This window comes from Amblyomma maculatum, chromosome 3 (genome assembly GCF_055883805.1).
Source record: "Amblyomma maculatum isolate TAMU_Amacu chromosome 3, ASM5588380v1, whole genome shotgun sequence".
Classification (NCBI taxonomy): domain Eukaryota; kingdom Metazoa; phylum Arthropoda; class Arachnida; order Ixodida; family Ixodidae; genus Amblyomma; species Amblyomma maculatum.
The window spans coordinates 129,151,369-129,218,126 of NC_139346.1; the positions used below are offsets into that span (position 1 = coordinate 129,151,369).

Consider the following 66,758-nt stretch of genomic DNA (forward strand, 5'->3'; position numbering starts at 1 on the left):
CATACGGCTGCTTGTGCGTGCGTGCGCGTATGCTTGTGTGTGTATGCGCGCGCGCGCGTATGTGTGTGTGTGTGCGCGCGCGCGCTGTCGGCCTAACCATCTGTGGAGCCAGACCACCCGGACATTCGAACCGGCAAGGGTGTCGCGAGCGGGCGCCGAAGAGCAGAAGAATAGGTCCTGTTCCTGCCGCCGTTCGAGAACGGAACCATCTGGGCGCTGCAACTACGAGTTTCCAAAAGCTCGTGCAGTTCCTGGGCCTCCCGAGTACGAAGTAGGCAGAGGGGAAAAAAAAGACGAAAAAAACAAACACACGAAGGCCTGGATAGATGGACTCGACCAAGCACCAGCGGAGATGGTGACAACACAACATGCACGTGGGAGACAGCGCATTTGTTCGCCGAGCCACAGCGGCTCAAAACTCAACTTGCTAATAAAATTTAACAAGAAACTTCTATTTAGATTTGAATCAAAGCGGATTTTGTAATGAAGGAACTAATTATTTAATAACACACTATGATTGCGTCGCGCTGCTGAAGTGCTGAGCACGGCAACTCCATTCAAACTACCCGCGCTTTCTGTCGTCTCCGTCTCCATGGCAGCCAAATGCTGCGAACTCGCTAAGCCTAACAGCTCGGTAAATCCGGAAGCAATCTGAAAATATAGTGCGTTTTATCGCTAAAATTTGGTTGTGCGGGCATCATGAGACAGCATAAGCTTCGTTGGCCTTTCGTTTTCCATGAACGCGTGACACCATGGAGCGGTGACGACGAATGTGTGCCGAGGCGAGCGGCCGCCGCTTGGCCGAGCGCCGCCATGTTGCCGTAACCCAAGCGACCCAACGGCGGCTTGGGGCGAACGCTATTTTGGAAAAATAGGGGCCGCCCCAAGCGTTAACCCAAGACCCCAAGCGCGCCTTACGTTCTGCGCATGCGCATTTCGACGCCCCAAGCTCCTTGGGGGCCCCAAAGCTTGGGGCCCCCTATTCTAAAACTCTCTAGTAAGAACCGAGTTCAACAAGACACGATTACTCACTAGCACTGTACTCGGCACAGCCATACATCTAGAAAGGAAGGCTAACATAAAAATGAAAATACCGTTCAGCCGCCTTTAGCCATACAGCTTTGTGCAGGTGTACACTGAATAGTTGAACCTGGATATATAGAACTCGAAGGGAATCGCGAAATAGTTCGATATATCGATAATTCGATATACAGAAATCGGCTTGTGACGGCACTTACGATGCGAAAAAACGATACCGTATTTGTCGCGTAATCAACCCACCCTCCACTTTTGCACCAAAAACTTGAAAAAAAAAAAATGCGTTAAGGCCAGCTCGATCACATGGAAGCGATTGAGCGATCTCAGCGATCTCAACTGCATCCCTCTCGCCGCTCGAGCGGCAGCTCAACACAAGGTTTCTGTGTCGCCGCGGCAGAAATCGGAGTGTTTTCGCTTGCATGTCGATGGCGTGCGTCACTTCATATCGATCGTCTCGTCCACAGCTCATTTCTTGGCAGCGTGCCAAGATGCTGTGCAGCGATAACGACGGGGCGCGTTTATCTGTTGATAGCTCCTGCGGTGGCGGGGAGCGAACTTGGCAGAGTGCCCGTGATGGCTTGATTGCACAAGCCTGGTTTGATTTATCAGCGGGCGTCATGATCGCAGCAGCTGACCGCATGCTTTCGTTGATTCATACATGCAAGGATAAACTACTCCCGGCAAAAAAAAGAAAAAAGAACCTGCCGCTTCTTAACGTCCGAACAGCACAACGATAAGAAAGGATGACTCGCAAAAAAAAAAAAAAAACTACAAAGAGAGAGCTGCCGCTTTTTAACGTCCGCAAGCGCCATAGCCGTGTCAGCCGCCGCGCGCAGAGGGCTCGAAACACATGCTGGAGAAAGCGTCCGACGCCTGTCTGAAAAAGGGCTGAGCTGGCTTTGCGCATGCGTACGTAGCGCGTGCTGAAGGAGAGAGATAGCTCGGCAAAAGGATGGGCACACCCATGCACATGGCTTGCAAGCGTCATGTGTTGGCGCGGGGGAAACGATAACTGCAGATGCGCGCCTTTGAGGAATGGGCGCGGCGCTGCCCAGACCAGCCCTCGCCGAACTGTCCCCTCTCATCCCTTCCGCGCGTGGCTTGAAAACGTCACGCGGCAAACGGCCAAAGGTGATGCGATCGTCTTTGGGGAAGGCACACCTTCCAGTGCGTGGTGTGGAGTTCGATATATCGAACGACCGGTGAAATTAAGTTCGATATATGACGCGGATTTCCTATACATTTACATAGGATTTTCAAGGGGATATTCCGTGAGTTCGATATAACCAAAATTCGATATATCCGGGTTCGACTTATTACCTCGGTTCAGAAATAGGGGGCTATAACTTAGTCATGAAATTAATGCGAGATTCATGGGTTATGCAAGCATTTTGAATAGAGTTCACCCTAAAATTTTCTTGTGCATTGCACACCTTAGGCTGGCCAGCGATAGAACTTGTAACTACAATAGCAGCTTCGACACTGGATTCATAATTGAAATGCCAGAGATGCTTTCGAGCTGCCAAAGGTAATTGCATTCACTGCATGTGGTAAGTTGTCAAGATTACTGAGCATTATAGTGTACTGTGTCAGGATATATCATTCTTTAGGCTGCAAATAGGTAATGCAACTAACATTGCATAGAATAACAAGTAGTAGCCTCTAAGTGCTCTCAAAAGCACTGCTATGACCACCACTGTGATGCACACTACCCTAGTTCCTGGCTCCCTCACACTTCTCCACTGCTCGCAGTCTGACATGTGGGCATGCAAGAGGAAAGACTGGCTTTATCGCAACGCGGGGCTCGCTTAACGTTTGTCTTTTGCGGACAGCACGGTGGCCAGCGAGGCTGTTTCTTGGGCTAATAGGCGTAGTTGCTCACTGTGGCAAAGCCTGAAGCACAAAAACCACAAGGATGTGAGAGACACTGGACGATGTGCTTTGTCTAGTGTTTCTCTCAAGTCTCTGTATTTTTTTCACTTCAGGCTTCGCCAAAATGACCACGATGGTGTTGGTTTCGTAGCGTTTATCTGGAACTGCAATTCTGGTATGACTGACCAATTGACCTCATCCCCGAAACGTTTTGCACGGCTTGGGAAACAATACTCCCACACCAGCCCAGCAGTTAACTGCTCGAGTGAACGTGGGAGCATAACCGAAACGAGCAGTAAATTTGCTGTTATAAAACAGAGAGGCTTTGCAAAATTGCAAAGTGCATTCTGAAAACCGCTCACCTTCCAGACTGGCACATTAAGATGCCGTTAGAGCAGGTGTGTATCGACAGCAAAATGTTCAACACCACCACCAGTTAGCTTACAGTCAAAATTGCTTTGAAGTTCAATCGCCTTACGGGATGTACATTTGATAGACTTGGCTGATCACCTCATCACTTCCTGGTTTACCAACATTGGCCTTGTCCTCCGTCATCTATAATAAAAGATTCGATTAGTCCTTCAGTTAATGGCATCCCAACCCTCTTGATGCCGTGGAGAACCACATTTCATCTGTCACTACCCTGCACTGTCCTGCTAGCAAGTCCAAATGGATCATTCACGATAATCAGTCGACGCCATTGAAGGGCTTCTTTGAAGGGCAAAAACCATCTTCTTCTTGAGTTGTATCCAAAAACCATTGAAGGGCTTCTTTGAAGGGCAAAAACAATCTTTTTCTCGAGTTGTATCCGAACGCCATTGAAGGGCTCCTTTGAAGGGCAGAAACCACCTTTTTCTTGATTTGTGTCCGAATGCAAAAAAAAGCTGACTCTTCTATAACCTTTGGGCAAAGTAAGCGAAGTGTAAGTGCAAAGAAGAAGGTGGCTACGAATACAGAAGGAGGTGGTGCAGGTTGTTCAGAAAGACACGACACTGGAATAACTTATAACGTAGGGGTGCGATAACAAAATAGGAAGGGACAACACAAGAGAACAAGGACAAACAAATAATCGTTCCCTTCAACAGTTGCAAGTCTTTACGAGCTACTATCTAGACATAGAATCAGAAAGCAATGAGGATGAGGAAAAAAAAAGAAAACAAAAGTGACAACTTAGCAAGCACCTGGGAGGAGTCACATCTCCCTGCATTCCTTTCCAGAAAAAAATATTTTTTCTTGGTCCGATGGGGCACTCATATAACCACCTTCATCTGTGGTCAAAGTCATTGAAAAGGCCTCCCATGACTCCCATGTGAATGATCTTGGAAGAATCATGTTCGGCTGATGGCCTTGCACTTATGTCTGGAGCAATGGGTTGCCAGTTTTGAAAATAACAGCTCGAGGGGCTAGTTGGTGCTGCATAATACCCAGAAATGTGGCGCAACAAACACAATCACATGTGAAGAGACAACACACGCGTACAGTATCAAGAAGAGCGGTGAAGAGGAAGTGCGTGTTCAGATCCATATTACAGTTGGTAGTGTGCGCGTGTGTTGTGTCTCTTTGCATGTGATTGCATTTGTTGCGCCACATTTCTGGGTATTATGCCAGTTTTGAGTTCCGAGATGTTATGTAGTTTCAAATCCTTGTTCACAATTTCCGGTCTGGCCTACCCTGGCTGCACTGCATGAGAGTGGCAATTTATACAGCGACACTACTTCTCTCAGATTCTGTGCCTAGATAAGGAATTCTTTCCATTTTTTCATTGTATTCTGATCTTGTGTCTAGATAAGTAGCTTGAAAAACATGCAGATCTTGAAAATAAAGATTAGTTGAAAGTTTGTGCTTGTTATTTTGTGCCATCCCTTCCGCTTTTTGTTAGTGCACTCCTACGTTATGAGGAAAGAGTGGTACAGGGAAGGCAAAGGGAAAAAGGGCGCAACACTAGGCAACTGATGGCAGCTACAGCTGGGTGGGAGGCTGCGTACATCCAAGTACCACAGATTTGCATTCACTCAATTGCAATAAGCAAATCAGAAGCTTTGCCCGTTAACAATATCGACATACCTGCTGCTTCCATATTTCAGTGAGCCATTTGTTTTCTTGGTAGGCAGACTACAGTTGACGGAACAGTTGCAGATTTCATTATAATTGCACATTTTTTTCAAACTTCTATTTCTCAAGAAACCCTTTATGCTGTATTCATGCAAATAAGGTCCTATTATGATGCTATTGCGACTGATGTCTGTAACAATATTAGCATAAAAGGAAGAGAATGAGGCTGTTAACACAGCCTTCCAAAAAAAAATGATGAAATCGAATTTTTTTTCACGCTCACAGAAACTCCCATTTACTATCTCTCCTGCCCGGGGTAATGACGTGATAACTGAACAGTCCTAGCCAAGCTTTAGCAGAAGCAAAGCCGGGGTTTCTTTTGAGAAGCAGGTGTGGTAAGCAATACTTGTCTACCAAAATGGTGCTTTCACCACAATCAATCATCTCAGATCAAGACAACGCAAGATAAATAAAACACCATTCTTTTTTTAATAAAACAGCTTTCTTTGTGCGAAACCACTGCATGTGGTATTTCTGAACATAAATTTTATGTACATTCTAGTCCCGCAGGTGCACTGCCAAAGTGGGCAAACTCGATACACGGAGCAACAGCTTTTGCCACGCACGATTCCTGCTGAGATCAGTTCAAAAGGCACCACCGGTAAATGGCAAGCTCAAGCGTGCCCACAAACAACAGAAGGTGACGAAGACTAAACGCAGACGCTTCCTTTCTCACTCGTCTGGCGGGGCTGGTAGCAGCAAGCATTTGGGGCCACGGCCATTCTCCAGGCAGTCCAGGGTGTCGTGGAAGGCACGCACAATCTGCTGGAAGGCGTCCCAGTCGTACACCGATCGGGCAGTGTTGGTCTGGTCGAAGGGTTCTGGGCACAGACGCAAGTTTTCTCACTGGAATGCATGCATGCAATTTGTGGGCAGCACGAGACAACGCAAAGCTACCACCACTGAGCTTCTTCTACACGGAGCAGTACAATGCCCTGTGCAGTAAAAATCGGAGTGATGGGCCACACACACTGAAGGTCAGTGCACCTTCGCTTCAGCTTAACTGCTGAAATCATCAGTCCATGCAGTACGAGTACAGACATCTTCACAAGCCTACACAGAAATGGCGACCCAACAAATGTGTGAAGGGTGATCAACTGGTCATGCCAAAGAAACCTGCCGTGAACTGTCTTATTTGCATGACTCTTGTTGTCAATGCATCGGAGCGGTCCCAGAAACGCATCTCCCGCACATAAGCCTCGATGTAGAGTAGCACTGTTAAAAGAAAAATTAAGCGCAAGTTAGCCATCGCCAAACTGCTGCAGAATACTATCTATCTACTAGCTACAAAGCAAAAGCCTTGCATGGAATCGCACGGTCACATCCACAATGACTAAGAAGCAGCACACTGCTGGCCTTAGCATAGTAGCAATGTGTCTGCGCAGAGATCGGCAGATCTACAACTACAAAATTATTTTTGCTTATTGCTTTCCGCTATTATAAAGTAGCATGGGTGGGCGGCATCTGCAAGCTCCAGTGCGCGTGCATTTTGAAGGCTATTCCCGTGTGAGTCGCGAAATGTTGGGTGCGGCAATTACACAGATTTTTTAAAAATATATGCTTTGGGAAATGGGGGTGCGGCCCCTACTCGCGTTTATACTGTAACTTTATCAAAGGACACGAATCTTGGAGGCAGAAAAATCGCCAAATGAATCAATCTTTAAAAAACAGCATTATTAGAACCTACAACTATCATTCTCCAATTCTACCAAGTTTCTCACCTCTCGTGAATATCTGAGGTGCAATATCAATTCATAAAAAGTCAGGTGGATCATTTCGTATCGGCGTTTGCACTAAAATAATACATTTCCAAAAAAGTATGGCTTCCGTTCCACAGCCACACTCACGGCGATCTTGATCTCATTAGAAAGAGCACCTTTTCGTCTTCAAATTTCGTGCTGCAGTGCATCGTTCAGCTTGTTGGTTAGAAAAAAAAAGTAGCAGACGGGAAAAAACCACAACCTAGCCTATTTGCTGCTTGGTGCATGTAACAAAAAGGAACCTCCAATCGTCTTCTACGCGCATCGAAGCCGTGCCCTGAGACGCCATCTTGTCTAGTACCGGTGGCCTCGGAGACTCTGCAGCAATGTCTACGCTGGCGAGAAAGTATGCGATGTGGCATAAATATGGCAAAAAAAATTTAAAGAAAAGAAGTTATTAATCAGCAATGTTAAAATTGTGCCTTGGTGCTGCGAGGCTCCGAAAATGAGCAGATTCCTCTGCCAAATAACCATGTCGGAGAACCTGCAGATCATCTATGCCTAGCGGGCCTATCCAGTGAGAACACTACGCACATCGTCGGCTGCGTTTGTCACGATGCAATGCTTCTGACGCCTTCCAATCTAGAAAATGAAAAGAGCAACTAATTCCAAATTACGGGAGTTGTATTTAACGCCAGCAAAGAAATGTGAGACCAGCATAGCCGCCAGCACTACAGCTGGGCACTTGAGGGGGGACACAGCTTTTTGTGGCCGAAAGTTGGTCAAACAATCATTTTTGATTTCTTCCTTTTCACAGTCTTGAGACGTTTCCATAACTATCTGCAAATTTTGGTTGAAAAATACCAACTATTTCGTACATTAAAGCGTTCCAAAGTTGCGAATCTGAACGCTTGGCTCTTAAATTGAGGTGAAATCGCGCTGAGTTTTGATCGACCGCAGATTGAGAAATATGTTCTCCACCGGCCCCATTTTGGTCCCATTCGAAACATCATGATTCAGGCTATTCCCAAGTCACAATTAGCATCCCTGAGCAACACCCGAAGCAGAAAACAAAGGTACAAAATTGCACGAAACACGCACTGCTATTGGGCTCCGAAAGCATGTGACCCAAGTGACCACTTTTGATTGACTGCCGGCACCGACTGCTTGTGGCCTGGTGCCATATTGAAAAAGTCGCATAGTTATTACCTAGCTAGTCTAGCGACGTTTCGTAGTCACGACCACGGTGTAAAACGTGGAAAATTTAGGCTCGAGCGTCATACTGGCCTAAAAGGCGAAGAAAGGTAGAGATAAGAGGCGCACTGGTGACATGGCATCCTGTTATCAACAATCAGTGACGAAGCACCGGCGCTCCGCGATGGGCCAATAAGGGCGTAGCTGGTGGTGCTCGGCACGGTAGATAGGAGAGTGCCCGATTTTCTCGAGGCAATTCCTGCCGGGTAGGAGCATCATAATCATGACGATGCGGACTGACAGCCAAATGCTGTCAAGCCACTGAGGCAGGCTGACAGCAGAGCAGAGAGGCACACCTTCGCTGCCAAATACACACCTTCAATGCAGATGTATTTCCACTGGGAGCGGCCAGCGCCCGGTGTGTGGTGAGCAACTGCCTCGACGCGGCTCAGTGGCGACCCCAGCCTCACCGACACACAGCTCTGGGAGAAGCTGAAGCGGTTGGCGTAGAAGTTGAGAAAGCCCACAAAGAGTGCGCCCAGGCTCTGCGTGTTGCTGGACCGCCACTGCGGCAGCTCCTCCCCCAGCCGCAACAGACGCACGTCTCCGTCGCTTGGGAACCGGCCCTGCACGATGTGAGCAGTCACCTAAGTTTGCACAGCGGGAAGGCAATTCACAGTAGGACACACAGAAAGTGCCATTTAAGGTTCCGATATGAACGCTGGCGCTAATATCAACCAGGAATTTTCTTACTTCAAACGCACTAGAATAGAGGTGCCACAGATCCCCGACGTCTCAATCATACCAGGTTTTAGGCAACACAGTCCACTGGACGCAGACACCTCTTGACAGCAACAGGACATGAAAGTTCATTGTGAAAAATGAAAGAACCTAAAGTAAATCAGTACAGAGCAATACAATCCAGAAGACAAGACTTCAAGCACTAGCATCTTGAACCGCACTCAGCTAACGGAGAAAGAATCGCAGTCTAACCCGCACAACAACTCGATTAACATGTGGCAGGACTGAATGCGCGTTTGTTCAAAGTTCGAATCCCCATGCGTATATGCATACTTTTTTCATTACACCCGTTGCAAGTAACCATGCTGCAGCAGCAGCAACGATGTGGAATGTTTCACACAGAATCCTCACCTGCTACCCATCTCTTAGTGCAAGCATTTGTTCATTATTTCTCTAACTATTCAACAGCCTCATATGAAGTGAGCTGGTTTGGTCTGGTCATGGAGGAAGAAAAAGCTAGGAGTGAGCGCCGCGGCAGAAAAGTGAAGCCTAGTCATAAAAAATATAATGGAAAGCATCATGGGAAATTAGCAGTCACGTGATACGGCAAAGCAGTAGCTGGTAGCTGGTTTCGGTTGCGGTTTCGCAGGCTTCCCTCTGAAGGAATGCCTTTGCGTGGCCTTCGCTACGCGACGCCTGCGCTAGAAACCTGAGGCGCGCACTGCGAGCAGGCGATGGATTAAACTTTGGACTTTTAGACGGGCCGTTCCCGTAGGGGCTGCAGCTGCCACACAGTGCACTCGTGTATTTCGCGTATATGGCTCGGTCCCCTCAGCTGCGTCATATGAAATGCTTGCGAGGCTTGGCGCACGAAGATGAAGCACGAGAACAAGAAAGACGAGAGGACGAAGTGCTGATCATCGCTTCGTTCTGTCGTCCTTTGTGTTCTCGTGCTCCGCCTTTGTGCGCTGAGTCTCGCAAGCATATAATCAAGCCAACCAGCCCAACAACAAGTACTGCCATATGAAATGCAGTGTGCCGGGATACTAGAGCTACACAGCTATACCTCTCGGGGCAACGGTGAGTAACCTGTTATGCGCACTCCTCGAGAAACGAAACGTTTGTTTGTCACGGCATGTAAATGTATTGCTCGAGAAGAAAATCGTTTGTTTCATTCAGAGAATGCAGACCTCAAATACACATTCAGTTCCCCAAGCATGCAACATTATGTCGAATTCGTAGTCTCCCTGACGAAACCAAAGATGAAAAGGCCCCTGTAGTTCTCACTAGTGTGCCTATAAACACGGAGTACAATGCAACAATTGTAAACAAAGTAACTCGTGTTACGACGAGACGCACAACTTTCGGCAGACCACTCCGGTAGGCTTTGTGCGGGGACATCCAAAGTCACTAAACAATACCATATGTACCCTGCTGCTTTTGAGTCTGGCAACTATGTTGGCTAAATTCCCAAGAATCATTGTGCGCAAGAGAGAGAAGGGAGCGGCGTCAGAGGAGGTTGGCTTGCAGAGGCTGCGCGTGCTCCCTCCTATTTGTTTCTTCCTCCATGGGTCTGGTGGATGCAAGCAATAAAGATGCTATATATCATGCTATATGTATAACCGGGCTAGGTGGAGAAATATGGGAGAGGCCTTCCCCTTGCAGTGGGTATAGTCAGGCTGATGATGATATCATTGGCATAGGCATAGTTATTGACATTTTACACGTGCAGTGAGCCAACCAGATATGCAAATGCAATCACACTTGAAAAACAAGGCCCAGCAAGCACAGACAAGAACATGTGTAAGGTAGGTTACAAGCGCCTGCTCAAATGCTAAGAATGCATCATAAAGACCCCCTGCACATTCCAAAATGACGAAAAGCAATGTTTTCAATGTCTTTTCTTGGTCAACTTGCAAAACCATTGCGCATTCATACAAAGATAAAACTTATATTGCGTACTGGGAGTTGAATTTGACTGTACTACCGGAGATCCCTCGCATTCGTATCAAGCATCCAGTATGTCTGCCTTTAATAAGGATTTATTGTTCCCAGCCGAGACCTTTTGAAATACAAGAATCTTGTAGAGGATTTCATTAGTAAACTTCACTTTACACTAAGGCACTCTGAATCAGCATCAGAGTGAAGACGCAACTGCACAGTGAGGCGAAATGCCTCACTGTGATCTGCAATGAATATTTTTTTAATAGTTCAGACTCCACGAGTGCAATCCGCAGCTGCTGGTGCCAGGCGCCTTTGTTTAGCCCTTCTTTTTACTTGCTTCACTGCTGTAGGTGCTGTGGCCAAACATTCTAAGCGTTGCAGGTGCGTGCCGGCGTTTGATGCCACGTGTGTGCTTGGTAGGGGAGGCACAATGTTAGGCCGTAATACATGTGAGGCCTATAATATTAGCAGGCAAGGTAATAACTGTGTCAGGATGCCTTCCCTTGCCTTGTCCAGAAAAGAAGAAATGTGCCTCAGGAACAGTTTGCCACATTCTGATTAGTTTTTGCTTCATTTTTATAACCCAGTGTGCGCATGCGCCACCAAAGTGTATCTACATACCTTTCTGTTGTAGTAAAACCTCAGTTGATGTTTAGTGCCTCATCCTGTCTTTTTCTCTTTTTCTATCTCTGTATCCTTGTTACATACGCTAGTCTTTTTAAAGGGTGCGAAATTGTGCTCCAGTTGCTCTAAAGCTGGCATAATTAAGTGCACAATGGCCGTTACAATGTACAGGACTTGCTATCAAAGCCATCACTGAACACAAACAACTGCTACGGTTGCAATATGTGCTCGTGGAGAGTTACTGAGGGAGAAAAGTGAAGACTACTTACGGGCTCCATCTTCTGCAGGCATGGAAGCACAGCTGGTTCAACACCACCTGCACAAAAAGGCAGGCATCACCTTTCTAGGCAGGCATCACCTTAGAAAGCGTTCCTACTCCCACTAGCTCCTAGGTTGAAAAGCTTCCATTCCCGGTTCATCTTTCTGGTTTGGTTTCCAGGGTTTAACGTCCCAAAGCGACTCAGTCTATGACGCCGTAGTGAAGGGTTCTGAAAATTCCTATCACCTGGAGTTCTTTAACATGCGCTGGCATTGCACAGCGCACAGACTTTACTTTTCGCCTCCATCAAAAAGGGGGGCCGCAGCCGGGATTCGATCCCGCATTCTTGGGTTCAGCAGTTGAGCATCCTGATCACAGTGCTCAGGATTGTCAGGATTTATGTGGTGTAGACTGCGTGCTCTGGTGGAGCCATCAGAATACAGGCATCGCTTCTACACTAACAAAAGGCAAGACACCTGTCTGACAGTAGCAAAAATGATGTTACAAATAAGGTTCGAGTTCATTCAAATTTATTTCGGTTCAAGCAAAGCTACCACTGTGAAAGTTTTCAGCATTGCCCAGTGCCAAGGTCTGTGAGGACTTCAGAGTTCTTATTTAGAAGCATGCAAACGTTTTCATTTCAATCTACATTTAAACCCCACAATAACTATGACCCAATTAAGAAATTCTAGATGAAATGAAATACAGCGGAGACCACTCATAATATAATCGTTGCAGTGTGAAGCCGGATATAACGTGGTTTTTGCCGGCCACCAGTCTGCCTCCCACAGGAATCAATGTTTAAGTCGTACCACTTATGCGGTCGCACGAAGCGAAATGCTGAATATAGTGCGGCTTTAAAATCCGCTCTGTGACAGCATGGAACAGTAAGTACACTTTCCTGCGAGGCACTGCACTTCTCTGAAGGGGCACACCACATCTCGCCATGTGTTTAGGGTGCGACACAAGTGTATGCGCCGGTCGCTCAATCAGTCTCCACGTGCTGCTCATGTTTTACGCAAGATTACGCAAGCGCTACACTTCTCCCTCTGTCGCGCCGCTGAAGAACAATGACGACGGCGCGCTGCCAGTCCGATGCAGCATGTATGGCGGCATAGAGTGGTCACCGAGCGCTTCCAGACACATTCAAGAAAGCACGAATATGTTGCACTGAACTGTTCAGTTGATACTGATCAACTCCATCGACGCCGCCGCTCGCAGCTTTTTCATCGCATCACTTCTGACATGTGATCCTGACAGCGCCCTTGTCCGCGTTCCTCAGCCGCGACTTCAGTGGACGATCTCGTTTTTGTCTTTTCTGTTTTGTTTTTTTCGCAGGGGTGCGTGATAAGTGCGGTGAGCAAAAAATTTTGCGCAGCAGTACGCAATGGAGTGTTTGTTCCAGCAAAGGACTCTGCATGCGACTCTGCATCTGCTGCACAGCAAAGTTTTATTATGGGACAGTGACCAGTTTATTAAGTCAATTTGAGAAATACATGCCACCGTGTTTTGGCCTTAAACCTTGTGAAAGTTTATTAATGTGGTGATACCATGCTATTGCACAATTTTAAGTATTTCTTTACCTTATAAGGCACTGCAACAGGCATGTGAAGGGATAAATGTAGTTTCTCATGCTGATTCTAGGGGTAGTACATAGCTTTATGACAAGCTTTTGCAATTTTGGGGGTATGGCACTGTCACATATTTAGTACAGGCTCAAAAAGCAGAGCTACACACTGATGTCATGCACATTGCTGTAGCTGTATTCTAGAAAAAGTTACAGTTGTCTGAAACTTCAGATGAGTTTTTCTCATTTCGGAGTTTTTGGGCACTGCACTCAGCTTTACGGGGCTTTTTTCTATGTTGATTTTAAGTGACACTGACAAATTAGGTATCATTGTAATCATACTAAAAAGATCTAGGGGGTGATGCTATTCATATTGCACTGATGCAATTGTGCTAACTGCAAATTAGCATGGTAATGAGAGCTAATTAGAGAAAAGTATGTAGTAAGAGGTGGCCCATTTCCTTGCCTATAAGTTGCTTTCAATCAATAAAAATAGCATCACCCCCTAGAGCATGTCTTTGGTATTGAGTCTATGCAATTATTTTTTGTGTTTGGCAAGGCGAAATTGTTAAAAATCCCTGTAGGAAGTACCCTTTGATTATTTTTTAAATCAACTGCAGTCCATGAAGCCATGCAGCTATCACAAATCTAAGCACAGATTTGAAATCAGCATGAAAAACTGATCAAAACTGAAAAGTTTCATTCAGATTGGACAAATAATAAAGAACATTATTTTGAGACCCACATCCCCCCTTAACCCTTTCGCTGTCACAGACATACCGGTACGTTTTCGCGCTTCCCCCCCACGGTATCACCGACGTACCGGTATGTTCTCTATCGTGCATTCAAAACTTCACGCCTGGGCGCGAAGCTGGCGCACTTGGTCAGGCTGTGCTATCTGTAATATCTTTCTACAAGTTCGCATTTTCGCCACGCGTTGTGTTGGTCCGTATGTACTGAAGAGTATGGAGCGACCACGTCCACACCTGCCACCTTCTTTGCTGGGGGGGCACGGTCGCTCCGCGTGCGCTGCTCTATCTCGCTGAGTGATCATACGGCGCGCGCATTTTGCGGTGAGTGCATGCGGTTATGAGTTCAAGGGTTGTTCTGCCACCTCCAGCAGGTTTGCAGGTTTTTATTTTTATTCTGTTGGCGTGTCTGCTACGGCGCGTCACGTTCAGGGGCTCGCGCCGTTGCCTCTCTAATACTAGGTCGACACGACTAAATTGCTGCGCTTTCGCACTCTCTTGCCGCACCCTTGCTTGCGGCTAGCAGCAGCAAAGGAGGTTGTTTTAGCCTCTTTCCACCTCCCTCTGTCATCTTGATTTCACAATGTGCCATTTCTCTCCATTGTGCGGGCCATCGACAGTGCACCCTCCGTGTGTGCGGTTACTTTCGGATGGCTATCCGCACAAGGCCTTCGACTGCAGACTTGAGCAATGGCTCTTTTCATTATAAATATGAGCCGAGCTCGGAATCGGACTCTGAAGAAGTATCGAGCAGTGTTTTCTTATTATCCTCATTTATCTAATTTATAATCAGGCTGACGATGATTATGTTAAATAATAATACCTGCCGAAGACTGAAATGTGCATATTCCAATGACTATGTTATTTTATAGCAATCATAATAAAAAAAAATCACTATGCTCGTTCCTTGGTATGCCCATTCTCTGCAACCAAGCCAGCACTGAAGGTGCGTCACGGCCAGAAACGCCAGACAGTCAAAGGGTTAATTTCGAAGGCACTGCTTGGGCACTTGACTGGCAGAATGGGCGCTACTGCAAAAGTGGAGGGTGGGTTCATTATGCGAGTGGGTTGATTATGCGATAAATACGGTATCATTTTTCTTGCATCGTAAGTGCTGTCACAAGCCGATTTCTGTATATCGAATTATTGATATATGCGATCCCCTTCGAGTTCGATATATCCGGGTTCGACTGTATAACACAACTAGCAATCATGGAGTTGATGACATGCAGGCAGCACGTAGCGCTTGAGGTTGCGCCCATGGCTAGCACATTCTTACCATCCACATTGATGTGGGAGAGTGCCTGAAATATCCAAAATTTCGTACACTGTGCACAATGCACTTCAGTAGGTAAATTTTATGAATTGCATCAACCCGGCTCACATCACCGGGATTCTACTGTCCTTCTGTGAACTGGCAACAAAGAACAGCGAAGTCCTGAAACGCAATTTCACAAGTGGTATGATCAAAGGCCCGTCCCGCTAACATGCAGAGTACATTGAAAGACGTACATTGCAGGAACTGGATGACCATGAGTGTCAGGGAGTAGCTGGACAAGGTTCCATGTTTGGCCTGGTTGATGTGACGACCCGAAGCCCATGCCTTGACCGCCAGCACCAGAGGAGACACACGAGCATCCAGCTGCGCGTAGCACTTCAGCAGCCGCGTGTTGCGCAGCCCCACTGCGTTGTTCACGTTGAGGTCCACCTCGACTCCCGTGGAACGGTCGCGAAAGCGCAGGATGGGTACCTTGGCATGAATCACCTGGGGTCGCCCGGCCTGGCACCAGCCTGCGCCCGCCAACACCAATCACACGGTGTCCCTACCTCCCAAGAGAACTACACCCAGAGTGCTGTGCGACTGCTGATTAGCACTTACGGGGCATGCACTGGGATTCAAAAAGTGCTGTGGAAAAACAACCAGGTAGGTCGCGGCTAGGCAGCAACAGACACCCATAGTGAGGCTGAGTGCCACCTCTTACCAACTGAGCCCGGTGATGTCCCACGCGTTACCAGAAACTGAAACAGAACTGCATGGGACATGCTTCCAGAACTGATCTACACATTAGGCCAAGTCTATAACAATCATTAAAATTATTTGAATATGATTACTACATCATAATGCTGCTTCAGGATAAGTAAAAAAGACACGACTGTTACCACTAAGTGCGCACAGTTCGTGCTCTGGTAGACTGCCACATTGGCTCATGTAATGAACCTAGAAACGTTGGCATCATTAAGCAAAGAAAAAAAGAAGTTTCAATTGAATATTTTTCTTGCTAGATTAGAAATTTCTCATCACACATCCATCCATTATCCATCAATCATCCAGTAAAGCACACGGTCAGCCACGATAATGCCATTTGTCGCGCACAGCATCTTGGGATGTTGCTAAGGTATACAATGTGGATGGCACCTATGATGGTGCTAAACTGAAGGCTTTGTAAGAAAGGCTAACACTGTTTTAAAACAATGACAGAAGTAGAGGGTGGGTTCAACATGCGAGCAAATACTACAGTGAAAGCTCGTTAATCCGAACCTCGATAATTCGAACTACACTACTTGGTCCGGCCAAGCTTCTCACAGGTCTGTGTACAAAAAAGCCTGTTAATTCGAACGCGAGCCGGTTATGCTACGGATAATTCCAACTGTACGGCACGGCGTTTGGCACCCAGCCATTGTCAATGAAGCGCCCCACTTAAGGTGCCATAGCTATGCGGCTGCGTCAAAACAGGGAGAAAGAAAAACTCAGGTACCATGAAAGAATAGGTGACACCTAGCTATTACATGACGGCACGGAGGCTTACAGAGCTGGAAGGTAGAAAGGTGGCGGCCGTGGCTGCTTACTGTCTGTTCTGCATGACCTCCGAGACTTGCAACTCAATGCTGATAAATTCGACCCCTTTAATTCAGAAATGCGGAAAAGTATTTCTGTCTGTGCGGTCCCAGCCAACGGCCATGTAAGGCTGTTACATCGGATGAATGCTACGGGTCTCGCATTGGTTAGGTCGCGTCCGGACCTGCCCCCCCCCGGAATGGAAAACGATGCTCATAATACAGTTGAATCCCGGTACAATTTAATCAACGGGGAGTACAAAAAATTCCGTTGTACAATTTCGTTGCCAAGAATTTACAGACAACTTGAGCAAAAAAAGAAGCTATTTCCTAAAGTCCGTAAGCTTTGTCTGCTTGTGTTTCACTGCCAGCAGAGACGTAACGCGACTTTCACAGTCTATTAGCCCTTTCCTGTCCACGCCTATTCCAATCGAGAACCCGTTATCGATGGTTTCACGATTCGAATTTTCCCGCTTTCGAAGCGCTCCTTGACAAGTAGCAGCATCCAGTGGGTAATATAACAACCCTTTGTTCAATTTCACTTTCGGTTTTATTGTTTTAGCCACAGGCGTTCTTATAGTTTCCAAGTAACTTAACCGGTGCTCCTTGCTTGCAAAATGGCGTCGATGACGCGCGCTGCAGCTGCTGCTCTAAATCGGGCAGTTTCCACGGATACTGCCGCATCTGAGGGCTCATCTGTGGATGCTAACAGCAACATTGATGACTCGGAAGATGAATTCAGCTCTTCAGATTTCAGCACCGACAGCAAAACTGCGTCGAACCGACCAGGAACGTCAACGGCCATGCCCTGGTAGGCTTCGTTTTCTCAAGTTCTGCTTTTGCTGCGCGCTGATGGGTAGAAATCAGAGTGTTCTTTACGTCATAACTGTTATCTGCAGGACCTCAACATCATTCGGGCGGGACTACTTGCCAAAGGCAGTGCAAACAGTCCTGTTTTTCTCCTAGGAGACAGCCAGGGGTCGACTTCGGCAATGCGCGCCGCAGCACCGCATGGCGCTACTCCAAGCCATCGATTTCTTTCTGCTATTCTTCACCATGGAGATCATCAAGGAGAAATGCATGAACACGAACAAATGCGCGTGGATGCATATTTTGGAAAAACCTTTCTACGGCGAAAAAGACGGACCTTAGCAAGTTGTCGCGCCAGAACAGATGAAAAAAAAAAAAACTGGCCGAGCAACTGCTTGGATTTGGTGAGCCACAACCTGGAGACCCCGATGTTCACCCTCTGTTTCCGCCCATGATCAACCTCAGGGGCTGCAGCACAAGTCCCAAAAAATGAAGAAGTACAAGAACTGAAAATTGTGCTATGAAGAAAGAAAGGTGGAACAAAAAACAAAGGTTTTCTGTGAGACATGTGCAGCAAACCTTTTTCACGGCAACAAGGAACTGCTTCGCGTGGTGGCACGATAGTCATATGGTGTAATATTTTATACTGTACTTGGAAAGCTGGAATTTGCAGCATTGTTACCTCGGTCCCTGTTCTAAGAAACGTATATCTTAAAATTTTTTTTTATGTAAGGAATTTTAGCTGCTTTTATGAGTTTTTTAAATTTTAACAACAATTTTTTTCCGTTAATTTTTTCGATCACCTATGCAATAAAGATGTTAATTGTGATGAATATCATTGTGAAGAGAATTTCCTCCTCTACAATTTCCTACCACACACTCCTGTACCAAGCAAGTTCTTGTAAAAAAAAAAAAAAAAAAAAAAGAAAAAGAAAAAAAAACAACATTTTTTTGATGCCACTCAAAACTCCTACTTTTCCCGCGGACAAGAAAGTGTTAAGAGAGCCATCTCAACGTTGTCATCGTGAGAGCCCAGGAACTTCCTAATAACGTTGAAGACGTCCATCATCTGCAACGAGGTTGCCAAGGCAGGTGAATCCTGGGCGGAGTCGTCTTCAGCATTGGACGGCGGCTCTTCCAGCTCACCAACACTTTTAATGATGTCCTCATCACTTAGCTCTTCGTAGACAAGCACATCCGTGTCAGCGTTGAGTTAATCGTCCAGCTCGATATCGCCAGGGATGTCTCCTGCATCCTGGAGGGATTTCCAGGCCATACTGATTCCCAGAGTCGACGATGATGGAGCGTTATCTTCCACGGCTGTAGCTGTGCTGGTTGTCTCCTCATCAACTCATCAACAAACCTGACGTGCTGGAAGCAGTTGTAGATCAAGGTGGACCAGGTCACGTTCCACACAGCAGCCATCATCTGAAGAGCCATGAATAGGTCCACCTTTGTCTCCCTGCCAGTTTCGAGGTTCAAGAGAACCCGTTGACTCAGCCTCTCCCGATAAGTGCACTTCACGCTTCAGATGATGCCTTGATCTAGCGGCTGAATGATTGAAGTGCATTCCGGTGGGAAAACTTGCGCTTTGACGCTAGACAGTTTGACGTCGTCAATGCGGTGGGCAGAACAGTTGTCTAAGAGCAAACAAACCTTTCGTTTCTGCCTGCTCACGTAGCGGTCGAATGCCATAAGCCAGTCCGCAAATATGGCACGTCATCCACGACCACCCATTAGCGACATACTTGACGGGAAGGCTTCAGTTTCCCTTGAAGAAAAGAAAAAGGAAACGAGCAGTGCGCACAAGAAGGATGTGCAGTATGGATTCGCCCCCTTCCCCCAGCGGTCTGCAATGCAAAAAAATTAATTGTGGGAAAGTCACTCTCCACCATCCACCTTCTGAAGAAAGACAAGACAGAGGGCCACTCACCTGCAAAAATTCGGGGAAAAAAATTCGTAGAAGCGAACATGTGCTCGCAAAGTACTTTGTTTTTGAGGAAATTTTAATACATTAAGTCCTATAGGGTTTCACGAGGAATGCAAAATACTTCGTTGTGGCGAAAATTTCCTTCACGCGGCCCTTGTACCGAGATTCAACTGTAATAACAGTAATAAATAATTGTTTTACAAAAATGGAAAGGTGCAGTACCTGCCCTGAACCACGCCAAATGGAGGAAGGTGCGAGTTAAAGTAGAAAGAGAGAAAGAGGTGCCATAGCGGAGGGCTACGGTGTAATTTCGACCACCTGGGGACCTTTAACGTGCACCGACATTGTACAGTTGAATCCCGCCACAACGAATACCGCCACAACGAAATTTCCGCGACAACGAATAATTTTTTATTCCCCGCGAGTATCCTATAAGAATTAATGGCCTAAATTTCTCTGCACAACGAACCATTTTTGCAGAGCGTTTCCGCTTCAACGAAATTTTCGCGTTCAAAATCGAAACCGAAACTAGTTTTATTGGCGAGAAGTCCAAGTCAAATCCAAAGCCACATTAAGCATGAAATCACGTGATTGCAGTTCCGCCATTTTGGCTTTGTGTCGTGGTCGCGTTGTTCACTCGCTGCCTTTCTCTTCGACAACGACGAGTTTTCATCCGCAGGACACGATGGCAACGCAAGTGAAAAAACGCAAAACTCTTTCCCTTGAGCAAAAAGCTCAAATAATCGCCCAAGCAGAAAGCGGAAGGAAGAAAGCGGCAATTGCTGAAGACTTCGGAATTCCTGCAAGTTCGCTGTCAACGATTCTAGGCAATAAGGACAGCGTGAGAATGGCACTTGCTTCAGGCACATCCTCGAAGCACAAAAAGGTGACGCGGCCCCTCCATGAAGAGTTGGACAAAGCAGTGCATGCGTGGTTTGTGGAAGCACGAGCCAGCAACGTCCCCCTGTCCGGAAGCATCGTCCAGCAGAAAGCCTTGAACTATGCATGCCTACTTGGCATTGATGATTTTAAAGCCAGCATTGGCTGGCTAAACCGTTTCAAGGCCCGCCATAACATCGTTGGAAAAGTGTTGTGCGGCAAGTCAATGTCAGCAGACGTGGACGGAGCAGCTGCTTGGAAGGCGAGTAACATGGCCGGAATTTTAAGCAACTTCGCGCCTGCAGACATTTACAACGCCGACGAGACCGGGCTATTCTACGAGATGTTGCCGGCTAGGACGCTCGACTTCAAGGGGCAGCGCTGTCACGGCGGCAAACACAGCAAAAAACGCATCACAGTGCTGCTTTGCACAAACATGGATGGCTCGGACAAGCGTCCGCCGTTAGTCATAGGCAAAAGTGCCAAGCCGCGCTGTTTTAAGGGAACTCGTAGCCTACCTGTGCAGTACAAGGCGAACAACAAGTCATGGATGACCCGCGCTATTTTCACCGAGTGGATGATGGCATTCGACCGCGACATGAAGCGGCAGGGCCGTAAAGTTTGCTTGCTTTTGGACAATTGTTCAGCGCATCACTCCGACGAAGTCAAGCTCACTAACACGGAGCTGAGGTTTTTCCCTCCCAATTGCACGTCTGTCTTACAGCCTCTCGATCAGGGCGTGATTCTTAGCCTGAAGCGCGCTTACCGCGGGAGGTTAATTCAGCGGCTGCTTTTTAACACTGAAACCGGCCGAGACACGAAGGTGGACTTGTACGTGGCACTGCAGATTATGTCTGCTGCCTGGAGCACACTGGGGCGCTCAATAATTGTGAACTGTTTCAGGCACGCCGGATTTGCCGAAGGTTGACCCGTACACTCTGCTGGCCTAACACCAGGCGTTACAGACGACGACGAAGAGGCGTCACCGGCTCCGGGGATCGCGGCCGCCTGGAAAACGCTGGGAGAAATAGGAACCGTGCCGCCTAATCTCGAGCTCGACGAATACATCGGCGCTGACGCTTGTGTTGTTGTTCACGAAGATGTGAGTGATGAGCAGATCATAAAAGCTGCCCGGAATGATAAGGACTCTTCCGATGAAGAAGACGACGACGTACAGGAAGCGCCGGCTGCGGCAACCGCCGTACAGGTGATGGACGCTTTTGATGTCATCAGGAATTTCGTTGCTGTCCGAGACGACGATGTTGCAATGGGTTTGCTGACCGAGTGCGAAAATCGCGTGACGGCGTTGCTCGCCGTGAAGCGTAAGCAAACCAAGCTTACAGATTTTTGGCATTAAACGCCTTTGCTGCTGCTTGGGCAATTCTTTCTGCGTTTCACGTCAAATTTTTGCGATAACGAAGTTCCGCGAGAACGAATTTTTTTTCGTGCACCGTGAATTTCGTTATAGCGGGATTCAACTGTACAGCACATGGGCGCCTATCTGTTTCGCCTCCATCAAAACTCCACCGCCGGTGGTAGGGTACTCGCGCCGCGATGTTATCGCTATGCAACAACTGGTGCGCTGCAAAGAAATGAGCTGAAGACTGCGACGGTGCGAAGCAGAAGAACGCGCTAACGATGAATGCACTTTTTATTGTTCAATTCTCAGCGGCAAAAGTGGGGGATAGGTTCATTATGCGAGTGGGTTCATTACCTGAGTAAATACACTAAATTTATCGTAATGTGAATGATTCTTGTCAAATTTTTCGAGGCTATTTGATAATTCGAACTGGCCCCGTGAAATTCGAATTAACAAGCTTTTACAGTATATTTTTCATACGCAGACTTTCGGGGCAAAAATAAAGTTTAACCCAATTTCTGAAAAATCTTTTCCAGGTGCAATGGTTCAGCAAAACCTGTTTTGTCAAAAACAAAGGACCCTAATTACAATTTCATCATTTTCGTGTACACAAATTCTTTTTTTTTTTCTTCTTCTCTCCAGTTATCTTGCAGCCAATTTTATGAGCTAGGTAACCAAGTGTAGTGTTTCGCTATGTGATCTCTTTCTGTATTTTTACTGCTAGCGTACTATTCTCTTGCAACCAATAAATTTGAGCCGGCTGCAAGTCAGCCACTCACCTGTCCTGGCCAGCAAGCGAGCCACGTGGTGAAGAATGGCCATAGTCTGGTACCGCTGGTCCACCTGTGCAAATACATCTCGTATCTTCACATTCCGTGTACCCCCAAAGCAACCCCTATAATCCAAGTTTCGCACACCACAGGTCACAAACACTGGCAGAAGCCCCATTTCACCACTCCTCAACGAACTCTGCATGTTCTCGGCGTGTACCTCTCTAGTCCTCATGTTAGCTTTCTACACAGCAAACCTCAATTCTTCTAACAGTGCTTCAGAAATGTTAACACCTATTTCCAAGAGCTCCCGAATCACACAGCAACAGCCTGATGGAGAAATGAAACTGAGGATGGGTGCCACGTAATGCACTAAATTCAGTCACAGCCATCAGGGATTCATCGTGCCCAGTTAGAGGAAGCATTAGATAATCTCACCCAGCTAGCCAATTCCAAGCCTCCATGATGCTTTCAAGTCTTTGCACACCCCAACTACAACGTTTCCGTTCAACGTTATGCCCTTACAGTCAACTGCGCAACACTGCGCTGCTCTGCTCCTCACCTTTGCTTCGCATAGCAAGAGGCACATGTCGGCGTCACTGGCATTGGACCCAAAGCCAGTCAGCGAGGATCCTACCACGTACAAGCCACACACTGCACAAAGAACACAGAGGGGGTTGGAATGCATTCCCCTCCTGCCCCGTTCCATCGCACACATGCCAGAAGATTGAAAACAGCAGTTCCAGTCAGCTAGCTACCTGGAGCTACAGCCACATCAATGTTACCATGGAAACCAAAATATAGAAACAATGGCACCAAAACCAACTTGGTTTCATATGGCTTATAGGGTATGAGGGGCAATCAGGCTATGAGGAAGAACATAGTGGAGGGCTCCTAAAACTTCTAACAGCTGGAGTTCTTAAAGCACACTGACATCACAGTACAAGGCACCTTGCTTTTCGCCTCTTATCGAAAAGTGACTGCGCGGCCGGGATTTGGTCCAGTGTTCTTGACTACACCAATCAAGTGTCTTAACCACTAACCCATTGTGACAGGGTCAAAGCAACTTGGCATGCCCTCATCTCAAATAGAAGCACAAGGTTTTGTAAGCATTCAAGCAGTTCAAATATGTAAGCGAATAATTAAGTACAGTAAAACCTCATTAATTTGAAGTAATTGGGACTGAAAAATGTTCAAATTAACCAGGTTTCAGCCATGATCATGACGGCCCGTTTTAGAATTGTTCACTTCAAGAAGGTTTTGCTGCAGTTAAGCCTCGATATAACGAACTTCAAGGTTATGAGCATCAAATTTTCAATGCTCACCGAAGCAGCAATGTTCACTAGCTTAATTTTTCGCCATGGGCAGCTTTGCAGCAGTTTTGCAGCAGTCTCCCCCAAAATGTAGCACTCACTGGGAAAGATGGTGTGCAGCTTCTCATGCAGCCGTCTACGCAGCTCCATCTTTCGCTGAAGCAAGTCTTCCGTGTGCTGCCGCGCGTGGTAGTGTGCCCACAGTGCCTCAGTCACAGCCGCCCACTTGCCTGGCTCCCCCACTGCCTCAGGCTTGCGCTGGTCCCCGGACACAGACACCTGCATATGCGAGACACAACCCTGATGCACTGCCAATGTAACATACGCTGACCTTATGCAATGATGCATCGATTCATTCCATACAATCTCAGAAGCAGAAAGTGCATCGTTCTGACAGATAGAATCAGTGCTACAGGGACGAATGACATGATGACGTGGACATAACACGAGCAAATTCGCATTTAAGGAATATTCTGACCGAGCTCGAAAACTCCACGCAAGCAGTAAAACGCATCACATTCATTCATGGAGTCACAATTGGTTATGATATTTTATTGAAAAAATTCTTTAGCCGTCAGTCAGAGTGGACCTCATCTAGTTCTTCTCTCAAGCCTTTGAACCTCTTAGCAATGCTACCCGCCTTTCCTGCCCGCCACGAACGGATACTTGGTAGCCGTCAGTGACCGAGCAGAGGGGCCGCCTGTGAGCTTTTTAGTTTTGAGTTTCACATTTCTGCTTTGGTAACACACCGGCGCTGATGTTTAGGCATCTGTTTCAAGATTCACGCCATGCTGCCGCCTATCAAACATCTCTGTTGTGGCTTACTCCTGCCTCGACATGGCCTCAGTTGAAGAGGGACACAGCTCAAAGCATCTGCGGTGCAAGAGTTTCCTTGTTTCTCTTGTTGCGAAAAGTTCACATGAAAGGCCCATGGTGAGCCAGGCGAGCTCACCGAGTACTTGGCCACAAAACCAACCACTTGTTTAAGTTCACAGCTAGCGCAATTTTGGAGAAGCAAACAACCTGCTTACTGCCGAAAACTTGCTTTCCTATCAAAGAACGTGCTAGCCATTCTTGCCACAAATTGTAGCACCGACAGAAACTTTAGCACTACTGTCGAGTTCATTATCCAGGAGCGCCGCAAATACATCAATTCAATGCATAACTTGTTGTTTTTGCACAATGTTAATTCTACCTACGTGCTGTGCCTCAACATATTCAGAAAATCAGCCATTTCAAACCTGAGGACTCAACATTCCATGACCTTGGATAAAGTTATCATCCTGAAATTATTTTTTTTCTTTTATAGCTTCGACTGCTATTATAGCATGACGGACCGGGCTCTGAGCCAGGTTGGACCAGTGCGGGCTCGGTCCCTTTCAGAGTCAGGCCCGGACCCGGCTCGGGCCTGTATCGTCGGGACTGGCCAGGGCTCGGACTCAAAATTTCGTCCCGTGCACACCTTTAGTTCATTATTTACGCAGACAATGTCACAATATGGCCTACTCATAAACGCCTTGAGACACAAAATCTTTATCTGCAAGAGGCCCTAAATACAGTAGATGAGTACGTCCACGATGCAGGTCTGGAGCTGTCACCCCAAAAGTCACATTACATCCATGTTCGGTGCTGCTACACAGCCAACCATGAATATTCAGAGGATGTCCACAAATGGTCCTAATGTCCAATGTCGCTTGTCAATATTGAGAGGATTATTCGATGAAGATAATCATTTAGTGGATATTCAGAAGATATTATTTTGTGGATGTTCTTTCAGTGTATAGAAATCTGTGTAAACTGCTTAAATGCTTTGAGTGGATGTATATTTAAAGGGCAACTCCGGTGATTTTTTCATCATTTTGTGTTTTTGGTTGAATTACATTCCTCGGCATGTCCCGACTCCAACAAAAAACACTGTTTCTCGAAATTCCAATTAGAAGTATTTTTAAAAAGAAAGAACAGCAAATCCAAACCGAAACCGCTTCCGCTTTCACAGCCAGAAACGACGTCAGAGTTGACGAAATGGTGACGTCACACTCAGTATTACAAAAACACTCGTACGCACGTTGGATGGTGAAATTAAGCTATAGAAAGCATGACGCACTGCAAAAATGTCTGAGGTAGTTCAATATAAGCCTCACAATTTCATAATCACGCGGGAAGTGGACAGTAATGCCGGTATACTGTTTGTGATGTCAGAAACTCAGTGTTTCCCGTAGAAATACTCTCAACTTAAGCCATGAAAACGGCATATTTTAAAGCCGTGTTGCGCATGAACGGATTATTGTACGGCGCCCAAATTTTGTAGAATGCGTCAGGAAGGAGAGGAGAACATACAGTAAAATTTTTACTAGAATATTCGAATGTCAAAAAACCTCCGGAGTTGCCCTTTAACTTGAAGTTATAAACACAAACATATTGCGCATGCGTCGTCTCATACATGGGAGATATTTTTGCTTAATTTTTTGTCCTCTTTTTTTTTTTTTTCCGAAGAAGAAATTATTTAGACTATTAATTGGCACATTTCTTGTTTTTTTTTTTCATGCATGCCAAAACGTGCGGAAGACTAAACTTGGTAGAGACTCCTCACGTGCTCAGTCACAAACGTCCGAGTTGCAAAACATAAACACACAAGAGAACTCTATCAGCTGGCAGCCTAGTAGTAGCCACGGTAGCCACGGCCATCGCCACCGGCTGCGCGCGCCACCGCCAGCATTGTTGTGGCAGCCTCCTCAGCTATGTTGGTTTGGTGGATCGTTCGCTAGTACTTTTTCTAGTGATCGTGTTTTCCTTGCAATGGTGGCCTCTTTGTTGTGTGCTTCACGTATTCCAGCGCCCAAATTTAGCCAAGTACCAGACTACTGTGGAAGAGAATAGCTAAAATGGTGAGTGTTTATGTCACTGTTTGGCAAACAAAGTGTTAGGGTTCATTTCTGGTACTACTGTGCAATTTTAGTGGCGGTGATTTTACCAGTCTGTTAGCACTTCGGTTAGAGGTTCGATAAAAATACACGGCGTTTAGTCATTGTGGTTCGAGCTAGGATGATTGAACCATCCAAGTGATCAATACTCAGTGCCGCTTCTTTGCTTCTAGAAAGCAATCTGCGAGTGTGGGACATGTGCAATAAAGAGGGCAGCCAAGCTAGAGGCAAATAGATGCAGTTTTGGGGTTTTGGTAGTCTAGAACAGCTTGAACTTGCATAGAACACTTCGCAGGGCAGTCCCACCACCTACCATATACATTGCCTTTTACTAGTAAAGTGGACAGCTTCGTAGCCTAGCTCTAGAAGGCAGTTCCGGCCTTGCCTTGTGATGGTGAAAAGAAACTGCAAGAGCCGCTCATTCATTGCTTCTCTTGCACACATTATGGCAGGCATTCAAGAAACATTTAACATCATCTACAAATTACAGAAATGCTTGAGTTTTGATAGCTGTTAAAGTTCTCATGCTTAAATTTTGCTATGCTTTTGCTCTTGTTTGGAAGTCAGCTAGAGTTTCCTGAATTTAATCATTTTTTAACATTGTCTAAAATTTTTTGGTGTCCATTCCTTGAAATTTCCTTTCATTTAACTTGTGTCATACTTAGACAGATCCTGGTGGTCTTGTATGTTTTTTCTTACACATAATGATTTTTAAATTAAGCTGAATGTTGCCCTGGGAACACTGAAAGATTGCATCAAAATCATTTCCACTGTTTGCGAGGCCCAGCGTATGTTTACATTGTAAGTATGTGCATATTAATGGTATAATTACACCAATGAACATGTTTCTTTCGCAGGATACTGATTCTCTTTTTTTTTCATGTTTTTAGAAGGGCTGTCGTTACCACTTCTTGCAGTATATTTACAATGTGAGTTTTTGCCATGGATCTTCAAGATATTTGGTGAAGAATGCAGTGCTGTCTCCACAAGTGTGCTTGCTTAGGATATACTGCCAGTGCATTCCGACTGCTGCTGAGTTTATTTCGCCAAGCTCAGATTGCATCAATAAACATGATTCCTTCGCAGCATACCCACAATTCTACATTTTTCATGCTTGTGTTAAATGTGCTGCCGTTACTATTGAGCATATATTTATATATGTGCATTTGTATATTTACAGGTCATCAATGTGCACCCCAGACCTGATATCACAGAGGCAAAATAAAACATGAATGACCAAATAAACATGAGAGTACAACAATCATTTTTCTTGGTGATATTCTGCAGTCACTGCAAAGTATGAAATCAATTAAGCTAAGATAGTGCCCTTCAAATGTACTTAATCCCCCTAGGAGAAGTATATTTGCAGGATGGTAGTAGCTGCACAATAACGTCTACCCAAGTGGAGCCATATGAATGGCTGTGCCTGCGTGAACATTATTGAGCAATTACTCGCTTATTATAAAGTAGGGTACTCCTAATGTACAACTCATAGCACCTAAAAATATACTGATTAATATCCACACAATATAATTTATTGTCTCATCAATATTGTGTGTGGACATGCTGTAGGCATTATATGAGGGTCCAAAAGTGTCAAAATGGACATTCTATGGATGTTATGACAATGTCAACTTTTGCAAACATCATATGGACATCAGATATCTAGTAGTGGATGTTCACTGAATATGAGGTGGTTTGCTGGGCTGCAATTTGGAGCAACCTTCAGAGCAGTAAAAAATGGACTTTGGAGCACAATGGAGCAGCTTGGCAAGAGATCTTGAGCACTTTGGAGCATCTGTGTGCCGTCTCCAAAAGGTCCGTTGCTCACCAAGAAGCCAATATATCAGCTCAGCTATTGTGAACAAATCGATTTACAGCCATTATCTTGCCGTTGCCTTCCTTGTCTATTATTTCAAGGTGTTCTGCACCAAGGAAGAGCATGTAACACTAAGAAAGGAAGTATTACATGCTTTATATATATCTGAAGTACTTATTTAACCAAAAACAATGAGTATGTATCATCATGAAGAATTTTATTCAGAAAAACAACAAGTCCAGCTTTTTCAGATATCGCTCCTCCAAAATTGCAGCACCCTCAAAAATGTTGTTTTGAAAAAACAAGAAAAAACATGTCAGAACATGTAGATTTAAATTATGCCAAGGTCTGACATATCAATATGATCGGAAATGGTTGGAAAGTAAATTAAAGCAAAAATAATGTTCTATACCAATTTGGGCTAAAGTTACACCATAAAAAAAAAACCTCATAGGAAATGTCCAAATTGGTGCCAAGACAATCTTTTCAGTAAATTTTCCCGTATGTTTATTACATTTACATTGATGTCAAAAGATACACAAGGTTAGCTTTCTAGCAAAAGAAGATAACTGTAACAAGAGCAGGACCAGAAACATTGATCTGGTGGCTGTCCAAAATATTAGTTTTTTTGAGAAATCGGCGAAAAACGTTTTGGACATATTTTTGAATTACCTAGGATAACGCAACTCGATAAAATGAATTATGACTGATTTTTTGTAAGAATGCACCATTTCCAATCGAGATAATTGCCCCTGCAACTCAGAAGCAAATTTATTTCAACAAAGTTTGCGATTCCGCATGCCGCTCATGACGCCGTTTCGCGATGCAACATGCGAACATAGCTCGTGCTAATTTTTCAGTGGCTACATGTATCTCCATCTATCAGTCAAAGATATCGAGATATCTGCAATTTACTGAGAAATGAAATGCACGGCGGCGTGGGGAGAGGGTCAACTCCACAGAAAATTTCGAGATATGAGATTTTGAAGTAATGAAGCTTTACTCAACTACTCTTGCCGCTCTATTTGCTTGATGTTTCTTCTAAAATTGCTTGTAATATCGTCACGAACGCATGTGGGCAAAATAAAGCGGAACGGCAATGTTCTAAGAATGCGCAATTTCATTTGCGGCATTGAAAGACAAAAACCTCGATATGGCAAAGTTTTTTCCCGAAACGTGCTACTTCATTATATCCAGGTTCAACTGTATCCCGTAGAAAGATAAGGGCTGGGGCAGCCCTTACCCCGTCGGTGACATGCCGATGGGGCTCTCAATACAGAGGACTGACCACCTGCCCTAAGTATTCTATACCGGCTGCAGATATGGATGTTCGCCATCTGCTATGGACTTGTGCAGGGAAAAGAGAATCAAGGACACAGATTCTCAAGGAAGTAGGACTGTCGGCGAGGAGGGAGGAGGATTTCTACAAGTGGCAAACGTACAACACTAAAAGCAAAAGCCTTCTCCAGTTTCTGGCAAAAAACAATTTACATCACTTTTTATAGTATGCCAGATGGCAAGTATGCAAAAGAAAAAAAAGAAGTCCTTGATTTCCTCAAACCTGTTGCCTCACATAATGAAGCAAAAATAGGGACTTACCTGGGTAGTGGACACAGGCAAACGGGGTCTAGCCTCCCGCACTTGCTTCGCAGCGCCCTGGGGGGTGGACATAGGCACACGGGGACCAGCCTCCTGTACTTGCTTCGCAGGACGCGGGAGTAGCCCCTGGTTTGGTGATGGCAAGTGCCGTTTCACCTGGGGACGTTCCTGCTCTTCCGTGTCATCCCACCTCCGCCTGCAGAACCATCATTCACTTTCACACAAATGACAGCTACTCTCTGGTCATGAATAGCAGCTTGTCAGTTTCCCTTCAAGAAGACAGTATGCGATTCTTACAGTATGCCAGTACCCATGTAAAGGAGACGAAACTAGAAGCTAAGGAAAATGACTAAGCACAACGGGGACATGGGAAGGAAATATCAAATTAAGCAACATGGATGGGTTATTCCCTAAGAGCATTTTCAATGGGTCGAAAGGTTGTTACACAGCTGAGAAAATCACCAACAAATGTCCAACATCGATCCGCATTAAAAAGGCTCGCGAAAAATGAACTGCAATTCTGTCATTTCTACGACACTGTTCCAATCCGACCAATCAGGGGGGTGCCTGCTTCCAAAGGACAGCAAAACGGTTTAAAACAAACTAGCATGCCAGTCACTTTTGTTGTCACGCCAGCAGGCCATGCTATATTTCACCCTCCACCAAAAGGCAGATGCACACTGCCGTCTCGGCTGCAAGGCATACATCTGTGTCTCGCTGGAACATACATGTGCGGTAGAAACAGGCTGTGGGTGTGAAAGAAATTAAGTGAAGTTACTGAGCTCAGCTGTGGACTGTGGAACAAACCTCTTGATCACAATTACGCATGTACACATGTCCGTATATGCAGGGTGTCGAACCGGAACTGAAAACCGGAACCGAACCCGAGTTTTTTCCACCATCTCAGAACTGAACCCGAACCGAAACAAATCAAAGGAACCATTCCGAAACGGTTTGTGGTATGGTTCCAACCAACTTTTGCTGGCAACTTACCTTCATTAATTTTTTCTTTTATCACTGCTTTGCAAGCGTCTTCTCGCTTATTTCCAAACCGCCACTGCACCCCGCAAACACCACAACCTTATTGAAAAATCATTCCTTTCAAAAACACGACAATAAGAAAAGAACGTACATTTTCACATGCATAGCACCAATCTATGGTGCCATGCCATCGTTTCATCCCGAACACGGGTGGCCGCTGCACTGCACAATGACGCGCATGAAGAAAGCTGCCCCATTCGAGAGCCTTCCTAAACAGTAAAATAATAGCAAAAATAATAGCATATAATTCATAAGCTGATTCAGATATATAGATAAAAAAATATATAGCCATGCACAACTTAAAAATGAAATGACAAATGTGTTAATAAACTGTCATGCAAATAATTTTATTTTTCTATTGTTAAAAGTCAAACAAATGAAACTGGGTTTATTAAACTTAATAATTACAAAATTAGGTCCGCATGGCCACAGCAATCTTGTCTCGTTCGTATCCGACACGCCGTCTGTCTTCTGTCTGGCGCAACGGCGGCGGCGCTGGCACCGCGCATGGGTGCACGTTCTCCTCACTCGTCCTTCTCCATCGTTCGTTCTCTGCACTTGCAGACGGCTTGGGTGCTCGGGTTGCAGATCGGCACTTTTGCAGGGCGTCGTTCTTTGTCGACAGTTGGTGTTTACATTCGGCCATCCTGTTTTCACCGACTGCACAGGTCGGAATCGTTCTCGCATTGCGATTCTTCTCAGCTTGCCTTAGTTCTTCGACCTTTTCCTTTGTGAGTGCCCGTTCGGCGTAGGAGAGTCGGTAGGGGCGAAATTTCACTGGCTCCGGTGATGTCAGCTCAATGTTCATTTCAGCGGCATTTGTGCAGCTGATCTCTGAAACGGTGCTTGCGAAGCAGCCTCGATATTCGCAAACAAGCTGTTCGAGTTTTTCTCGCTCTTCAGGAGTAACACTTGGGCCTGTTTTGATGCTCTCGCTAGGCATCATTGAAAGCTGAACACTGGTGTCAGACTCACCCTCTCGCAGTGGCGTTTCGTCCGGGTAGCAAATTTCCGCTCGTTCTCTTTGATGATCAGGTCAAGATTAGAAACATTCATGATCGGGTCGCATGTTTCATTGGCCCCGTCAACGCTGAGGACACAACGTGGTATGCGATGCTCTCGACCTTCTTGACAACTAAGCTGAACGTCATTGAACACATCCGAGCATGGTGAGCTGCCTGTGGCATGGAGCTTAACAAAACCGACGTATTGTGGGGGCATCACCGCTGTTTCCTTCGCCCCAAGGCATATGGGTCGTTGTGGCTCTGGGATTTCAACTGGCTGAAGCTTGTCGTTGCTATTGTCCATGTTATTGTGCTCCTCAAATATCCGCACCCACCGTGTTCTTCCGCCTCACAATTGTGACGAGTGGTTTCACAGTAAATGGTTGACCTACAAGTAGGGGTATGGACTGTGGCGCGTTGGGCACAATTAGCACAGGAACGTCCGGTGTAGCTTGGTTGACCGTGAGAGTGACGTGTGCTTCTCCTCACGGTGTCACATGCCCTATCGTGAATGGCTTGATCAACTTCGAGTAAGCGATTCCGATGCGGTCTGCATCCTCTTTCCGCAGAGTTACGCACTGGCTGCCGAGATCGACGTATGATCGCATGTCGCAGCCGTTTGCCTTCGCCATCATAAAATACTTTTCGTTTGCCTTTTCAGCAGCTTGGAGGTCAAATCCCACGACGTTCTGAGCGACGCATGCTCCTTTCTCTGCTTTTGCTTTGCAGTCGTTTTCTTGATGACCCACTCGCCCACATGCTGTGCATTGCGTCCTCCGTGGCGGTGCCGGGCATTTGAGGGACACGTGACCGTACTCGCTGCAGTTGAAGCACAGTGGTTCTCCCCTGTCATTCTATGGCGGCTTCCTCCTCGCCCTCGAAAAAGTATCCCTATGACCGCGGTTGGTCGACACTGGTTCGCTTTTGTTGCCATGAGCGTTGGAAATGGCGGGAAAATGAGCCTTCGGGAGGCCACCTGATTTGAAAGTTTTGGAAGCGATGTTTCCTAACCTTTCTTCAAGGCGCTTCAGGCAGTGAAGAAGGTCCTCTGGTGACTCGCACATACGTACGCTCACTGCTCTAATGACCTCGTCGTCGTAGAGTCCCGTGATGAGGTACTCAATGCAGGCTTCAACTGTGAGGCCGCAACGGCGAGCTTTGGAGAGCTTGTCATAGTAATAAGCTTGTCATCGATGGGCACCACCTCGCTTCTGTCGTCTCTCCTCCATTTCCCTGTGGAGTCGTTGCGATCCTGCTGTCATGGGAAAGGCGCGCTTGATTTCTTCTTTCCATTCCGGCCAAGTTTTGTTGACGGAGGGGAGGGAGTCATACTATGTTTTCGCAGGCCCTTACAACTTTGAGAGTGCATTTCCAGATGTCAGCCAGTCAGACCAATGGTAGACTTCTGCCAGGTCGCCCACGTGCCGTATCTACGCATCTGCCGTTGGAGAGCTCGAAGACACCAACCAAGCAGTCTCTGCCGCGCCGATGATGGGTGTAGCCGCTGCTTTCTGCGTCTGAAGCAAGGCAATTCCATTGATAGCTTCTCTCACTACTGTCTGAACACTGGCTTGCAGGATTTCTGCCACGTTGATCATTGACTGGGGTATCTCAGGTAAGTTGCCGCTGGTTACCGTGTCGTAGAGTGCGCCTTGACCTGAGTCGTCTTTCCCGCCATCGCTGCCCGGTCGTTCGCCACCTTTGTTGGTCGTATCCAGGAGGCCTGTGACGCTGGCTGCCGCTGCAGTAGTTCTCCGGTTCTCCGTTCGCCGCTTCTTTCTGTCGTTCGCTGTGACGTGAACTGCCCAAACGTTAGAAAGACGCAAGCGTTCGCTGCTGCCGAAATGTCGCAGAAGTGTAAAGCCCTTTCTTGAAGGCTGAAGAGGGTCGACAAAAACCCTAAGAAGCGTGTCGACTTAGCAAAAGAGCTAGGGTTGGCACCGTCGACGCTCTGCACCATTGTTGGGCAGCGAGATGTCATCTCGAAGAATGTGCAGCACTTCGGTGCGAACGTGAAGCAGGCTAAAACAGCAACCCATGTCAAGCTGGAAGAGGTTCTGCTGACTTGGTTCCGCGAAGTCACAGCGGCCGGCGTCAACGTGGACGGCAAGGTGCTACGTGAAAAAGCCGACACCGTCGCGCTTTCGCTTGGAATTGAAAATTTCCAAGCGTCTGGGGGATGGCTGCACCGGTTTAAGGAGTGGCACGGACTTGTCTAGCGGGTCGTCTCAGGTGAAGGCAAGAAAGTGGACCAGTCAGCTGTAGATGAGTGGCTGAACACGCTGCCGGCGCCGATTTCGGAGTACGCGCCACGCGACATATTTAATGCCGACGAGGTGGGCCTCTTTTTCAACCTTCAACAGGAAAGAAGTTTATGCGTGAAAGGCCAGGCATGCCAGGGCGGCCAGAAAAGCAAGGAGAGAGTAACAGTACTCTTGCTGCAACTCGGATGGATCCGAGAAACTCCAGCTTACTATCATCAGTAAGTCGAAGAAACCGAGGTGTTTTTCCGATCGGCAGAGCGTTTGCCTGTCTTTTACAAAGGTAACCGAAAGGCGTGGATGACTGGAGATTTTTTCCGAGAGTTCTTGACAAGCCTTGATCGGAAAATGGCGTCAAGAAACCGGAAAATTTTGCTTTTCGTGGACTAGTGCTCTGCCCACCCAAAGGAAATGACATTCAATAACGTGAAAGTAAGGTTCCTGCCGGCGAACACTACCAGCAATTTTCAGCCACTGGACACTGGGATAATTAGAAATGTGAAACAGCATTTCAAAGGACTTCTAGTGAGGCGTCTGCTGGCGAAAATTGACCGTAAAGAAGCAAACTTGCGGATCAGTCTCTTAGATGCTTTTCACTTTCTAGCTATGTCGTGGGATAGTGTAACTTCAGACACAATCTCGAACTGTTTTAGAAAGTGCGGATTTGCCATCGGACATGTTGTGGCTTTGGCAGGAGATTGTCAAGAGCCAGATGAAGACCTCACGATTGATGACTGGGACAATCTGGAAACTGAAGCTTCGGCTCGGGACTTCATTACCGCGGACGACAACGTCGCTACCCGTGTGCTGAGGTCCATTGAAGACTTGGTCAACGAAGCGAATGATTGCGAAAGTGAGCCTGACAGCGATGGTGACGCTGACGATGAGTGTGATCAGCCGCCGTCAACGGCAGATACTCTTCACGCTTTGGGCGTTCTGCGCCACACCGTAAGTGCCGGCAGCGTGAGCGACGAAACCGCGGTACGGTTTTATGCCTTTCAGGTGGAGCTTGTCCGCGACATCAACAGCAAAAAAGTGCAGACAAGCATTACGGACTTTTTCGGCTGCAAATAGTTCGCCATAATAAAGTTTGGTTCATTTTCAATTCATTCCCATGTGGAAGTTGACTTGTTTTGGATCATACGAATTCGGGATGATACGAATATTTTGCGTGCTCCCTTGGAATTCGTATCATCGAGATTCTACTGTAATTACAAAATTAGGTCAGCATGGCTACAGCGATCTTGTCTCTTTCATATCCGACACCGCGTCTGTCTTCTTTGTCTAGCACAGCGCGGCCGCGCGCGGGCGCACGTCCTCCTCACTCGTCCTTCTCTTCATCGTTGTCCGCACCTACAGACGGCTCGGGCGCTCGGGTTGCAGATCCGCACTTTTGCAGAGCGTCATCCTTTGTCGACAGTTGGCGTTCACACTATCTTTCAACAGCGTCGCAATGAGTTACATGGCACATGAATAGCAGTCGTTGCGATACGATGCCAGCAGATGCAATTTGCTTGAGTAAGACTTCATAATGTTAAGCTGACACTGATGGTAAAAAAGGCTGCCTTGGGAAGCAATTATCCGGCCTGTTCTTGAGTTGTGCCTAAACTTAGCACAAAGATGATTTAAGAAATCAATTTGCCTTTTTGCCTTCTCTTTATTTTGTCCCTAGCGATGACTCCTTGTTTCAATTCCCTGGCAAGTTAAACTACAACACGTGTGAAGCTCCAGTGTTCAAACGTGAAGACTGGGCACAGCTCTATTTGGTAATCTATCATTTCGTCCCATCTAAACTATGGTGTCTAAACAGAAAGAATGTGTTTCATGCTTTATCCACCACCACTGATGAGAATACCTAAAGGGTCACTCACATGGAGCGAACTTTCTCTGCGAACTTCATGCGATGCAGCGGAACACCGACGCACCGTTGCTGTGCCGTGCCACATGCCGCGAAAAACCGGCAGCGTCAGCGCCCGAGTGAGAAAATGCATCAGCTGCTCCACTTCAGCAACACACTTTCCTCAATAAATAAGATTTCAAGAGCAACACATAAAATAGGCAGCATCTAAATTGACACTCAACAGCGCTTGTATACAGCCTCCGAGTACGTCCAACACCACAGCCAACAGCATACTGCAGGCGCGTCTCTCTGAAGCAAGGTTTGAGAGAGTGTTGTTGAACGGAATTGAGTGGAGGTGGCACGCAAGCGGACCGTGACGTAACGGCGGCAACTGGCTGTGAGCAGAAACTTGCTTGTATTGCAGCTGTCACTTCTATACTAGCCACCCAGTATGGCTCAGCGGTCCTCAAGAAAGATTCAGTATTGACATTTGGCTTATCATTAAAAGGAACAATAAATATAATTTAGCAATGAAGTTTTTCGTATCGCCAGTGCACAGGACTTGAAGCTGCAGCTGGCATGGAATGGCAGCAAGTACTGCCATCGCACGGCGGACGAACCCTGGGCGGTAGTCCGCAAGGTTTGCCGCGGGAAAATCGCTCCATGTGGGTCAGCCTTAAGACAGCCTAGAAAGATGGCACTGAAAGCCAGAGGTAGACTACTGAGAGAAGACGTAATAACCTATTCTACGGGTTTCAAGGTGAAAAGAGAGGTCGGGACGAAAATCTTGAAAAGCAGGGAGAGGGACGAGGTCAAGCGGACTGAAGGAAACGACTAGGCCCTAAGAAAAAAACAAAAAAAAAAAAGAGAAGGGAATGGCAGTAATTGTGCAATTGATGGACTGCAGCGTAAGGAACTGAAAGAAAGAAAAGCCACTGAGGCGACCGGAGAAGGTTAGCTTGAAAAAGCAGTACAGGAAGCAAAAAATAGAGTCTTCATTCCAACACCACTTGTGGGGACGAGACTGCTTACAAAGCACAGGGTCCCTGAAACTGTCCTATCACCAACATCTTTTTTTTCTGAAACCGTTTGAGCCAGTTCGAACCGGAATGGAATGTCTCTGGAGCTGAACCTGAGCCTGAAGGGCACAAAACTGGATCTCAACCGAACCCGAAAAACTTCCGGTTCGACACCCTGCGTATACGTCCAGTACTGGCTTCTCAAATGATTCCTACCACACACAAAGTTGTGTGGCCTCCATGATGTCAAACATGAAGGAGCCGCCATTGCTTGCCATAAGACCACAAGGTGAGCAGGCAAAGCTTGACTAGCTGTAGACAACTGCATGTCAAGCTCTGGCAAAAAGTGTGCTGCCAAGAAAAACGCAAGCTACACTAAGCAGTCGTGGGCCCAGCTTGTATCCTTTGTTTTGTTCTGTCTGTTGGCAAACATAAGCATGGTAGGAGACTCTGCTCTTTTATATTTACCAAAGCTGAACCTTACTGCATTTGTTGCATTTGTTCAACTACGTGTCTACCAAAGTGCTTTTTTTTAATTCTCTGACTTTTCCTGGTTTTCCCTGACTATTTCCATTAAATTCCCTTACCGAAGTCCTGAAAAATAGTTTCGACTAATTCCATTAAAACGAATATATTGCATAGATAGACATTATGCACAATGCAAAATATTTTATTCAGGTGTACAAAACAACTGATCTGCTGTCAAAGAGAGAAAAAAACATTGGTCAGCTGTTTTAAGCACCTTGTTTTAGAGAATTATTTTCTTCCCCAAGACAAGCAGCCTGCAACTGTGCATCGTTGATGACCTTTTGCCTCTTTTGTTTTAAGCTCTTTTACAATAGTAGCCACTCTCTTTTTCTTCCTTTTGGCATCCGATGTGTCCAACCTCTCTTGCTTCTTTCTTTGCAGGTCTTCCTTCCATCGGGCATTGGCACTGTGGACCATTTGCATCATTGTGTTTATGACCTCAACTTTGGCCACACTTCCAATAGCCGAGAGTGTGTCATACACTACTCTTTGCGCAATTAGAGACTCCTCTTTCAGGTTTTCAACAAGGCACTCTTTGTTGACTGAGAACTCTCGTTCCACAGCTGCATTTCTATGGGACAAGCTAAGAATTATCTTAATGAAGGAAAATAGCTCCTTATGGTTGCGTGAACACAATTTAAACCAGAGCGTGTCCAGCCCCTGCTCGTTTCTGTCAAAGTTAGTCAATTCCACCTGTGCAGAGCTCAATGAGCATACCTCAACATAGGAATGGTGGGTACGCTCAGCTTCCAAACCAATCAGCCACTGGTGCTCTGTTAGCACCTCCAGGGCAATGCATAGTTGCTTTGCACCAACCTCTGGAGACAATGCAATAGCTGGATCCAAGCAGCTCGCTCCTCTGGTCAACTTGTATTGTAAAGGTGACCTTTCCATCACTTTTTGTGAACACTTCTTTACGAGTGCAATACAGTCTTTTTTGAAGCTGGGCACAGCCAGCTGCGATGATGTGGGGATCTTGCGAAGCTCATTTTTTGCACCAAACCCAATGCTGAATGTAGTAGAAGCAATCATGTTATCAGGTTTCTCCAAGTCAATCCTAAGTAGCTTGGTGGACGTGTTGGCAGCTTGCAGGACTTAAACTCCGGACGATTCTAGCGAGCAATGACCGCAACAGGCGATCCAGTGTAGGGGCTAGAAAGAGCACCATAGACTTGTCTGTCTGAAATTCAGCCAAAAATGGTTCCAGGTCTTCAGCAATTGATAGCATAAAAGTTAATTTAACAGGCAGCATCAAAGTCCCCTACTGCATTTTCAACAATGCTGTAGCTAGCACACGCCGGCGCCTTTTTCACTTGCTTAGAGCATTCCACGAATTTGACCAAGTTCGGAATAATAGCAAGTGCTCTTGAAATCACCTTGCTATTCTCAAGCCACCTAACCGGGCAGAACTTCAATGGAAACAGGGCACTTCCTGTGAAGTGGATATAGTCTGCACAACGCGCTGGCACATACTTGAATAGATTATAGCTCCCACGAAGAAACACTACCAGATCCCAGTGCGTCGCAGAGTGGCCTGTTTTAAATGCACCATTGACAACATGGAGTCCACAGCTTCCACTGTCAAGAAGCTGGGAGTCGGATTCTCTAAGTTCTTGTTTGAGGGACCTCAGAAACTTCAAGTTCACATTTCGCCGTCCATTGACACTTGTAGTATCTTCGTTTGGTTAATACCTTCTGTGGCTTTCTTAAAAGCAACAGCCAAACCTTCTGTGGTGGTGTGCCCCAAGAAACAAGAAGTTAGGTAGCGTGTTTTCACAGTGGCATCAGTTTGGTCCCAGTACCTGATCAGTACATCCATCTGTTCTTTCTGAGTGACTTTGTTGAGCGACTCATCAAATGAAACCCCTAAATAAAGAAGGCTAGAAAGGTTTGTCTGCAACTTCTCTTGAAAGTATGGATCCATACCCACAACTGGAACGCGTTGATGTTCACTTCGAAATTGCGCAAGCCCCTCATGCTGCAACAAGCCCATCCAATCCGTTATGGCAGTGAGCGCCTACCGCAGTTGTGCCGCCGCTGCTTGCTTTTTTATACGTTTTGTCGCGTGCTGCTCTCACCCAGCGCTTTTGCATATTTTGTCGAGTACTAACATCTCGTGTGTATTGGTTCTTCTCTAGTAGAAACTCCTGCGCGTTAGTAAAAATGTAGTAGAATGCGCCGTGGCGCGTGCCGCACCTACAAAAGCGGTCGCGCGCTAGCCAGGCAGCAACACAAAATACTCGACATGAAGTGCATACTTTATTCAAATAAAACATCAGCCTCGACATAACACGTGCAAAAATGACACGTTTGGGCATGAGTATCATGATGACAGTGGCTAAACTTATGTGCATGGACAAGAGGCCTGACCTGACGAAACTGGCAAAGAATCGTACAAAGAAACTCACCTAACGACAGCAAACTAAAACATTCCTAAATGTGCCGTCGTAGCGGCTTGAAGTAGCAACTGTCACCGGCCTAAGGTAGCTAACAGTGTAGCTCTCGGTTGTAATGGTTTCACTAACGCAGCTAACGTTTTAGATGATGTGCGTAAAATACCTATAGTAGACAGGAACTGTAGAACTCGTGCAATCCTTAGTAGCCGGCACTATCACAAAGCTTCTTTGCACAATATCCCATTGAGTTGCTTCTTTTCACTTCTCACTTTCAAAACCCTTCCTAACGGTATGCGGTACTTGCGGTGGCCGCCCGCGTCTGCCGCCGCACTCTCAGCTGATTCAAATGAATGGGAGGGAGGGTGTATGTCAGGTGGGCAGATAATTTTTTGCAACAAAACGCTTTCAATTGCGTGTGGCTCGTTTCGAAATTACCCTACGAACATAAATATATTGTACCCCGAGCTTTGGCGAGTGTGAACATCATATTTGTATTAGGCCCAACACAACCTGCGTTTTGCCTCTGTCACCGGTGCTCTGGCATCGTTTCAACAGTGGCGGCTTCTATAGCGCGGACGCGAAACTCGCAACATGCCACCCCCCTGGCTTAGGCTATGAGAGATGCTTCAACAGTGGCGGCTTCTATAGCGCGGACGCGAAACTCGCAACATGCCACCCCCCTGGCTTAGGCTATGAGATGCCTTAGTGGAGGGCTCCAGAAAGTCCGACCATTGAGGTTCACCAACATCGCACAGCACACGGGCGCTTTGCTTTTTGTCTCCACCGAAAAACGGCCACCGTGGCCGGGATTCGATCCCGCATCCTTGGTTTCAGCAGTGCAGCGCCTTAAGCACTGAACCATGGCAGTGGCTCTCTTAAGGTATTAGCTTATCTACTCAGTGTGGTAACTAAGAAGACCAATAACTTAAAGGGTAATTTTGCATACTCAACTTTACCAAATGCTTTGCAGAAATCTAACAATGCAGAAAGATGATGGGGGATTCAATACCTATCAGCCCTCCACCCTTCTTATCCTTAGTCGAAACTGCTTTAAGGGCCCCTAGAGGGTGACATCAGCAAAAAGGTGAAGTTTGGCTGGATTGATTAAAGAGGCAGCTTTCACTCAAAATGGAGCCTTTATCAGCTAGAAATGGCAACAAAATGAAGTACAGGTACCTGCACTGCTGGCCATTTCCACAGCCAGACAGCTGTGGCATAACTTTTTTTTTTTCATGTGGATCGCCGCCAATCACTATAAAATTGTTAGAAGTCTGAATCGACGAACGTAGGAGGAAAAAAATTTCTTTTAAATCAGTTCTCTCAGTGAGAACTACACCTTTTGCTTTGTGAGAAAGAGCCACACTGACTTTCCCCAAAACCAAGGATTGGATTAGACTCCATAACCATTACATTATAACACCAGTGATTAAGGAACTGCATCCAGAAATCATCCTCACTACTGTGCTATAACCAACGGAGCTATCCTCAGTGTCCCCGATGTTCTCTGCGTCCCGAGGAGGAAACTAGGGGTTATGCTCACTTGCGGCGGATGAGGGAGGACTCCTGCGACATGGCTCTGGCTGGCGGCGCCTGGTATGGGGGATGGTGCAACAATGGCCGGATGGGTAGCTGCGGAAGGAATGCCGGCCCAGGCACCATCATCAGGAGCGGCTGCTGCTTCCAGGGCGCCCTGGCCCCACGCTGAGGCAGCATGGGGGCGCACTCTGCATGGAGCCACACACATTGCGGGTTAGCGGCTAACCTTTCCTACTCTGAAGAGGACTTCAAAAAAGAAAGCAGCGCCACTGGAAATGGAATTCATTGATGCCACCACAAGAGCTACTGATCGCCGCCCTGGGCCAAGTACCAATTGCTGAGATGGCTGGTAGTGCTTGATTTTGGACACAAGAGAACCACCAGCTCACATAATGTTTCAATGTTTAGGGGAATCAACCAGAGTAGATTTTCTAATAAGGGAGTAGTTACTACTCATTATCATTAATGCCCACCCACGAGTAGCAACACATCTACAAAGAAAAGCTACGCATGTTTATTAGACACCGTCTTTACGAGCTTTCTACATGCAAGCAAATAGCCTTTAGGCACACAGCCACACTTCAAGCTTCCTCGTTACTTTCTGGCCACCACTAATATTAAATTACTTTTTTCTTGAGCAACAAAGACCATGCATATGCTACACGCGGAGATTCACAAGAAAAACACCAGAACTTCTGGTTGCATCAAGAAACATCAAAGCGTTCTCATTAAGATGTACACTGTGGGGATACGTGTATATCCTACTGTTCTTCCTAACCAGCGATGAGTGCGGTCGCGTCACGAGAGGCACTTAGCATTTCCCTCGCCCCCCATACAATGCTGCGACGCCACAACATCACGCTGGTAAATTAGGGAAGGGCACATTCCAAATACGAGGAGGAACTAATTGCTCCTCCCTGCCTGGTCCCAAGAAGCAAACGATTACTTCTCGGTACGCAGTACCGAGAGGGATAAAACCACAGTGCCCGCAAGGGGAAACTCTCTTGCTTCGCCTGCACCGGGAGACCCTCGACGTATGACCCTAACCTTCCCTGCCGGCCAACTACTCCGACGACTCAGTGAGCCACCCGAACTCTTATGTTATCAAATAGAACATTCTTCTGCAGCGTGTGTTGTTGCCTTACGTTAGGGTAAATAAATTGTTACCTAGCATGCCCAGTTGTTGCCTATTTGTTCGGACCTGCTGTGGCTGCGACTCTGCACCATGGGTAGGGGGCACGTGTCGCGTACGAGTAACGCCTGCGTGCAGTTGATATGGGAGCTCGCCTACCTCGCTGGCTGTGCGAAGTTGTGACCCCATAACACACAGGGCATTATAGCATGTGTACCTGCTAAACATTATGACCGTTGGTGCTACGAAGACTCCCCAGTTTATCTTTGACCCATCAAAGCACACGTGCTGCTTTGAACAAAGGACAACACCAGTACCTGAGGTTAAGCGCAGCCAAATATTCATCACGATATGAGTTCATAAATGCTGCACGCTCATGCAAATTAAAGTTTAGGCGAGGCCCTCTCGGCCTGCATTTACATTAAAGGGACAGAACACTGACCAGAGTATGTAATGAAGTTATGGTGGAAATGAAAACATCTTGCCTCGTATAATACAGACTAAACAGTACAATAGCTCAGAAACGAGGATTCATAACTAATTTCACACTGTAAATTGCATAAATATGACTGCAGTGGCCTCCCGCGGCAAAACGCTGTAATTAACACTGTAGTAACCTACTTGATCACATCTCAAGAGAATGCCACTCGTTTCCTTCAAGCATAAAGGCTGAATCGCATGCACGCGAAAACTCACGCGCGAACGCGACGGCGGCACGCGTCGTGCAAACAGAAATGCATGTGTCGCTTGGCTCGTCGCTCGGATCTGCCGAAATAGAAAATTTCGCTCGTTTGCCCGGAAGTAACCGTACGTCACTGCCGCTCATTTCGCATGCTTTCTTTATTTTGCTGTGTTGCATTGTGATTGTGCATTACCGCGTAAACATTTCGCTTTGTGCGAACAATGGTGGATAGCTAAAGATTCAAAGAACGTCTAATCGCAACCGAAACAATAGAAACAAGGGGTCACGTGACTATTCGCGCCATTTACAGTGCAAGTTCACACACATTCGATACGGTTTGCTGTAAATACATTTTACTTTGCCATGTTGTCGCAAAATAACTAATTCTTGCAATCGTTATGACTGTTGTTGGATTTGGCAATAGTTTTGCGGTGTACTAAGCCACTATGCCAGCCAAATGCCAGCCACACAACCTACACAAACGTTGTCGCCGTTTCGCTCGGTTCGCGCTGTCGCGTGCACGCGTCTTCCTCAGTAGGCGACTGAGCGAACCATGATCGCTTACGCCGCGCCGCCTTGTCGCTTTGCTCACTTTTTCGCTCACATGCGTTTCCCGCTTAATTTTCTCTATTTTTTGAAGAGTGCTCGACTTGCTTTACTATATTTTGCACTCTCTCCAGTGCGCCCGTCAGCATAAACCACCTCACTTAGCATCACCTGTGATATGCTTTTAACGTTTGTCATAAGATGACGTGTTTTCAATTCCTTGGATGAAGCAGTGGTTCTGGACAACCTAAACTTCTGTTGACGAGATGCAAGTTCCTCCGCCGTTACAGCGTTGGGTGTAAGAACTAAAATTGATGCTACTCTGTACTAAAAATGTCTCATTACTGTCTGCAAGGGAGATTTATATTCAGTTTCAGTATGTCAATTTTGTTGACACGCAATCGCCATTGCGCTCACTACTCATGATTTCCAGCATCGAATACCATAAAAACAGGCCCATGCATGATCGAAAAATTCTCGGTAATGTTTTTCTACAGTGTTTGATCAAACCGCTATGAAATTGATAACTCGACACTGGAAGCTTTTCATTATGTCAAAAAAAAATTTGGCTGGTTAAAGTGCAGTGTTCTGTCCTTTTAACACTGCCACAACCAAACAGACCTTACTGACAACACTAATTCTATAGCAGGCGCACTGCTTAGTGCGGTGATCGTCTTTGGCTTATCACAGGGTTGTCAAAGACAAGCACAAAGCCCAACCCTGTCACAGCACATTTTCCCATACTGGCTCCTTTAAGCAAACTGTTGTAAAATGCACCACTTTTTTTCTTTAAGTGTTCATGCTAACTAAAGAGAATTTAAGACGACTTCCAACAAAAAGTGGTTGCAACTGAAAAGGTGCATCACCTGTGCATTGACAAGTAGAATGACACAAGCCCTTTAATGTGATAGGACACATTAGTATTTCTGTACTCATGCCCATGCAGAACAGCACAGAGGTATAAAAAAACAAGGAAGTAGTACTCAAAGGAAACACCATGACTAAAACTGTACTGTTCAGTGCAAAATACCTTCCTGCATCACATTTGACTGCTGTGCTAAATCATTTGACACCCAGGCACACATTTTGTTTCTAGTGCTGGAATGCATAAAACATGGTTGTTAAACGTGAAATGCTTTTCGCTCCCATTAATGGCTGCCTTGAGGAGGTGTCGAAAAAAAAAAACAAGCGAGCCAACATCCAAACAAGGATTCACATTCATCCAGGCATTGATTTTTTTTAACACAGGCACCAAATCAGATTTCATGAGACAAGTTCTTGCTCTGAAGCTTCCGTGCCCTCCCCAAAGATGGCACCACAGTGCCACACACTTGCCCATATGACGCCATTCAATGTCACCAGTCGAGGTGGCAGCAGCTTGGAGAGTGTTTGGGCATTTGGAATCGAGTCTTGGTGTGTTGTGCCATCAGCTCATGGCATTTGTCTCTTTAGCAGCGGTTTGTATAGACATTTGGGGAGCCCTCGAATGCATCGCTTCTCCTATATTCATATCAGGCAGCATCTATTTGGTTTTGTTTGATTTGTTAGGTTTATAGGGTTTAGCATCCCAACGCGACTGAGGCGATGGGAGACACCGTAGTGGAGGACTCCAGAAATTTCGACCATCTGAGGTTCTTTAACCTGCACTGACATTGCACAGCACACGGGCTCCACTGAAAAGCGGTCGCCGAGGCAGAGATTAGATCCCACCTCCTTGAGCACAGTAGTCAAGCGCCCTAACTACTGCGCCCCCCCAGCAGGGCATCTTTTTGTGGCTGTGCACGCAACTGCATCGTTCTACATTTCACTGCCGTCATGGTCAGAACTGCTTGAGCCGAGCAATAGAGCTTGATGAAAGGAGAGGTAGGAAGCATCTTGCTGAAAGCACTTTGCGAGTTACACGGCATGGCAAAAGACTCCTCACCCTTACCAACAGTGATATGATTATGTGGCCCCTCCCGAAAATGACAAGGCTGTCATGGACAGCAACTATTGACCTAAGGGCGCACAACTGTAGGTGACCATTCACTGCAACAAGCGAAACCTGTGAAAATGACTCAGCACGCTGCCCTGTTGGAAGAAGAAAAGCTTGTGGCATGCTGTGCACTAGACCTATTTCAAGACTGTGGCGAGCACCATGTGCAACCAATGCGCTATGCACGTGATTATTTTACGCTTACACCTACTCCTGATTATGGGAGAGGCAGTAGCTTTTTATCGAGTGTTTATAACCACTGTAGGATCAGGTGTGGGCACTAGGCCTTACACTGCAATAAAAAGAAACTGCAATCCTAACAAATAAGTTCTAGCTATCTTCAAAAGCAGAGCAACATGATTCTACAAAGCTAAGCAAACAAAACAAGGCAGATGCTTTGCAAACTACAGAAAAGAAGCCAATGCCAGGCTTACACCTCAAAGTCGACTGACCAAAGGCCATGGTGTTTCTGGGCAGAAAACTATGCTTAACCTTCACATTTCATGCATGTGCAAAAGATGGACATGCACATGATGATATTTTGCATTGTGGTGTATAGCTCCTGCAAACCCCGATGGAATCATCATGAGGCTAGCTCACTAGTCATACTACTTCCACTTGACTAGCCTAGATCTCAGACAATCACTTGAGCAAGGTATTCTCGTAGCCTAGTGGCATGAATCGAAGATCAGCATTTAGACAATGCTAGCTATATTTACTACATGTTTACGATGACCATACAAGGTCGACGTTGTGCTTTTAGCAACCTGAAAACTGGCCTAGCATTTAATAGGGTTAAGCAGGCACTAAAGTCCCCAAGTCCGGAGACGTAACATGTCCTACTATGGAGCTACAGTTTAAAAACTAGACCACAACCACAGCATCCCCTTTGCTGAATACCAAGCCATGCCCACAAAGGTGTCTTTAATCAAAAACAACCACAGAACTGGGTCTATCCTGAATAATATTGTTACCGGGAAACGCGGGACCAAAGTGCGCTCACTGACAAAGACGACGATCGAGGAACGCGGGCACGACGAAGCGTTGAAAAAGAGAACGACGCTGAGAGAGTAGATTCTGCACGGCTACCGAAGTCTTAGCGTCGAGTTCAGCCCATCGCAGTGCTGTCACATTAAGTACATCCCCGTAACATCTTGGTGGAGGTCGCGGGTTCGACACAATCTGACACTGGATCTCCGCAGCGGCCGTCACCTCGGAACCGTCACGATGACAACCGACGCGGCTCCATCAACCTCCGCAACTCCAACTGTCGTCGTAGCCCACCCCCGTGACCCTGGCACATTCTGCGGTACAGATGAGGTCGACGTCGAGGACTGGCTTTCGCTTTATGAGCGTGTTAGCCAGCACAACAGGTGGGACGCCACGCTGATGCTGGCCAATGTCATCTTCTACCTTACTGGCACGGCACGCGTGTGGTTCGAAACACACGAAGCAGATATACCCTCTTGGGATGTTTGCAAACAAAAACTCCGTGACCTGTTCGGAAAACCGGTTGGCCGTCAACTCGCCGCCAAGAGGGACCTCGCCACACGTGCCCAGACATCTACCGAGCCTTATATTACGTATATACAAGACGTTTGGCCCTCTGCAGAAAAGTCGACAAAGACATGACAGAACCTGATAAGGTGGGGCACATCCTCAAAGGCATAGCCGACGATGCCTTCAATCTTCTACTCTGTCGAGACTGCTCTACGGTTGACTCCGTTCTGCAAGTTTGTCGACATTTCGAGCAGGCCAAACACAAACGCATTGCACATCGTTTCAATCGGCTCCCCAACACTGCCCCTAGCTCCACGTGCGAGGATCTGCCGACCCTAAGGCAGCCTTCCAACACTGACAATGTGACCCGCATCGTGCGTCGTGAACTGGAAGCGCTCGCTCCTGCTGCACCCAACCCGCCCTCCTCGGACAGTAACCTAGCGACGATATCTCTCATTCAAGCCGTCGTTCGTCAAGAGGTTGCTAACTTGGGCGTCCCCTGTAGCCACAACGTGGAACACCACAGTTCGAGCCCCATCCCTCCCATGGTCGCCCACGCTGCACCCTGCAACACCTACACGCCACGCTACCGATACCGCAATCCTGAGGAGTGGCGCACCCCTGACGACAGGCCGATCTGTTTCACGTGCTCACGTGTTGGCCACATCTCTCGCCACTGCCGCAGCCGCTGGACATCACCACCTCGACGTTTCCCTTACGTTGACCGCTACTCCGATTACGGTCACCGCCGTTTCACGCCTCGTAATGAGCCGCCCCGCACCGATACCACTCCGCCTCCTCCTGTGTCCAGTCGCTCTCCTTCGCCGCCAGCCCGCCGTTCCCGTTCACCTCTTCCTAGCCGCAGTTCCTCGCCGTCCTCTGCCGGCCGCTTCACGGGAAACTAGCCGATGCAGCTCCCGGAGGTGACGCTGCATTGGTACCCCGACCTGGAAATCCTCTGCCCATTTCTTCGCCCTGTAACCTCCTCTCCCTGCTCGTGGATGGTGTTCCCGTCTCTGCCCTCATTGACACTGGTGCCCAAGTCTCGATCATGAGCTCATCATTTTGCCGCCGCCTCAAGAAAGTACAGACCCCCGCCGCTTCGCCCACCGTTCGTGTTGCCGATGGCAGTACTGCTGCCGTCACTGGGCTGTGCACTGCCCGAGTCACCCTTGCCGGTCATCACATCCCTGTTTTGTTCACCGTCCTCAACCAGTGCCCTCACAATGTGATCCTCGGCCTTGACTTTTTAACGGCCCACTCTGCCCTTATCGACTGTTCCAGTGGCCTTCTTCGTTTGGACCTACCTGTCTGCTCAGAATATCCTCCATCTACACCCCGCCTTCGCTCCACCGAGTTCGCTCGCCTGCCCCCTGACTCTGCTGTTTACCTACCTCTGTCACCTTTCCCGCCTGTGCCTGACGGTGACTATGTTGCCTGCCCTATCACAGAGGTCTTTCTTGACCGTAACGTCGTTCTTCCTCATCTCATCGTACGCGTTACACAGAACAACACCTACCTTCCTATCCTGAACTTCAGTCTGTCACCCCAAGTTCTCCCCGAAGGAATATCCCTTGCTACCTTGTCTCCTCTCACAGACTGCACCATTTGTGCACTCAACTCTGGCCCACATTCAAGCGTCCTTCCAACATCCGTACTCCCCACCACAATTACTGACCCTATTTCCGCAATGATTGCCTCTGACCTCAGCCCCGAACACGCTCAGGACCTGCACAACCTTTTGTTATCCTTCTCCGACATTTTTGACTTTGCTGCCGGTTCTCTGGGCCAAACATCAGTTGTGACTCACCGCATTGACACCGGCGATGCAAAACCTGTACATCGGAGGCCTTATCGTGTGTCCATTTCTGAGCGCCAAGTCATCCAGCAGGAGGTCGACAAGATGTTGGCCAACGATATCATCGAACCTTCGAACAGCCCCTGGGCTTCTCCTGTCGTGCTCGTTAGAAAAAAAGACAACAGTTGGCGCTTTTGCGTCGACTATCGACATCTGAACAAGATTACAAGGAAAGATGTTTACCCACTGCCGCGAATAGACGATGCCTTGGACTGTTTACATGGAGCCCGCTACTTTTCCTCTATCGACCTTCGTAGCGGCTACTGGCAGATTTCTGTTGACGAACAAGACCGCGAGAAGACAGCTTTTGTCACACCCGATGGTCTTTACCAATTTAAGGTTATGCCTTTTGGACTTTGCAACGCCCCTGCTACGTTTGAACGAATGATGGACTCCTTACTCCGCGGCTTCAAATGGACGACTTGTCTATGTTACTTGGATGACGTGATTGTCTTCTCGCCCTCGTTCGAAAGCCATCTTCGTCGCCTTTCTTCCATCTTCGCACTTTTTCGCCGTGCCGGACTTCAACTGAACTCAAAGAAGTGCAGTTTTGGTCGCCGCGAACTTAAAGTGCTTGGCCATTTGGTGAATTCCACCGGCGTGCAACCCGATCCTGACAAAGTTCGTGCTGTCAGTGCTTTTCCATCTCCCCGTTCACCCCGTGATGTCCGCAGCTTTATAGGACTGTGCTCTTATTTTCGCCGGTTCGTCCCAAACTTTGCCGCTGTTGCTCGTCCTCTCACCAATCTCCTGAAGAAAGGCGTTCCTTTCTCATGGGGACCAGAGCAGGCTAACGCATTCTCCACCCTCATCGCTGTTCTCACCAATCCTCCTGTGTTGGCCCATTTCAACCCGTCTGCCCCGACGGAACTTCGCACCGACGCCAGTGGCCACGGGATTGGTGCCATTCTTGCACAGCGACAACGCGGCCAACACTGCGTGATTGCCTACGCCAGTCGTCTCCTGTCATCAGCGGAACAGAACTACTCTATTACGGAACGGGAGTGCCTGGCTCTCGTCTGGGCCGTTGGAAAATTCAGACCCTACTTGTTTGGCCGACCATTCACTGTAATTACCGATCACCACGCCCTATGTTGGCTCTCTTCCCTCAAGGATCCTGCTGGCCGCCTCGGCCGCTGGGCACTGCGCTTGCAGGAGTATACCTTTGCCGTTGTATACAAATCAGGTCGGCTCCACCAGGATGCAGACTGTCTGTCCCGTTATCCCATCGATCCCCCTTCCTCTACTGACCACGAGTCGGACCCCTGTGTGTTCTCTATATCGGACTTTTCTCACATAGCCGACGAACAGCGCTTGGACCCAACCCTCAGTTCTCTTATCGACCGCCTCCGCACACACAGCCGTGACTCTTCCCTCGCCCTATTCTTCCTTCATGGGAATACGCTATACCGCCGCAACATGCGACCTGATGGCGCTGAGCACTTGCTCGTCGTTCCCCAACACCTACGCTCTGCCGTTCTAGAACAAATGCACGACGCCCCTACAGCTGGTCATCTTGGCCTCTCACGCACATACGACCGCGTGCGCCGGCGTTTCTTCTGGCCTGGACTCTACCGCTCTGTCCAACGTTATGTAGCCGCTTGCGACCTCTGTCAACACCGGAAGAAACCCCCTGTGCTGCCACCTGGACACTTGCAGCCGATTGCTATCCCGACTGAGCCATTTTCTCGTGTTGGCCTTGACCTCCTAGGGCCCTTCCCCGAGTCCTTGTCAGGAAACAAATGGATCGCTGTGGCCACCGATTATGCCACGCGGTACGTGATCACTCGCGCCATTCCAACCAGCTGCGCCACAGACGTTGCTGACTTCCTTTTGTACGACGTCATACTACATCATGGTGCTCCCCGTCAACTACTTACCGACCGTAGCCGCTGTTTCCTTTCCCGAGTTGTTGAAGAAATACTTCGTTCTTGCTCCGTTCGGCACAAGTTCACCACTGCGTACCACCCTCAGACGAACGGCCTTACGGAGCGTATTAGCCGCACACTCACCGACATGCTCGCAATGTACGTATCCGACAGTCATCGCGACTGGGATATTAGTCTGCCATTTGTCACCTTTGCATATAACTCTTCGCGTCATGACACTGCTGGGTACTCTCCATTCTATCTTCTCTTTGGACGAGACCCCTTACTGCCCTTCGACACTTTGCTTCCCGCCGCTGGCCCCGTCACAACCTATGCCCGCGATACCATCGCCCGAGCCGACGCTGCTCGCCAGATTGCTCGTCACAATCTCACCGTCTCTCAAGAAGCTCAAAAACGCCGCTACGACGCTCACCACCGCGATGTGCACTATCCTCCCGGATCTCTGGTGCTGCTCTGGCTTCCGTGCCGTCGTGTGGGATTGTGTCAGAAACTTTTGCCCCACTACACGGGTCCTTACCGTGTACTACGCCCAGTGACCGACGTGACCTATGAGATTGCACCGCTCCACCCGAAGTCACCGACTGCTACACCAACTTCCGAAATTGTACATGTCGCCCGCCTCAAGCCATATTACTCCCCCTCCACACCGCACGCCTAATACGCACCGGGACGGTGCCTTTTGCCGAGGGGGGTAGTGTTACCGGGAAACGCGGGACCAAAGTGCGCTCACTGACAAAGACGACGATCGAGGAACGCGGGCACGACGAAGCGTTGAAAAAGAGAACGACGCTGAGAGAGTAGATTCTGCACGGCTACCGAAGTCTTAGCGTCGAGTTCAGCCCATCGCAGTGCTGTCACATTAAGTACATCCCCGTAACAATATGTTCAAAAAAGCCATTCAAAACGAATTGAAGAGGCCTCAGCTGAATGCACTACAATCAAAAGTACCACTTACCACACATCTAACACCTTTTATCTTCAAATATGCATTAATTCCTCTTGAAATGGTAAAGCTTCGACCTCATCAATGGTGTCTTTCACATCTCATTGCTGCGACACAAATAAAATAGGATTCTTATTTAACTTTGAATGTTTTTAAGCAGCTACATGAAACATTTTCCGGTGTGCAAGTGACAAAAACTAGAGGTACTAAACATGCAATCAAAGAAGACGAATGTGCTAGATTTTGCACGTTTGAAAGAAGGTTGGCTGTCTCGTCATGTTTCACGAAATATTTCATTGCGATAGCAATACTGTGCTAGGTTTTGAGTTGCCGCGTATCTCACGGCCGGTTGCCATGGTTGACCATGAACAGCCGCGAAGAGGAGGAGGAGGAAGAAGAGCAAGAAGGAGGAAAAGAAGAAGCAGAAGAAGAAGAAGAAAAAGAAGGAGGAGGGGAAGAGGAAGAACGCTCGGTCACCGGCAACTAATGCTTTCGCTCCACATTCGGTTCAGCAGCATTCAACCCTTCTCATTTGTATGTGGGTTGGTAGCTTCTGCTCTCGCGTTATACTCTTAAAGGATGAGCTTAAGTATCCTCAATAATGTAGCAACTTACACTAATAGGGCGTGATAGGGGAATAATGTAGCAGGCAAAAGAAGCTTCCGCCATTGCTATCACAATTCAACTAGGGTTAGCCAGAGTTAAACCCCAACTAATTTTTTTGTCTTTCACCAAGAAAAGGTCAATACAACTGTGCATCCCTACTACATAGATCAAACCATATAGTCATCCACTTTTCGCATCCATATGAACAGTACTAGCTTTTTTAATTCATTTTAATTCTGAACTACAAGCTGGTGCCTCGATGCCAGCATCCAAACTCAACGCAGGCGTCATGGCACCCTAAGATGCAACCGACTGGAACAACCTTCTATCACATCACACCACCAACACTGCCTGCTATTAAAGCCAACAGCATGGTCTATAGACACTCCATTTCAGTTGCATGTTTTCTTCTCTGTATGGATTTGCAAAACAGACTACACAGTTCACCCCGTGGTTTTGTAGCCACTAGGTAATTTAGAAATGGATTTCTTCTCATTATGCTTCAATCTAACCAAATGAATGATGGCTGTGAAGGGTAAGGTAATGTAAGGCATGAAAAATAATTTGCATTATATCACTGATGCACTGTTCTCATTCCAGCTGCTAAAGCACAAAGGGCAAAAGGCTTCTTTAGAACCGAACTATGCGCTCCGGTCTGCTGCGGGTTATGTACATGAAATCTAACGGTAACACTTGGTTCGACACAAACTATGTATGAACATGCATGGCCAAACTGGTACCATTGCCTGCCATTTAGAGCCTTGCTCGACAACTCGGCATTCTCGCCTGCTTTGAAGCACATTGTAAAGCACCGTCCGCACCGACTGCTGCAAGATCAAAACTTAGCGGCTCGGAGTATGTCACTGGCTTCTATTTTATTTCCCTTATTTCTCTTTCTGAGCTCTAGCACTAAACATTTCACAATGGCATTGTTATGCGAATGTGCTGAGTCATTATTACTGCCACATGTGGCCAGTTATTGTGCAGGGCTAAAATTGTAAACTGTAAAATAGTTTATAGTAAAGGAATGCCGCAGTATCTGTCACATTTCTCGGTGGACCCCTGACCCCACTCTAAGCGAAGGGAGGAAGTTGGAATTGAAAGAACACACAGAGAAAGAAGTGCAATAGTGAAGGGCTCTGGTATAATTTCGACCACGTGGAAATCTAAGGTGCATCACACAGCCCATGGAGGCATTTGTGTTCTGCCTCCATCGAAGCCCAGCCAGCTTTGTTGAGTTTGAACCTGGCATTTGTGCCTGGAATATTGCGATGCTGGGCAAATCCCGGAAAAATGAGTTTGTTTTCAAGGTGCTATAAAGTATGAATCATGTGCATTAGCTGTGTAAGCGATGGGTTAAGCTTGATTACAAAGTGATGTTATTGTTTATGCAAATAAATAAATAGAATGCTGGTTTCTCAAATAACCCTCATTGACCTTACAGAAATTCTTGTATTGGTGGGGGTGTTTAGGAAAGGCTAGCAGCAATTTCTGGTTCTTCATGAGTGCTTGAGGCTTCAACGCTGTTCAAAAGTGACCTAAAGAGATGTCTGTAGCATCAGGTGATAGCAAAAGATCAGGGGAACATTGGCGTAAACATATCGCAGTGAAATCTGGAACAAAATTAGAAGTTCTCTCTCCATCAAAGTTCTCTCTTTCTGCCCATCAAAGGTTCCCCGAGCACACAAAAAGTGAAAGAAAAAAGCCAGGGTGTTATTACAAAAAGGGGCTGATGTCACCACAAGTCTTCACCATGCGAGATGGCATCGAAAAGTATAGACACCAAAGTTTAGCTTGTATGTTTGTTTGAGATGATGCTTTAAGATGTTAATATGCGTAGATAATCCCGTGGTATTACCCTGCAACGGCCAAATAACTTTTATTCTCGCTGATGTTTCCCTTTTATCATTCAAAAAATGCCTGTGACGTGTAAGGAGGATTAGCACATGTAATGCATTAAACAGTTTGCTATATCATTGCTGATACTAAAGCTTTAATTTGCTACAATGCTTTAAGCCAGCATACAGCAAACCTCTTCTCTAGAATGACCAAACTGCCTGCTCCGGGCTGGTGGCCAGTGTGAACAGTTCTCCGAAAATGAAAGCAGGCAACGAACAAGCCGAGAAAAGATGGGCAATGCCATCAGTTTGATCATGCACGCTCACATATATTCTGACTTGAACCAGGCATTACAGTTAACTGTTGTGCATGCAGTTCACAGCAGCCCGGAGCAGGCAGTTTGGTCATTCTAGAGAAGAGGTTTGCTGTATGCTGGCTTAAAGCATTGTAGCGAATTAAAGCTTTAGTATCAGCAATGATATAGCAAACTGTTTAATGCATTACATGTGCTAATCCTCCTTACACGTCACAGGCATTTTTTGAATGATAAAAGGGAAACATCAGCGAGAATAAAAGTTATTTGGCCGTTGCAGGGTAATACCACGGGATTATCTACGCATATTAACATCTTAAAGCATCATCTCAAACAAACATACAAGCTAAACTTTGGTGTCTATACTTTTCGATGCCATCTCGCATGGTGAAGACTTGTGGTGACACCAGCCCCTTTTTGTAATAACACTAACCTTCAGACAATACAAAACTGTGAACACCTCAAATTAGGAAACGATGTGAAAGCAAAGAGCGTACGATACACAGCAACGGGGATGCTAAAATGGAAGCAGCGAAATAACCACCAGAATCACAGCGCCGATAGAGGTGGAAGCATAGTGAGCATAGTTGTTTATGAGCAGTAACAAGACCGCACAAGTCAACACCTACTTGTTTCTAGTGAAATCGTTACATTTTCTTGTTTCAAGGGATAAAAAAAGTAATTGAAAATCAGCATGTCTTGTTTCGCGCTGTGCGTAGTCCTGCGCTGTTGTGCACACGCGTCTAGCGCCAAAACAGAGGACATGAAACACTGGTTCGGAAACTGGATTTTTCAGCGCTTTCCAAGCTCGGAAAAATCCAGCAGCCTCGTCGCTGCTCGACACACTGCAGCTAACGTGGCCATGCCGGCGCATCGCAGCTCGCGGCACAAAATCAACTGCGGACGGCACTACGGTCTACACATACGCCGTATTGCTTGCACACTAGTTATAAGGACATACAGCTTCGTGGGCTGGGTGCCGCGGACTTCCGTACGTACCAGCACGTGCGAGGGCGGGTGACTGTCTCACCGTCTCAACGGCGTCCCAACATTCGCTTCCTCTGGCCAGTGCACGCGCTGACGGCAAGGCTGACGGCGCACTACGGACGGCTAATTTTCTATCAAACACACCAAATTGAAATAGCAGAGATTACAACATACATCTCGCACTATGCCAATTATTCTGACACTTAACCCATTCGTTCATAACAAAACACACGTTTATAAAACACGCAGGCTACATCAAAAGCTTGTAAAACGTGAAGAGGTGAAAAGGTGGCGAGCTATCATAGTAAACTTATTAAAAACTAATTCACGCATATATGTGTATAATACCTACATGCAGCTTCGATTACACGCATTTATTACATTTAATTTTTTATGAATCAATAGGGTTGAATTTTGAAACGAATGCTACAACAAATTCGCAAAAGCGGGAAATACAAAACTACAAGGCTGCCGAGCCCCTGTCCCAAGGACCATGTCGGTATAAATAAAGGCCTCCCTCTCTCTATCTCTCTCTCTCTCTCTCTCTCTCTCTCTCTCTCTCTCTCTCCGTAATATACCGGCCTTGGCCACGCACTGAACAAAAGTCCCTTGAAGATAAGAAACTGCTGAACCATGATCATTTGTGTGTTTGTTAAACTCAAGCTGCTTCAGCTACATATCTTTAAAATAGAGCTATACGAAGTGAAAGGTACGTCCGACGACGCACTTCATCCTCCATAAATGCCCGGTGGACGTCTCTGCACGTCAACGTTCTTATCTGAGAATGTTGCTGCAGGTGAATGAAAGAATTCAGTCAAGTCCTATGTGTATACGTATCGTATGCTTCCAAATGGTCTCCTCTCTCCGAAGCGCTTGAAAGTTTAAAGCCACATTCGCCGCCTGCTGCAAATAGTATTTTGCCCATAATTATGTCTACGTGTGCTGCCACCCAGTCGATGCGGCGACGGCGAAACTCGTCTGGCGATTTCATTTTGAAGGAACAGCCATAGGCGCGCGCAGAGAGGGGCAGGGGACGCCAATTAAGTTGCCCTGAATCCTCTAAGGGGGCGCCAAGTTTGCCCCCATACTTCCCCATACTTTCACTCTGTCAGAACCCGTCGTTTCTAAATATGTGCAAGGTTGTGGTCATGCAGATATTTTTGGCGGACCTAAACGGTGGCAGCGAAAAAAAAAATAAAATAAATCTTGGTGCGCTCTTCCATCGGACTTCTTTCATCGGAAGCATAAACTGAAACAGCCTTTTGAGCGTGAGACAGGTCCTTCGGGTTTCGCCTCCATCGAAACTCAGCCGCCGTGGTCGGGATCGTCTTGCACTCCCGCCGGTGTGACTACGGCTGACGCCTTTGTTTCGAAAAAAAAAAAAAAAAAAAAAAAAAACAAGTGTTTGGCATTGCGCAATTAGCTGCGAAATGCGGCAGACCATGGAGTAGAGCCTGGATAGAGGAGCCAACTGCTGAAGAGCCAACTGCATACAAACTACTGACAGGTGATCCACTTTCGCAGCCTAGTAAAATGGCAGAGGGAATTTCATTCAATCTGGCTGGGTGTCACGAAATCGGATCACATTTTCAAGTAAGCGCGGCGCGCGCGCGGTGTCTGCGCAGAACGCTACAGAGCACTGGAGAAACGTCTCATTTTCCACGCGAGGAGAGCGCGTAGCCTTGCGCTCATCGCGATAGCTCACCCGGCTGAGAAGGTGCCGGATTTCTGTGGGAGGTTGGTTGGTTGGTTGGTTAGTGGGGTTTAACGTCCCAAAGCAACTCAGGCTAGGACAGACGCCGTAGTGGAGGACTCTAGAAATTTCGACCACCTGGGGTTCTTTAACGTGCACTGACATCGCACAGCACACGGGCGCCCTGCTTTGCGCGTCCATCGAAAAGCGGCCGCCGAGGCCGGGATTCGATCTCGCGTCCTTGGGAACAGTAGTCGAGCGCCATAACCACTGCGCCAGCCCAGCGGGTACAGCGTGCCCAGTCAATTGAGGCCACGTTGCTTGGGCCAGCCCACGGTGGGCCAGCCATAGGGTGCCTCGATGTCGGCGCCGCCGTAGCGAGCCAGCCAGTGTTAGAACCAGTGCTGATCATACTGCTCGGCTCCCGTGCCAACCCGCTGCTCGGCAAGCCCACTCATCACCGAGGGAGTGGCGCTCGTCTACAGGATGGCAAGATTGTAACTCTCCAGACGTCGGTCTGCGACAGTGCCCGGTGAACAATTTGATGTTTATTTGTTCTCACTCTCTCTCGAGTAATGTTCAGTGTTGCAAAGCCTCTGTGTTTATCGAATGCCTCTTTAGTTTCATGCTTTGCATTACCTTTTTGTGAAACTCTTGTCTAGCTGTGTATTGTTATTAGTGTGAATTCCTCTGTATATTGCTGTATAAAGTTTAAATTGTTTCGCTTGTTAATTCTGACTCCGACCTTTACTCTGGCTTGAACCGGCGAAAGCTGGGCACCAAACGGTTCGCTTCTTTAATCCATACAGTCAAGCCCATCGTCATGCCATACATTTGATACACTACGCTATTCATTCGTGTCCGCGACTGGAACAATCGTTCGGTAGACCCGGTTAGTGCTGCGGACGAGGAAGAAGAAGCATCATTAGACTAGCCGTCACGCTAGGACTTCGGACATTAGTGAAATGATCCCATCGCTGTCCGTCATAGTCTTACTGGCCTGCCACATCGCAACAATGTGGTAATACATGTGACGACGCTCGGTGTACGCCTCAGCAACATACTACTTGCAATATGAAGCAAGATATAAATAAATGCTTTAAACTAGTTACAGCAAGCTTTATGCACTTAGCTGAGGCATCAGTTCTGGTAACGAAAACTTCGTTTTTAATGAAGGAAAGCGCGGCTAGGACTCTGCCAGTGCTGCACAGTGATAGTATGTTCACAGCGGCTTGCGATAGTTGGTGCGTAGCTTGCTTCCACTGCTTTTTCGACTGTGACGGATAGTCGCGTAGACAGTGAGCTCGTTATGTGGGCATGTTTTCCGCCATATTTTTCGTGAATGCAGTATCAAACCCCATTAGGCAGAGAATAGGTTTGGGCATATTGGTGATTCATTCTTAAACGGGTAATAATAGCGCACAAAGGAAGAGGGGATGAGCGAGTGGCAAATTTGTCCTGGTTTTCATAGCGCGGAACACTAAACGGTTCTTCCGCAGTACGCGCGCTTCGCGAGTTTAGTCTGAATGCTTTGGATATAACACACACAAAAAAAAGTAAGGACCAGTGTCGAGTTCTTCTATGTGAATTAAACAGGAAATTACTGGTATTGTGCTGGGATTGAGGAAAGAAAAAAAAAACAAGAAGCAAAGCAAACACGCCCTAGAGCAGCCGGTAAGGTTTGATACTAAATAAAATTGCCGCTAAAAATTATGTCCACCTCTTCCCGCGAGGCGTGCGAGCTACGGAAACGTACCGCGCATTTTAGGGTTAATTCCTGGAGAAAGAAAAAAGAAATTTTAGAGGGCTCTTTGGACGACTAAAGTGCGATGAGGTGAAAGCCATTACAAGGCGATGGATCGCAGTCCTCCACTACGGCACCTCTATCTCCATCAATGCTTTCACCCCCATCTTCCTTCCTTCCTTTACGGCGCGGTACAGGTGTCCGCAAAGAATTGTGACAGATACTGCGCCTTTTCTTCCCTGTAAATCAATTTGAATCTCCGCTGATGCCGCGGGCTATACTAACGCCTCCTATGCATCTGGGTCTGCTTCTGTTTGCTGTGTGGTGCGGCCTTCGAGGAAGCGCCAAATGAAAGGCGCCGCAGGGACGCCTAAGGGTCACCATGAATCGCCTGGTGGCGTTATGACCAGTCGTGACGGTACATCGCGCGCCCCTTGACGAACACAACCAGGAGTGGGGGAGGTGGTGAAGGGTGGCTGTTTCTGGCCCTGCGAGGCAGGGGCGGTAGGTCAACGCCACTTGCGGCGGGGGCTAGTCAGTCACCGAATTTTTATCTGTTGTAGGCCGTCATTGCACCCGCCACCGCTTCGGGTAGACGACGGCTGTTGTTGCGGCGCGCGTCTTTCTCTCCATCTTCCTTTTCTTTCGTCTCTATTTTCTCTTCTGTCTGCACGAGGCAGCGGAGGTGGAGACGAAAGAAAAGGAAGAGGGAGAAAAAGACGCGCGCCGCAACAACAGCCGTCGTCTGCCACCGAAGCGGTGGTCTGTCTGTACGAGGCAGCGGAGGTGGGCCCCGCCGGGGTGGTGCAGTGGTAAGACGCCCGACTACTGTGCCGGAGTACCCGGGTTCGAACCCGACCTCGGCGGCTGCGTTTCGATGGAGGCGAAACGAAGAGGCGTCGTGTGCTGTGCGATGTCAGCGCACGTTAAAGATCCCCAGGTGGTCGAAATTACTCCGTAGCCCTCCACTACGGCTCCTCTTTCTCTCTTTCCATTTTCACTCCCATCTTCCTCCCTTCCCTTACGGCGCGGTTACGGTGTCCACAGAAATCAAGTGAGACAGTTACCGCGTCTTTCCCTTCCTATAAATAAATCAGCGGAGGTGGCTTAGCCACAGAGCCAGTAGCAGCTAGGCCCGTGCATTTTCTTTTCCTTCTTGCTACAGCCACAACAGCGGAGGTGGCTCAGCTACAGAGCCAGTAGCTGGCCGGTGCATTTTCTTTTCCACCCGCAGGGGTGGCGCAGTGGTTACGGCGCTCGATTACTGTTCCCAAGGGTGCGGGATCGAATCCGGCCTCGGCGGCAGCTTTCCGGTGGAGGCAAAAAGCAAGGCGTCCGTGTGCTGTGCGATGTCAGGCCACGATAAAGAACCCCAGGAGATCGGAATTTCCGGAGTCTTCCAGTACAGCATCTCTCATAGCCTGAGTCGCTTTGGGACGTTAAACCCCACAAGGCAAATCAATCATTTTCTTTTCCTTCGTCCCACAGCCACAGCACCATAATAATTTGGTTGACAGGAAAGGAAAGGTGCAGTATCTGTCACACTTGTTTCTGTGGGCACCTGAACCGCGTTGTAAGGGAAGGGAGGAAGGTGGGAGTGAAAGTGGATAGATAGGTAGAAAGAGGAGCCGTAGTGGAGGGCTACGGAGTAATTTCGAGCCCCTGGACATCTTTAAGGTGCGCTGACAGCGCACAGCACATGAACGCCTCTTCGTTTTGCCTCCATCGAAACGCAACCGCCGCAGTAGGGATCGAACCCGGGTGCTCCGGCACAGTAGTCGGGCGTCTTACCACTGCGCCACCCCTGCGGGGCACCACCACCACAACAACAACGCAACCAGGTTGGAGGTAAGGGGTTCACCTCGGGGTTCACCTCGCTGGGATCGAATCGCCCAATAGGGTTTGGCGAGGTTAAAATTGCGTCTTCATGCAGACAGCAGGCACAACATGGGAAAAGGGAGGGCAGTGGAGAAGTGACTGATGATGACAGGCTTCGGCGCCCTGTAGCGGGTGGCAAAAGTTAAAAATTCTACTCAGAGGGTTAGAACAGATGTTTTAAGTGCTGAGATAAGTAGCATTAGGAGATTGCGCCCCAAAAGCGACGGGAATGGTGGGATTTAAATGTGCTCTTATTCGTTTTGGCAACATGTCCGCTATTTGTCAACAGGTGAGTTGAGAAAATGGAATCACGCAACGGCTGCTCCGATATCAGAGCTGTCGTCCAAGGACCATGGAAGCAGATGTGTTTGTGCGCCGCCTCGTGTCATAAACCTACCCACTCTTGCCGCACTTATGAGGCATATTCGATTTCTTGCACCGTCAGAACCCTTCTCCTCGGCGCTGACTGTCCTCCTCTCCCCAAGCCGTGTGGCTGGCGGATACCATATGCAAACATGCTGGATTAAGGTCTCCGTGCAGCATCTTATGCAAGCACGTCAATAGCGATACGCAGATAATTTGACATCAACTGTGCACGGGCATCTGCGAGAAAAAACACTATTAGATTGCATATTTTTACGGGGAAGATTTACAGTTCGAAAGCTATCCGCACAACTAACGTTGATGAGGGCACCGATTTCACAACACTCAGCGTTGTCGTCTTCTCGAAGTCTGTCGCACTCCTTCATCCTCAGCACGACTAGCTAATACCGCTAAGTAACGCTACCCCCCCCCCCCCCCCCCCCCTCGGGAAAAGCACAGTCCCGGTGCGGTCTACGTTGGCGAAATATAACGTGCAAACATAGGGCTTCAGACGGGACACATGCCATATTTCGGAGGTTGGTGCTGTGGACGAGGACTTGGGTAGCACAGATTCAACTTCGTATGTGACGTCGGTCACGGGGCGCAAAACACGGTAAGGGCCAGTGTAACGGGGCAAAAGTTTTTCACACAAGCCTACTCGACGGCACGGGAGCCACAGCAAGACGAGAGATCCAGGAGTGTAGTGGGCATCACGGTGGCGACTGTCGTACCGGAACTTTTGAGAATCTTGGGATGCAGAGAGCCTGGCACGAGCTATCCGGCGGGCATCATGAGCGCGGGCAACGGCATCACTGGCGTAAGTACCGGTGGCGTCTGCCGCGGGTAGGGAGGGGTCGAAGGGCAGTAACGGGTGTTGCCCAAGTAATAAATAAAATGGGAAGTATCCAGGGGTAGAATGGACAGAGGAATTGTAGGCGAACATCACAAAAGTGAGATGAACGTCCCAATCGCGGTGGTCGGCAGACACATACATAACCAGCATGTTTGTGAGGGTACGGTTTAGACGTTCCGTGAGGCCGTTGGTCTGGGGGTGATGGGCGGTGGTGAATTTGTGGCTGACGGAGCACGAACGGAGAATTTCAAGCAACGGCCAGGGTCAGTTAGTAGTTCGCGAGGGGCACCATGATGGAGGATTACGTTTTCTAGAAGGAAGTCAGCGACGTCTGTGGCGCAGTTGGTCAGAATGGCTCGGGTAATAGCTTACTGAGTAGCGTAATCGGTGGCGACGGCAAACCATTTGTTCCCTGAGGGGGAAACTGGGAAGGGGCCAAGAAGGTCAACGCCTCTCGGGAAAACGGGTCAGTCGGTATGGGGATTGGCTGCAAATGACCTGAAGGCGAAATTGTGGGCTTCTTCCGACGTTGACACAGTTCACATGCTGCAATGTACTGCTGGACAGAGCGGTAGAGCCCCGGCCAGTAAAAACGTCGGCGTAGGCTGTCATATGTGCGAGATACATCCAGGTGGTCAGCCGTGGGAGCATCATGAAACTTTTCAAGGATGGTGGAACGCAGGTGTTGGGGAACGACGAGCAAAAGGTCTGTGCCATCTGGTCGCACATTACGTCAGTATAGGGTGTTCTCGTGGATCAGAGGGGTCGGAGGTAAGACGGAGGATAATAGAAAGCAGCGAAGGGTATAAGTGCTGGTGGTCGGAAATGTTAGAAAAGGCCGAGACAGACAAGACACATGCGTCATCGTCAGAAACGGTAGGACTAGGGGAGTCGACGGGATGGCGGGACAAGCAGTCTGCATCTTGGTGAAGCCGGCCGGACTTGTAGACGACAGAGAAGGTATATTCTTGTAATCGTAGCGCCCACCGCCCCAAACGACCAGTAGGATCTTTGAGAGAAGAAAGCCAACACAAGGCATGATGGTCTGTTACAACAGTAAAAGGGCGACCAAACAAATAAGGGCGTAATTTCGTAATAGCCCAGACAAGCGCCAGGCACTCTCGCTCTGTGATAGAATAATTTTGTTCGGGCGTTGATAGGAGGCGGCTGGCATCCGCAATCACCCTTGTACGGCCGTGTTGCCATAGACTAAGTATAGCTCCTATGCCATGGCCACTTGCGTCGGTGCGGAGTTCAGTATTGGCGGATGGGCTGAAATGGGCCAAGACGGGTGGAGTTGTGAGAGCAGCAATATACTAATCGAGGTTATGCGTGCATGACCCATAAGAGCTGCAAAACGATAGCGTTAAAACCGTCGTTACCCGGAAAATTCGGCCTGGATGGCCGCTTCGGTCTTGTTAACGAAAAATCGCGGGATTACGACACTGGTAGTTGATAACTGATAAGTAGTGATTCTGCGATGGTTTATTTATTGACACAATACTGCAGAGACAAACGGTCCAAACAGGAGAGGGAACACACATTTGTTAACAAACATTATTCCTTTGGATTAATACCAATATTACTAAAATAGATTTACACAGTGCATTAGAATAAAACAAGCAGTCAGTTACAAAGAAAGTAGATTGTTTGGAAGAACCTCTCGCGATAATAGCCACAAAAACGACCCTTTTGCATCCCTTTGATATGCCGCGATTGCGCACTGGACGCATAACTCAAACCCAGAGCCTAACGTTAGATGTCGCTGACATGCTCCGCACAGCGCCGTCGGAGCGCTCTAGACAAGGCTGCTCACCACTGTATGGTATCTATTAGCAGCGAAGTAGTGGGGAGGTGGTGAAGGGTGGCGGTTCCTGGCCCTAAGGGGCTGGGACGGTAGGTCAACGCCGCCCTTGCTGCGGGGGCTAGCCGGCCACCGAATTTTTATCTGTTGTAGGCCATCATTGCACCCGCCACCGCTAAGGTGGTGGTGGACGACGGCCGTTGTTGCAGCGCGCGTCTTTCGCTCCCTCTTCTTTTTATTTCTTCTCTATATTCTCTTCTGTCCGCACGAGGCAGCGCAGGTGGCTCAGCTACAGAGCCAGTAGCAGGCCCGTGCATTTTCTTTTCCTTCTTCCTACAGCCACAACAACAGCGAAGTATTGGAATGAAGTTACGGAAGCCATGCTGCCTGTTGCTAATTATGTCGTTCGTGTTTAAAAAAACTGTTTAGATATTTCAGGATAATATGCTCGATTACCTTGCAAGGAATAGAAGTGAGGGACATTGGTCGGTAGCTGTTGATTTCCTATGGACTTCCTTCCTGCGATACAGGTGTACAACACGCGCAACACGCCAGTCACGAGGCACAACGCCTGACTCTAAAGATCTTTGAAAAGTTGTGGCTGGAAATCTAGCTAAAATTTCTGCATGCCTTTTTAGGAATGTTGCGGGTATATTATCAGGACCAGCTGATTCTTTTTTTTGGATTCGGTCGAAATAGAAGTTAGATAACACTTTTTGAAGAAATGGTAATGTTATTGTCGCCATCGTTAGCTGACGAGTTATCAGAACCCTCATCACTTCGATAGAATACATTTTGGTAGTGAAGATTGAACCTATCTGCCATTTGCTTTTTGTCGGTGACATCACCTCAGTAAGTAGTTACTTGTTCTAATCTATTAATATTCTTATTCGACAGGTACTGCCAGAACTTTCAAGGATTTTTTGTTGCAAAAGGACTTAGTGTCTCGGAAAAGTATTTTTCTCTTGCATTTTGCAATAAGCCCTTGAGAGAGGCGTTTAATTCTGCGATCAGTGACTCATTTTTGTTCTTTTTCTTCCGACAGTGCTTGATGTTCTGCTTCAAATGAATAATTTCTCGAGTTATCCAAGAATTTGTTCTTCGTATGTTCTGTACATTTTCTGGTATAAAGGTACGTATGTAGTAATCGCAAGTTTCAAGTTTCACCAGTTTCGTGAAAGCGTTTTTCTCTTGTATAACATATTCGGCGCCATTTACTTACGGTATTTTGTTCTTTTTGTTTTTTAAAAATTATTTCGTCTAACCCTTGCATTATTTCTCTTGTTTCTGTTTTCTTTTATTTTCTTGTTAATTTTATGTTTTCCTGTTCTTGTTCGCATTGTATATTGAGTTTGCTCCCCCCTTATGTAATGCCCTCGGGCCTTTAAGGGAAAAATAAATGAAATGAAATGAATGAAATGAAATGGATTTTAACTTCGCCCACAACACATTTACGTCATCCTCGTCGAATGATGATAGGACGTTTTTCAGACAGAAACGGTCCAAAAAGAAGCAGTCAAAATACGTTGGTTGTCTACCCCGTCAAAGTGCTTACAGTTTCGATACGGGAGTGCACCTGCAAATCTGGAGTGGAGGTATGCAGGCAAAAAGTACCAGTTTGTAGTCTGAAATGCCCTCGTGAACTTCAGTAATGCAATTTTTTATATCTGCAGAACATAAGATGAGGTCTAGAATTAAAGACGAACTAGTTATGCGAGTAGCGGAGTGCACGTTCTGGATTAGATTATACACCAACGATTTATCAAATAGAACTTCGGAGCTGCGCGTATTGGGCGAACCAACCTGCATTGCGTTCTAATCAATATGGGAAAGATTAAAATCGCCTGCAAATAAAGTATTCTGGTTTGAATACGTTCCTAGGTAATCGTATAATTCCAGTAGAAAATCTGCTCCTGCTCCAGGAGGCCTATAAATTCCAACGATAATTATTGAGTTTTCTGAGAACATCAGTCTACACGAGACGCTTCTTGGTAAGTAGAAACATCAGGCAATAAAATAGAAGTAAGTTCAGTTTTAACTACAATCGTGATTGCCCCACTCATCTTGGAACTTTCCTTTTTGTAGCGTGCATATGAAGGCGGAACGACCCAGCTGTCAAGAATATTAGCATGAAGCCTTGAGGCCTCAGTCGACGGGGGACAAAGTGAAGATAGACGAAATTTCCCTCTGCTCCTTATGGGGAGAGGAGATGAAATTGGGAAATAGAAAAGGAGAGAGTTTTGGAGGTGACAGGGGACGAGTGGGGAAGAGTATACAGGAATAGGGGGTGGAGGAGGTTTAGTGCAGTAGATCACATTACGACTTGCTGAACTGGATCGGGAGAGGGCGGAGTGCGTCAGTCCTGATTGGCGGACAGAGGGCAATGGGAGTGCAAACAACCACTTGCATTCGGACGCCTATTGCTAAGACATGCCCACCTCCTTGAGGCCTCAGTCGGCGGGGGACAAAGTGAAGATAGACGAAATTTCCCT

At 47.3% G+C, this 66,758-nt stretch overlaps 1 protein-coding gene and 2 pseudogenes across 2 annotated transcripts; all 3 read right to left on the reverse strand.

Moving 5' to 3' along the window:
* Positions 1–5,428: 5,428 nt before the first annotated feature.
* On the reverse strand, positions 5,429–56,206 carry LOC146196001 (poly(A) RNA polymerase gld-2 homolog A-like). 2 transcript variants are annotated; one of them, XM_084598000.1, is made up of 11 exons: positions 55,944–56,206; positions 52,199–52,293; positions 41,666–41,849; positions 30,037–30,232; positions 23,799–23,976; positions 22,947–23,038; positions 22,394–22,457; positions 15,313–15,591; positions 11,495–11,541; positions 8,293–8,542; positions 5,429–5,843 (listed from the first exon to the last, which is right to left on the reverse strand). In XM_084598000.1, exons 2-11 carry the CDS (start codon positions 52,203–52,205, stop codon positions 5,695–5,697), a joined length of 1,446 nt encoding a protein of 481 aa, XP_084454126.1. In that variant the 5' UTR covers positions 52,206–52,293; positions 55,944–56,206; the 3' UTR covers positions 5,429–5,694. The 2 variants fall into 2 exon arrangements, with proteins under 2 accessions (XP_084454126.1, XP_084454127.1); XM_084598001.1 differs by lacking the exon at positions 52,199–52,293.
* Positions 32,936–33,840, reverse strand: LOC146196002 (uncharacterized; annotated as a pseudogene).
* On the reverse strand, positions 35,664–39,414 carry LOC146196003 (uncharacterized; annotated as a pseudogene).
* Positions 56,207–66,758: the final 10,552 nt, after the last annotated feature.

What these genes read in the sequence shown, in the direction of transcription:
- LOC146196001 (XM_084598000.1), bottom strand. An exon ending in TCCTCCCTCATCCGCCGCAA is followed by an intron (nt 30,233 to 41,665) that starts GTGAGCATAACC and finishes ATGGTTCTGCAG; the next exon opens with GCGGAGGTGGGATGACACGG. An exon ending in TCTTGCTATGCGAAGCAAAG is followed by an intron (nt 22,458 to 22,946) that starts GTGAGGAGCAGA and finishes GTATTTGCACAG; the next exon opens with GTGGACCAGCGGTACCAGAC.